The sequence below is a fragment of the Bufo gargarizans genome, chromosome 3 (assembly GCF_014858855.1).
Source record: "Bufo gargarizans isolate SCDJY-AF-19 chromosome 3, ASM1485885v1, whole genome shotgun sequence".
Lineage (NCBI taxonomy): Eukaryota > Metazoa > Chordata > Amphibia > Anura > Bufonidae > Bufo > Bufo gargarizans.
The window spans coordinates 16,269,693-16,339,750 of NC_058082.1; the positions used below are offsets into that span (position 1 = coordinate 16,269,693).

Here is a 70,058-nt window from a genome sequence, read left to right on the forward strand (position 1 = left end):
GAGCCGCTGCGGTCCAGGCTGTATTGTTACAGTACCCCCCCCTTTAAGGGACCCCTCCGGGGTACCCCGCTAGGAGAGGGTCGGTTGGGAAATCTTCTATGGAACAATCTTTGGAGTCTGGGAGCATGAACGTTTTGCACATCTTCACAAGAGTCATCCTGGGGACCATACCCCTTCCATCTAACGAGATACTGGATCTTCCCTTGTCTTCTTCTCCTTGGACCTCTATCGGAGGCAAGGGTCGAGGGTCATTTGATGGGAACGGTCTAGGTCTAAACGGCTTTAGTAGTGACACGTGGAATGTGGGATGTACCTGTAATCGAGGAGGAAGGGTGAGTCTCACCGTGTTGGGGTTAATAATCCTTTCTATCGGAAAAGGACCCAGGAATTGTCTCCCCAATTTCTTGGAAGGTACCCCCAACCGAAGGTTTTTTGTTGATAACCAAACCGAATCCCCGACCTGGTAGGGAGGACTTTCTCTCCTACGACGGTCGTAGTAACGCTTCTGTCTTTCTTTTGCCCGTTGAAGGTTGTCTTTTAGCGTCTTAAGGGTAGTTTGCAAAGTGGTCAGATAATCGTCTGTGGCTGGAACGTTTGTGGGAAGGCTGGTTTGAGGAAGAGACCTAGGGTGAAATCCGTAATTAGCAAAGAATGGAGTATGTAATGTGGAGGAATTCGTAGAATTATTATAGGCGAATTCAGCGAGAGGAAGTAGGCCCTCCCAGTCATCCTGGAGAAATGAGCAGTGACATCTGAGAAACTGTTCCAGACACTGATTCACCCTTTCAGTCTGCCCATTAGTTTGGGGGTGATAGGCGGTAGACATTCTGTCGTCGATTTGAAGTCTGGAACAAAGTGCTCTCCAGAATTTGGATACGAATTGCGAACCCCTGTCTGATATGACCTGGCTAGGAATTCCATGTAACTTAATAATATTAGACAGGAATACCACGGCCGTGTCCTTGGAGGAGGGTAACTTCTTGAGGGGCACGAAGTGTGCCATTTTAGTCAGCAAATCCACTACCACCATGATGGTGTTGTTTCCTCTGGAAAGGGGAAGTTCAACTATGAAATCCATCGAGACGCATTCCCAGGGTCTGTTGGCGATGGGAAGACTCATTAGGAGACCATAAGGTCGGTTCCTGTCAGTTTTACATGAGGCACAGGTCTCGCACGTGGAAACGTATTCCTCAATTTGTTTGGTCATCTTTGGCCACCAGAAGTTCCTGCGTATCAGGGTTGTGGTTTTAGCAATGCCGGGATGTCCCGCGAGGGGTAAATCATGGCAAAGTTTGATCACCTGATTGGTGAGGGAGGGTGGTATATACAGTTGGCTGTCCTTGTAAAGGAGACCCTGTTGATTCTGCGAAAGACCAGGGGGGGTATTAGCATGGTCATTAATTACAGCATCCTTGAGCTGGGTTTCCAACGTTATGGTGGCAAGGACGAGTTTCTTCGGTGGAATGATCCATGTGGGGGCCGTGTCTGAGGTGCGAATTTCAGCCAGTCGTGACAAGGCGTCGGCCTTCCCATTTTTTGAGCCTGGTCGGTATGTAATTTGGAAGTTAAAACTGTCAAAAAAAAACCTCCACCGTACTTGACGGCCTGATAATGTTTTATTGGTTTTCAGGTATTGTAGATTACGGTGATCCGTATAAATTGTGATGGGGTGTATTGATCCTTCTAGTAAATGCCTCCAATTTTCCAGGGAGCATTTTATGGCGAGGAGTTCCTTTTCGCCTATGGGGTAATTGAATTCGGTGGTATTTAGCGTCCGGGAGTAGAAGCCGATAGGATGTAACGGAGTTGAAAAAGAGCTTCGCTGGGACAGAACAGCTCCTATGGCTGCCTGGGATGCGTCTACTTCCAGCACGTAGTGATGGTTCGGATTTGGGAGAGTCAGTATCGGTGCCGTAGTGAACCTGTTCTTCAATAACTCAAACGCTGATTGGGCGTCCTTGGACCAAATGAACTTCGTGTTGACACTAGTTAAACAGGTTAGTGGCTTAGTGGTAGCGGAGAAATCCTTAATAAATTTCCTATAGAAGTTTGAGAACCCCAGGAACCGTTGAAGAGCTTTCCTGGAATCCGGAATCGGCCAATTTTGGATGCAAGTGATTTTTGAGGGATCTATCTGGATACCTTTGGGTGAAATTATGTATCCGAGAAAGGGAAGAGAGGTAGTCTCGAATACACATTTTTCCTGTTTGATGTATAAACGATGAACACTTAACCGTGCGAGAACCCAACGGACATGTTTCCTGTGATCGTGTAAGTTATCAGAATACACTAGTATATCATCAAGATAGATGATTACACATACGTCCAGTAGATCCCTAAAGATGTCGTTAATAAAATTTTGGAATGTGGCAGGGGCATTGCACAACCCGAAGGGCATCACTGTATACTCGAAGAGTCCATACCGAGTGCGGAAAGCTGTCTTCCATTCATCCCCTTTTCTGATCCTAATTAAGTTGTATGCGCCTCTCAAATCCAGCTTGGTGTAGATTGTTGCTGTTTGTAATCTTTCTATGAGTTCGGATATTAGCGGCAAGGGTAGCGATTTTTGATTGTTACTTTGTTCAAGGCTCTGTAATCTATAATGGGCCTTAAGCTTGAATCTTTGTTTCTCACGAAGAACATCCCTGCTGCTGCCTGGGCAGGTTGAAGCTGAATAAATCCTTTTCGTAAGTTCTCTTCTAGGTACTGTTTGAGGTGAACAAGTTCTGGTTGTGCCAATGGATAAATTCTACCCGTGGGTATCTCACTACCCGGCAGCAAGTCTATGGGGCAATCGTAAGATCTATGGGGCGGAAGAGATTCCGCCTTCTTTGCGCTGAACACCTCAGCAAAGTCTGCGTATTGGCTGGGGACCTGGTTCACTCCCACGTGCATGAGAGATTTAAGGGGAAAACAGGTCTCCATACAATAAGGTGACGTGAACTGAACTCTCCCCTGTTTCCATAGGAGGGTTGGCTGGTGTATTTGCAACCGTGGCAACCCAAGAATCACGGGAAACAATGGAGAGTGTATGATGTCAAGGGATAAGAATTCTGTGTGGTTATTTTCACATGTCACCATGAGGGGTTGAGTCTGACTGTGGATAGAACTAGAAGTGGTACCGTCAATAAAACTCACGGATATCGGAACGTTTTTTCTCATGTGGGGAATTTTATTTCGCTCGACCAGATGCATGTCGATAAAATTCCCAGAAGCTCCCGTGTCCACCATGGCTTCAACGGTAATCCGGTTTTGGTCCCACTGTAAGGTGAGAGACGTGTAAATGTAACCACCAGTACTATTTTTTGTACTGCCTATGGTACAAGACGTGCCGCTCTTACCTTCGCACTTCTTACGTATAGCGGGACATCCGTCAACGGTATGGTCAGCAGACGCACAGTATAGACAGAGCTTGAGGTTACGTCTCCGGGCTTTCTCTCTCTCGGTCAGAGGTCCTCGGATCACCCCAATCTCCATCATCTCTACAGCAGGACCCTGGCAGAACGGTCTTGGGTTGGGTGTGAAGCCTGAGACTCTCTCGGCTCTGCGTTCCCTCAGCCGTCTGTCAATCGTGGTGGCCTTCTGCATCAAGGCATTAAGTGTAAGTGGTAATTCTCCTCGGGCTAATTCGTCCTTCAGGGCCTCAGAAAGACCTAGGCGGAACTGATTCCTGAGAGTGATATCATTCCATTCAGTCTCCCGGGCCCAGCGAGTGTATTCCGCAATAAAGTCCTCTACAGGTCATTTCCCTTGTTTAAGGCTGCGTATAGCGGTCTCAGCGGTCAGCTGTTTACTATGGTCCTCGTAGAGAAGGGCCATTTTTTCAAGGAACAGAGGAAAGGATTCCAGGACTGGGTCTTCTTTTTCTAAATAAGTATTGGCCCATGCTCTGGGCTCCCCCCTGAGGTATGAGATCATGGTAAGTACTTTTGATCTGTCAGTTGGGTATGTCCGGGGCTGCATCTCAAACATTAATCTGATGTGTCCCTTAGCCAAACTCTCGGAGATATAATCCTTCATGGCTTGTCTCTCTGGACCTGAAAGATTATATAACCTGGTCTTGGGTAATTTTGCGCCGGGAATAAGGTTTACCGGGCAATCATAAGGATGATGAGGTGGTAACTTCTGACAACCCTTTTCAGAAAAAACTTCCTCAAAGTCCGAAACAAATGTAGGTAGGGTAGTTATGGAGGCGACTAAGCAATTGCTATTTAAGCAATTTTCTCTGCACGGCTCACTCCACTCCAATATCTCCCTGGCCTGCCAATCCACCACTGGATTGTGCGCTACCAACCAGGGAAGACCCAGCACTACCGGAGCGGGAAGCCCCTCCAGAACAAAACATGAGAGCATCTCGTTATGGTGATCCCCTACCCGAAGGTGTAAATTATGAACAATGTGGGTGAGGTTTCTCTGAGACAGAGGAGCAGAATCAATAGCAAATATGGGAATAGGTCTCTGTAGTGTACAGAGAGACAAACCCATAGTGCGGGCAAAATGGGCATCTATCAAATTTACCCCTGCTCCACTGTCTAGAAAGAAAGAAATAGTCTCTGTCTTATCACCAAAAACAACAACCGCTGGCAACACAAATTGCGATGTACATATGGAGGAAACGTATACCCCCCGGCTGACATCCTCCGCACAGCCTGGGGTTAGTAGTTTTCCGACGGTTTTTTGTTTCTGAGGAAAGAAGGACAGACATTAATGAAATGACCCTTCTCCCCACAAAAAAAACAAACTCCACGACTACGGCGAACCTCAGGAGGACGGACCTGACGAGTAGTTCCTCCTAGCTGCATAGGCTCGTCTAAGTCCGTACAGACTAACTGCTGCTTGGGAGGGGTTACCAATGGCTCCGGTTTTTTCAACCTGTCCCTAAGGCGTCTATCTATACGGATAGAAAGGGACATAACTGCATCAAGGGAAAAGGGGGTCTCATACAATGCAAGCGCATCCTTAACCCTTTCGGATAACCCAGAGCAGAACTGACTCCTGAGAGCCGGGTCGTTCCATTGGGTATCCGTAGCCCACCTACGGAAGTCAGAGCAATACTCCTCTACCGGCCGCTCTCCTTGTAGGAGTCTCCGTAATTTTGATTCAGCCAGTGCGACTCGGTCAGGGTCGTCATATATGAGACCCAAGGCCCCGAAAAACTCATCCACTGACCGAAGCGCCTGAGAATCAGTAGGTAAAGAGAACGCCCAGGACTGCGGGTCCCCCTGCAGCAGGGAAATAACAACCCCCACCCGCTGTTCTTCATTACCTGAGGAGTAAGGACGCAGTTTAAAGTATAATTTACAGGCCTCACGGAAAGTCAAAAACTTGTCCCTTCCCCCAGAAAATCTGTCAGGGAGAGGGACCTTGGGTTCCGCAACAACCTGGTTACCAGTAGCAACCGCTGGGCTTGGGGTCAGTTGTAATTGCTGCTGTTGCTGGAGGACCGACGCCTTCAATCCTGCCACCTCCAAAGACAGGCCATGAAATTGTTCGGACAGAGCAGCAATTGGATCCATACTGGATTCTAAGTAGGTAAAAAAAAAAAAAAATTTTTTTACCTACACAAAAATAAGGGCCAGATATAATGTAATGATCGGCGTCACGCACAGGGAGAGAAAAGGGAAAGTCCTGCCCAAGGGAGAGGGAAAGGTGGTGACCCCTAACTCTCCTTGCGGCTGGCACCTGACTGCCCTGACGTCCCTAGACGGGTTCCTCACCCGTGCGGCGATCACGTGCCTAAACCCTGGTTTTCCCTGAAATGAACCCTAGATAATGAACGGGCCGGTGGGATCGCTAGTCCGCACCACTGACACTAAGAGGGAAACACCAGGGAGAGGACAGACAAACACAGACAAACACAAACACCCAGGTGGATGACAACAACTGTCCACAAAGGTCCAACAGGGATCCGGAGGGAACCGTTCTAAGGCAACAATCAGAGAACGCAGCAACACAGCTCCAGTGGGTCAGTATAGAAGTCCAGGCAGGAAGCTCTATATCTGGCAACCAGAGAAGTGTGAGAGGGGAATATAAGGAGGATTGGGAGTGCTGGAGAAGGAACAGCTGAGAGAAGGAGCTACGGATCCCTGAGTGAGACAAAAAGGGTTGCAAAGCAAACCCAGAAAGCTACAATAAGGAAACATCCCTATCTTACATAGAGCGTGCAGCCAACCGCTGAGACCTCCTGACCCCGGGTACAACGGAGTCAGGCGTGGCTCTTGACAACCTCGTGACATCGGGTTTGACGGATTCGGCTGAACTTCGGAAAAAAGTTCGAGTTTGGGACCCGAACCTGACCCAAACTTAACTCTGAACCCTAACCCCATTGAAGTCAATGGGGACCCAAACTTTTGAGCACTAAAATGGCTGTAAAAATGTCATGGAAAGGGCTAGAGGGCTGCAAATGGCGTTAAAATGTGGTAAGAGCATGGCAAGTGCTCTGCAAACAAATGTGGATAGGGAAATGACTTTAAATAACATAAAATACGTAGAAATAAAAAATAATAATCTTGATCTAGGAGGACCAGGTCCATATGGAGTAGGAGGTTGAGGAGGCGGTGGATGTGGCGGTGGCGGTGGAAGCGGCGGTGGAGGAGGAGGAGGTAGCCTACACTGGTTTTTGGTTTTAAATTTTATTTTTAAAATTAGGGTACACCCCAAAACATTTGGAAATATAACCTGGATAACCCCCTCCAGTCGTGCGAAACACACGTTCAGACAATACACTGGCTGCAGGGCAGGCCAGCACCTCCAAGGGGTAAAGGGCAAACTCAGGCCATGTGCCCAATTTGGAGACCCAGAAGTTGCAGGGGCTGACCCCTGTCAGTCAGTCTGTGTAGACGTGTGCACACTTACTGCTCCACCATGTCGCATGTCCCCGTGATGTTCACGATCCAATTTGATATCTGCTCTATCAACTTTCGATGTTTTTTTCTGCGCCTACCATGGCGATCTCGGGTGGCGGGGAATCAGGGTTCCAGGCCGGAGAGGGAGCTGAGAAAGGGAGACTAAATTTAAGGGAGGATCCATTTTTTCAAATATAAAATTAGAGTTGAAATAAGAGAGAAATTATTAAAGCATAAAAGTGTGACAACTTTTCAAAGTTTAAGCATTGAATGTAAGGATGTGGCGCATTAATTACTGAATAATATATTACATTTTATTCCCGGTCACCTGTGCAGAGCAGGGGTTTATTCATGTCTAAAATTGTATAATGTCATCCCAAGAATGTAACAGAAAAATTATTGAAATTTATTAAGCTGTCAACTAGGTAGAGGAGGGTATATTACACCCAAAAATTAAAGAATTTCACAAAAAAATGTAACTGACAATTTTTTTTTTTTTTTTTCCGGTCTACTAGGTATAGCAGTGGCACTATACACCCAAAAACTGGTGAATTTCACCAGAATATATAACTGACAATTTATTTATTTTTTAACCTGTCTACTAGGTATTGTAGTGGTACTATAACACCAAAATTGGTAAATTTCACCCTAAAATGTAAATGACAATTTATTTATTTTTTAAACCGGCCTACTAGGTATAGCAGTGGTACTATACACCCAATAATTTATTAATTTCACCCAAAAAAGTAAATGTTTTTTTTTTTAGTTTTTTTTTGTTTAACTGGTCTTCTAGGTATAGCAGTGGTACTATACACCCAAAAATTTGTTAATTTCACCATAAAATGTAACTGACATTTTTATTTTATTTAATTTTTTTACCAGTCCACTAGGTATAGCAGTGGTACTAAACACACCAAAATTGGTGAATTTCACCCTAAAATGTAAATGACAATTTGTTTATTTTTTAACCGGCCTACTAGGTATAGCAGTGGTACTATATACCCAAAAATTGGTTAATTTCACCCGAAAAAGTAAATGACAATTATTATATTTTTTTGTTTAACCTGTCTACTAGGTATATCAGTGGTACTATACACCCAAACATTTGTTAATTTCACCCTAAAATGTAAATTACTAAGTAGTGAAATGATATAAAATAAAACGCGTACAAAAAAAATGGATTTATGAGGTGGAGTTCCATATGGAGTAGGAGTTTGAGAAGGCGGTGGACGTAGCGAAGTAGGTGGAAGCGGCAGTGGAGGAGGACGAGATAGCCAACACAGGTTTTTGGTTTTAATTTAATTTTGTAAAATTAAGGTACACTCCAAAAGAGAGTGAAATATCCAAAATACAAACATGAGCAATTGCGCTGCAGTATAACAATGGCTGCTTAGTGCCGGTATACATGTCTATTCTGTCAAGTCCTGTGGGATCCATGCCTGGTTCATTTTATGAACATGAGCTTGTCCACATTGGCTGTGGACAGGCGGCTGCGCTTGTCTGTGATGACCCCCCTGCCGTGCTAAACACACGTTCAGATAATACACTGGCTGCAGGGCACGTCCAAGGCGTAAAGGGCAAGCTCAGGCCATGTGGCCAATTTGGAGACCCAGAAGTTGAAGGGTGCAGACCTGTCATTCAGTACGTGTAGGCGTGTGCACACATACTGCTCCACCATGTTGGTGAAATGCTGCCTCCTGCTAAGACGTTCCATATCAGCTGGTGGTGCTGGTTGTTGTGCTGACAAAGCTTTTCCACATGTCGGCCATGCTAACCCTGCCTTCTGAGGTGCTGGCGGTGCCACAGCTGCATTGGCGACCTCTTCCTCGTCCTCTGCCTTCGCCTTGTGCTTCCACTGTGCCCCCGCTGTCAGGTGGGAATTCCACCAGCAGCTCGTCTACCAGCGTGTGTTTGTACTCACGTATCTTACGATCACGCTCCAGTGAGGGAATTAAGGACGGTACGTTGTCCTTGTAACGGGGATCCAGCAGCGTGGCCACCCAGTAATCAGCACAAGTTAGAATGTGGGCAACTTGGCGGTCGTTGTGGAGACACTGCAGCATGTAATCGCTCATGTGTGCCAGGCTGCCCAGAGGCAACGAAAAGCTGTCCTCTGTGGGAGGTGTATCGTCTGTGTCCTCTGTATCCCCCCATCCACACACCAGTGATGGCCATGAGCTGGTCTGGGTGCCACCATGCTGTGAACATGGTTCCTCCTCCTCCATCTCCTCCTCCTCATCCTCCACCTCGTCATCCTCCAGAACTGTGCCCTGGCTGGACAATTGTGTACCTTGGGTTTGGGGGTGTGCAGGAACCCACCCTCAGAGCCACTTGGGAATGACTGGCCGGAAACCCTATGAAATGATCCCTCTTCCTCCTCCTCCTCCTTCTGTGCCACATCCTCTTCCATCATCGCCAGGGGCGTTTTTTTGAAGGAGGCATAGAAATGGGATAGTAAAGCTGAGAACGGCGTTATCGGCACTGGCCATGTTGGTGGAGTACTCAAAACAGCGCAACAAGGAACACAGGTCTAGCAAGGAGGCCCAGTCATTGGTGGTGAAGTGGTGCTGTTCCGCCGAGCGACTCTCACCCGTGCGTGCTGCAGCTGAAACTCCACTATTGCCTGCTGCTGCTCGCACAGTCTGTCCAGCATGTGGGCATGTCGCATATGAGGTGGTGAGCGGGAAGGCCGAAGTTACGCTGCAGCGTGACAGGCGAGCAGCAGTAGGGTGAGAACGCCGAAAGCGCGCACAGACGGCCCGCACTTTATTCAGCAGCTTTGACATGTCGGGGTAATTTTTAAGGAGTCTCTGCACCACCAAAATCAGCACATGTGCCAGGCAAGGGATGTGCGTCAAACCGGCTAGTCCCAGAGCTGCTACGAGATTTTGCCCATTATTGCTCACCACCAGGCCAGGCTTGAGGCTCACTGGCACCAACCACTCAGCAGTCTGTTGTTCGAGGCCCGTCCACAGATCCTGCGCGGTGTGGGGTTTGTCCCCAAAACAGATACGTTTTAAAACTGTCAGCTGTCGTTTACCCCGGGCTGTGCTGAAGTTGGGTGTGAAGGTGTTACGCTGACCGGATGAGGAGCTGGTAGAGGATGAGGAAGCAGAGTAGGAGGAGGAAGCAACAGGAGGCAAACTGAAGCGCCCTGCAATCCTCGGTGGTGGAAGGACATGCGCCAAAAAGCTATCCGCCTGTGGCCCAGTCACCACTGCATTTACCCAGTGTGCTGTTATGGAGATATAACGGCCCTGACCGTGCTTACTGGTCCACGTATCCGTAGTCATGTGGACCTTGCCACAGATGGCGTTGCGCAGTGCACACCTGATTTTGTCCCCTACTTGGTTGTGAAGGGAAGGGATGGCTCGCCTTGAAAAGTAGTGGCGGCTGGGCACGACGTACTGTGGGACAGCCACCGCCATAAGGCCTTCAAAACTATCTGTCTCCACCAGACGGAATGACAGCATTTCAAAGGCAAGTAATTTAGAAATGCTGGCATTCAGGGCTAGGGATCGCAGGAGGGTAGAGGGGTACCTCCTCTTCCTCTCCAGCGTGTGGGATATGGAGAGCTGAACGCTTCCGTAGGACATTGTGGAGATGCTTAGTGACCCAGGTGTTGGTGGCAGATCCTGGCAGTTACTGGCAGATCCTCTGTTTGCGGGATGCCCGGTGGCACTGTCACTCCAGAGGTGGATGAAGAGGCCGCAACTGCAGCAGAAGAGGAAGCAGGAGGTGCCAGAGACCTTTCTTGGTTTTTGAGGTGTCTACTCCACTGCAGCTCGTGCTTTGAACTTAGATGCCTGGTCATGCAGGTTGTGCTCAGGTTTAGAACGTTTATGCCTCGCTTCAGGCTCTGATGGCACAGCGTGCAAACCACTCGGGTCTTGTCGTCAGCACATTGTCTGAAGAACTGCCACGCCATGTAACTCCTTGGAGCTGGCTTTGGTGTGCTCGGTCCCTTGGTGCGGTGGGCAGTAGGAGGTGTACTGTCTACTGGACGGCCGCTCTGCTTTTGCACCCTGCTCCCCCCCTTCTGCTGTGCTGGTGGCTCTGTGCGACCACCGCCTCTTCCTCCGAACTACATAGGTCACTTGCATGACCTTGATTCCATGTGGGGTCGAGGACCTCATCGTCCTCCACATCATCTTCCACCCAGTCATCACCCCTGACTTCCTTGTCGGTCTGCACACTTTGGAAAGCCCAGCAGTTGGCACCTGTGTTTCGTCATCATCGAGACGTCCACCTATGTACTCATCTTGAAAAATAAGTGGTTGGGCATCGCTGCACTCAATCTCCTCCACTTCTAGGGCAGTGCTAGGTGGATGGTCCTGGGAAACACTGCTAACAGTCATCAAATAGCAGACTGCTGCATGACTTGGGGATCAGACTGCTTGGCTGATTTGCAAGGGGGTGAGGTGAAAGACTGATGGACATCGGCTGCAGGTGCCAACTGTGGTTATTCAGCAGGAGACTGGGTGGGAGACAATGTGAAGGAACTGGATTTACTGTCAGCAACCCAATCTACTATCGCCTGTACTTGTTTAGGCCTCACCATTCATAGAGCAGCATTAGGCCCGACCAAATATCGCTGCAGGTTTTGTTGCCTACTTGCACCTGAGGAAGGGGATTCACTTGTGCGTGTAGCTGGCACAGATCGACCACGTCCTCTCCCTGCAACAGGAGCTCCACCAGCAGCACCACGACCAGAGCCACGTCCCTTATTTGACGCTCTCCTCATATTTTTCAAATTTAGGATCTTTCCCTAAATGGGTGTTAAATTAATAGTAGAATAGAACGACAGTATGTAAAGGGTGTATCTCACACGGCCTGAACCAGTATAGGCCTCAATTAAATATCTCTTTGCACAAAATGGCTGTATTTCAAATACCTGAATCCAACCCCTGTATGTAGAGGGGGATCTCACAGGGCCTGAACCAGTGTAGGCCTGAATTCAATTTTGGTGCACCAAATGGCGGTTTTTCAAATCTCTGAATGTAACCCAAATGTATTAAGGGTGTATCTCACAATGACATCTGCATCAAAGGCTGCCAACAAAAAATGTTGTGCCCAAACGAGTGTTTGTTTAACAACTGAATTTGACAGCAGTATACACTCACCTAAAGAATTATTAGGAACACCATACTAATATGGTGTTGGACCCCCTTTTGCCTTCAGAACTGCCTTAATTCTATGTGGCATTGATTTAACAAGGTGCTGATAGCATCTTTAGAAATGTTGGCCCATATTGATAGGATGGCATCTTGCAGTTGATGGAGATTTGAGGGATGCACGTCCAGGGCACGAAGCTCCCGTTCCACCACATCCCAAAGATGCTCTATTAGGTTGAGATCTGGTGACTGTGGGGCCATTTTAGTACAGTGAACTCATTGTCATGTTCAAGAAACCAATTTGAAATGATTGGAGCTTTGTGACATGGTGCATTATCCTGCTGGAAGTAGCCATCAGAGGATGGGTACATGGTGGTCATGAAGGGATGGACATGGTCAGAAACAATGCTCAGGTAGCCCGTGGCATTTAAACGATGGCCAATTGGCACTAAGGGGCCTAAAGTGTGCCCAGAAAACATCCCCCACACCATTACACCACCACCACCAGCCTGCACAGTGGTAACAAGGCATGATGGATACATGTTCTCATTCTGTTTACGCCAAATTCGGACTCTACCATTTGAATGTCTCAACAGAAATCTGGACTCATCAGACCAGGCAACATTTTTCAAGTCTTCAACAGTCCAATTTTGGTGAGCTTGTGCAAATTGTAGCCTCTTTTTCTTATTTGTAGTGGAGATGAGTGGTACCCGGTGGGGTCTTCTGCTGTTGTAGCCCATCCGCCTCAAGGTTGTGCGTGTTGTGGCTTCACAAATGCTTTGCTGCAGACCTCGGTTGTAACGAGTGGTTATTTCAGTCAACGTTGCTCTTCTATCAGCTTGAATCAGTCGGCCCATTCTCCTCTGACCTCCAGCATCCACAAGGCATTTTCGCCCACAGGACGGCCGCATACTGGAGGTTTTTCCCTTTTCACACCATTCTTTGTAAACCCTAGAAATGGTTGTGCGTGAAAATCCCAGTAACTGAGCAGATTGTGAAACACTCCGACCGGCCCGTCTGGCACCAACAACCATGCCACGCTCAAAACGGCTTAAATCCCCTTTCTTTCCCATCCTGACCTTCAGTTTGGAGTTCAGGAGATTGTCTTGACCAGGACCACAACCCTACATGCATTGGATAATCGCATTAATGAGAAATAGAACAGGTGTTCCTAATAATTCTTTAGGTGAGTGTATAAGCCTGTAATTTCACACGTCCTGAAAATAGTGTTTTATGTCAAAAAAGTGTTTTTCAAACCCCAGAAAATGATGGGTGTATTTCTAGCTTAAATTGCACACTGACTAATACAGATGTTGTAGATTGCCCAAAAAGTATTTTTTTTGCTAACAGAATATGAAAGCTGTATATATTTAACTTGAATTTAACACTTTGCGATCTGGAAAATACTGTTTTTTGAAAAAAAAAGTGTGTGTTTTTCAAACCCCAGAAAATGATGGGTGTATTTCTACCTTAAAATGCACACTGACTAATCCAGATGTTGTAGTTTGCCCCCAAAAAATGGTGATTTGCAATGTCCCAAAAGCTCAGATGCAGTGCTTACAGAATTATAAAAGTTTTTTTTTTTTTTGGTCAATGGGCTCAGGTCAGGGTAAAACGATTGTGCCCTGCACCCACACAACTTTTTGTCTGTAGATCACTGACTTAGATTCTCTCCTATTCTCTCCCTCACAGCAGCAGCATCCTCTCTCTACACTAGTAACAGCAGAGTGACGGGCAGCACTAGCTGACTCCAGCTTATATAGGGCCTGGGTCACATGCTGCACTGGCCAATCACAGTGATGACATTAGTAGGCGTGGCTGTGACGGCCTCTTGGGGCAAATAGTATGACGATTGTTGACTGGCTGCTGTGCAGCCTTTCAAAAAGCGCCAAGAAAGCGCCGAACACCGAACCCGAACTTTTACGGAAATGTTCGGGTTCGGGTCCGGGGTCCAAAAATCCTAAAGTTCGGTACGTACCCGAACTTTACAGTCGGGTTCGCTCAACCCTATCCATGCCTCATTCACTTTGACAAAAGTGATGTTTTGGACACTGGCAGAAGACAACTTGGTCCGTTTGGGTCAACATAGCCCCTATGGTGCTAAAAATCCTCTCTGAGATGACAAAGGATAAAAACGGGCAAGAGAGAAACACGCTGTGCTTTTTCCAGCCACTGCTCCAGTCTGTCTGCCCAGAAGTCCCTGAGGTCAGGGCACATGGGATTCGCCAGGGAAAGGCCACAGTCATTTAGAGAACAAGACAATTTGAAACAATTTTTTTATAAAATGGGCAGCTGATCAGAACTACGGATATCATGCAGCAGACGTACATTCAGGTGAAGGCACGGTAGTGCGCCACATTTCCACATTGATGAGACAAATTTGGCAAGTAGTGCGCCAGTGGAAAAACTTCCATTGTGCAACAACTAGCAAACTGGACCGGCTGCTGTGGCATCTGCTACTTGTTGTAGGAGAGACAGTTAAAAAGAAGTGACTAAACTTTGGGTGAAGGCGCGGAAGTAGGCCATATCTGCTGAACCAGCTAGGGTCAGTTTTTCTTTGTGCAACCGTACTCTTGCTTGCCTGGTCACGAGTCCATCTTCACCTACCAGGTCAGGTCCAAATTACATTTGGGCAAAGGCGTGGAAGTGCACCACATTTACCACAAATACTGTAAGTAGTGCGGCAGAAACTCCACTGGAAAACACAGTTACATAGATAATACAGTTAAGGAAATACATCATAAGTCCATCATGTTTGACCAAGGGATAGATGGTGACTAGAGATGAGCGAACCCGAACTGTATAGTTCGGATTCGTACCGAATTTTGGGGTGTCCGTGACACGGACCCGAACATTTTCGTAAAAGTCCGGGTTCGGTGTTCGTCGCTTTCTTGGCGCTTTTTGAAAGGCTGCAAAGCAGCCAATCAATAAGCGTCATACTACTTGCCCCAAGAGGCAGTCACAGCCATGCCTACTATTGGCATGGCTGTGATTGGCCAGAGCACCATGTGACCCAGCCTCTATTTAAGCTGGAGTCACATAGCGCCGCCCGTCACTCTGCTCTGATCAGTTTAGGGAGAGGTTGCGGCTGCGACTGTTAGGGCGAGATTAGGCAGTGATTAACTCCTCCAAAAGACTTGATTCAGTGATCGATCTGCAGCTGTGGATGATTGAACTGCTGATATTCAATTGCTCACTGTTTTCAGGCTGCCCAGAGCGTTTTTCATTCACTTTTTTCTGGGGTGATCGGCGGCCATTTTGTGCCTTGTGGTGCGCCAGCACAACCTGCCACCAAGTACATTTAACCCTCAATAGTGTGGTTATTTTTTGGCTATATCCTACATCAGGGTGAAGCTGTCACCAAGTGCATTTAACCATCAATAGTGTGGTTATTTTTTGGCCATATACTACATCAGGGGCAAGCTGTCACCAAGTGCATTTAACCATCAATAGTGTGGTTATTTTTTGGCCATATCCCAGTCTAATTCTGTCCGTAAACGTATACCTGTCACCCAGCGCCTAAATAATAGGCCTCAAGTTTATATCCAGCTAAATCTGTGGTTATTGCTGTAGCTGGTCAAGTTATTTAGTGTCCGTCAAAGCACAGTTTTTGTTCTGGGTTGAAATACAATTCCCAATTTAACAATTCTCTAATTCAGTGGTTTCTGCTGTATCAGGCCTACTTTAAATTTATCCCTAAAAGGGTATATTAGATTCAAGGTGCTGATAGTGTCATTCTCAATAACTTCACACACACGCTACCGTGCATTTCCAAGTCTAATTCTGTCAGTAAACCTATACCTGTCACCCAGCGCCTAAATAATAGGCCTCAAATTTGTATCCAGCTAAATCTGTGGTTACTGCTGTGCCTGTATTAGTGTAATACGGGACCTAAATAGATGCCAGATAGTGTTAGGTGTCTGTAAAAAAAAGGCCTGAATTTGAATTCAATACATTGGGCCAAATAATATTTTTGTTGTTGTGGTGAACGATAACAATGAGGAAAACATCTAGTAAAGGACGCAGACATGTTCGTGGTGGTGTTAGTGGACCCTCTGGTGCTGGGAGAGGACGTGGCCGTTCTGCCACATCCACACGTCCGAGTGTACCAACTACCTCAGGTCCCAGTAGCCGCCATAATTTACAGCGATATTTCGTGGGGCCCAATGCCGTTCTAAGGATGGTAAGGCCTGAGCAGGTACAGGCATTAGTCAATTGGGTGGCCGACAGTGGATCCAGCACGTTCACATTATCTCCCACCCAGTCTTCTGCAGAAAGCACACAGATGGCGCCTGAAAACCAAGCCCATCAGTCTGTCACATCACCCCCATGCATACCAGGGAAACTGTCTGAGCCTCAAGTTATGCAGCAGTCTCTTATGCTGTTTGAAGACTCCGCTGGCAGGGTTTCCCAAGGGCATCCACCTAGCCCTTCCCCAGCGGTGGAAAACATAGACTGCACTGACGCACAACCACTTATGTTTCCTGATGATGAGGACATGGGAATACCACCTCAGCACGTCTCTGATGATGACGAAACACAGGTGCCAACTGCTGCGTCTTTCTGCAGTGTGCAGACTGAACAGAAGGTCAGGGATCAAGACTGGGTGGAAGACGATGCAGGGGACGATGAGGTCCTAGACCCCACATGGAATGAAGGTCGTGCCACTGACTTTCACAGTTCCGAGGAAGAGGCAGTGGTGAGACCGAGCCAACAGCGTAGCAAAAGAGGGAGCAGTGGGCAAAAGCAGAACACCCGCCGCCAAGAGACTCCGCCTGCTACTGACCGCCGCTATCTGGGACCGTGCACCCCAAAGGCAGCTTCAAGGAGTTCCCTGGGATGGCACTTCTTCAAACAATGTGCTGACGACAAGACCCGAGTGGTTTGCACGCTGTGCCATCAGAGCCTGAAGCGAGGCATTAAAGTTCTGAACCTGAGCACAACCTGCATGACCAGGCACCTGCATGCAAAGCATGAATTGCAGTGGAGTAAACACCTTAAAAACAAGGAAGTCACTCAGGCTCAGTGGTGGCTGATGTGATGCCTGATTCTCCGCTATGACATGCAGACTGATTCTCTGCTGACATGAAGCCAGATTCTCTGTTACAGGACCTCTCTCCTCTGGCTGGGTACCTGGGCCTAAATATATGACAATGGACTGTTACAGTGGTGGCTGACGTGAAGCCTGATTCTCTGCTATGACATGCAGACTGATTCTCTGCTGACATGAAGCCAGATTCTCTGTTAAGGGACCTCTCTCCTCTGGCTGGGTACCTGGGCCTAAATATATGACAATGGACTCTTACAGTGGTGGCTGACGTGAAGCCTGATTCTCTGCTATGACATGCAGACTGATTCCCTGCTGACATGAAGACAGATTCTCTGTTACGGGACCTCTCTCCTCTGGCTGGGTACCTGGGCCTAAATTAATGCCAATGGACTGTTGCAGTGGTGGGTGACGTGAAGCCTGATTCTCTGCTATAACATGCAGACTGATTCTCTGCTGACATAAAGCCAGATTCTCTGTTACGGGACCTCTCTCCTCTGCCTGGGTGCTGGGCCTAAATATATGGCAATGGACTGTTGCAGTGGTGGCTGACGTGAAGCCTGATTCTCTTCTATGACATGCAGACTGATTCTCTGCTGACATGAAGCCAGATTCTCTGTTACGGGACCTCTCTCCTCTGGCTGGGTACCTGGGCCTAAATATATGACAATGGACTGTTACAGTGGTGGCTGACGTGAAGCCTGATTCTCTGCTATGACATGCAGACTGATTCTCTGCTGACATGAAGCCAGATTCTCTGTTACGGGACCTCTCTCCTCTGCCTGGGTGCTGGGCCTAAATATATGACAATGGACTGTTGCAGTGGTGGCTGACGTGAAGCCTCATTCTCTGCTATGACATGCAGACTGATTCTCTGCTGACATGAAGCCAGATTGTCTGTTACGGGACCTCTCTCCTCTGCCTGAGTGCTGTGCCTAAATATATGACAATGGACTGTTGCAGTGGTGGCTGACGTGAAGCCTGATTCTCTGCTATAACATGCAGACTGATTCTCTGCTGACATAAAGCCAGATTCTCTGTTACGGGACCTCTCTCCTCTGCCTGGGTGCTGGGCCTAAATATATGGCAATGGACTGTTGCAGTTGTGGCTGACGTGAAGCCTGATTCTCTGCTATGACATGCAGACTGATTCTCTGCTGACATGAAGCCAGATTCTCTGTTAAGGGACCTCTCTCCTCTGGCTGGGTACCTGGGCCTAAATATATGACAATGGACTGTTACAGTGGTGGCTGACGTGAAGCCTGATTCTCTGCTATGACATGCAGACTGATTCTCTGCTGACATGAAGACAGATTCTCTGTTAAGGGACCTCTCTCCTCTGCCTGTGTGCTGGGCCTAAATATATTCCAATGGACTGTTCCAATGTTGGGTGACGTGAAGCCTGATTCTCTGCTATGACATGCAGACTGATTCTCTGCTGACATGAAGCCAGATTCTCTGTTACGGGACCTCTCTCCTCTGTCTGGGTGCTGGGCCTAAATTTATGACAATGGACTGTTCCAATGTTGGGTGACGTGAAGCCTGATTCTCTGCTATGACATGCAGACTGATTCTCTGCTGACATGAAGCCAGATTCTCTGTTACGGGACCTCTCTCCTCTGTCTGGGTGCTGGGCCTAAATATATGACAATGGACTGTTGCAGTGGTGGCTGACGTGAAGCCTGATTCTCTGCTATGACATGCAGACTGATTCTCTGCTGACATGAAGACAGATTCTCTGTCATGGGACCTCTCTCCTCTGCCTGGGTGCTGGGCCTAAATATATGACAATGGACTGTTGCAGTGGTGGCTGACGTGAAGCCTGATTCTCTGCTATGACATGCAGACTGATTCTCTGCTGACATAAAGACAGATTCTCTGTTACGGGACCTCTCTCCTCTGCCTGGGTGCCGGGGCCTAAATATCTGAGAATGGACTGTTGCAGTGGTGGGTGACGTGAAGCCAGATTCTCTGCTATGGGACCTCTCTCCAATTGATATTGGTTAATTTTTATTTATTTTATTTTTATTCATTTCCCTATCCACATTTGTTTGCAGGGATTTACCTACATGTTGCTGCCTTTTGCAGCCCTCTAGCCCTTTCCTGGGCTGTTTTACAGCCTTTTTAGTGCCGAAAATTTCGGGTCCCCATTGACTTCAATGGGGTTCGGGTTCGGGACAAAGTTCGGTTCGGGTTCGGATCCCGAACCCGAACATTTCCGGGAAGTTCGGCCGAACTTCTCGAACCCGAACATCCAGGTGTCCGCTCAACTCTACTTATGACACATATTAATATCGTCTCTCCTGATTGGCTGAGGCTGACTGCATTATGGGAAAGCCCGCAGATAGGGCACCACCCAGAAACATGAGATAATCTTTCTTCTCTGCCTTCTGCTCTAGTATACATCGTGTGGTAAAGTGCACAGTAGAGGTATGGTGGAGGTGTGTATCTCACCTCGTTGTTCATTTAGCTGGGTGAGAAGTGAAATCCAGAAATGGTATGTCGTCAGCAAGGCATAGTTGCTGGAGCTGTTTTTTATTTAAAGTTTATGGGCTGGATTTCTTTGGACTGGGAGACAGGTTGGTAGTGGGAATCTTCCAGTCCACACCCCAGTCCATTAGAGGTTGCCTGGCCCCAGGTGAGGCCAGCTGGGTTAATCAAGCTGGGATAAATCAACCCTCAGTGTATGAGTCTGGGGGAGAGGAAGTGACCCTACAGAGAGGGAAGCCTGAGAGGCCTGTGTGGTCACAGCCAGGTGGGCTACTAGACCGTACGGCTTAGTGAAGCCGGATCTCTCCCCTGGACTTGTGTTTGGTGAGCTGACCGGTTGAGTGTCGGAACCTGATACCCTGTTTGTGAACTGCGCTCTATAGGTGAGGTAGAGACTCTATGTGTAATAGGAAGTGCCTAGACGGTCAGGTGTTTATTTTGATGTTTATGTTTGTGCAGGTGCTGAAGAGCCAAAATACAGCACCATTTGGACTTGAACCCCATTGTCAGAAGAGAAGTCTGTGATTGCGACCTCTTACAATCAATATGACATTACCACGGTATCAGGGCATCCAGGTTTTTCTTACAAATGACTGATTTGGAACCTGTTTTGATTGAATTTATTTAGTAACTTTTGGATCTTATTTTGAGACATAACTTTCTTGTTTTTAAGGAATGTCTTTTCCTGCATCCCCAGGGGGCGGCAATGGGGGCAACTTGTGTATCCTCATACTGTATGATAATCTCTTCCTGGGCTGTGGGAGAGGAAGGAGATCCAAAACACTAGCGGATATGGCTCTGTGGATTCGTGGTCAAGGTATATTAACAACATTTTGTTTATTTGGTAGGGCTTCACATCGGATTTGGATTTTTTTTTGCGGCTGTTGAACTCTAATGAGTTAAAGTAAACATTAAGTTATCTTGGAAGTACAGTCGATCCTGGGTGGAAGTCCAAGATGTCTTGATTATTAAGGAGAAAGATGGTAGGGTGTCTACTGACTTGTATAGGAAACCTACTCCAACCAATTCCCTATTACATGCTGGGTCTCATTGCTTACAGATAATCAAAGGCATTCCTGTGGGTACGTTTTTAAGATTATGTTGTATCTGCTCCAGTGATGAAAGGTTCAAAGGGGTACTTGAGAGCCAAGGATGCGTCCTAAGAGTTCATGTCGGTGAGTAGAGTGAAGGAGGCCTCTGATCTGAAACCAAGACTGATTACCTCATTTAACTCCCAGTGGGGGAAAATGCGTGAGATTCTACAGAAGGCCTATACTTCTGTTTGACCAAGATCTAAGGGCATGTTTGTCGAAAGATTCCTTAATTACTTTGAGGAGGTTACTTTGAGGAGGTTATGGAATTTTGGGGATATTTCCACCACCAGTCACTATGTTTCCACCCTTGGAGCATATTATATTTGGCAGTCGTGACCTGGGATGGGGCTCTTTTGTCTGTGGTAACTGCTCAGCTTGTAGATATATGGTGAGATACATTGAGTTCTGTGATACATCTGGGGCACATGAGTACAAGACAGTACATCATATTACATGTAGGACCTCGTCAGTAAGCTTAGGGTCGGTGTACCTGAACATGCTGGCAGCATTGACAATTGGAGAAGAGGAGTTTGGCAAGTTACAACCTATGACCAAACGCTTTAAGGAAATACATATGAGCAATCAAACATTCTTCCTAGTTTGGGGAATAGATAGGGTGATGTTGGGCTAAAGAGGGGGGATATAAAAAATTACTCCTACAAAAGGAGATCACCATTTTGAAAACAATGTTATCAGCAGGGTTGAATGATGCCGTTAGCTTTGAGTCATTTTTGTAATGTCATCTTGCACTATTTTAATATTGGCGCTATTATGTTTCTTAATACTCAGTGGTGGTTCTATGTCTTTAGCAGTAATATTGGGCTTTTTCTGTATTGCCCTGCTTTTTTCGCAGTGGTATCTTTTAAATTTTTATATGATGTGTATTCCAATAAACATTTATACATTATTATTTATTGGTTTGATGTTTTTTTTTTTTGGGGGGTTATTGGCGTATTGGTGTAGGTTATGTAACTCTTTGAGCTAGGCCTAATTATGTTTATATGATGTTGTAAGGTTCCTATCGATAACGTTAAAGTGCTGGATGCCATTTTGAGTAATTCATCCTAATCAAATCACGTAAGATTCTGATTCCCTGGGTATCTGAATCGATTTGCACATCCCTAATATTGACTCATCTAACTTTATCTCATCCTCAGGATCACCCATGGTTTCTACAGCTGAGACCAGAGCAGAAAGTGATGCTTGAAGTCCACACCCTGCAGGAGATGATGAATTTAACCTTCTATCCAACCTACTTCCTACTGGTTGGTATTCCAGGACTAGAACATGAACATATGTAGATCTCAATTCCTTTATGTAGCATCTATATACTTGCTTTGCTGGGAAACATCATGGCGATGGTTGTCATCCTCACATCTCCAAGACTCCACCAGCCTATGTTTATATTTCTCTCCATGTTGGCATTTAATGATGGTCTTCTTTGTACAAGCTTTGCTCCAAAGATTTTGTCTATCTTCTGGTTCAATGGCAGAGCCATTAGCTTTAACGGGTGTCTTCTCCAGATGCTTTTCATTCACAGCTTCACCTGTATTGAATCTGGTTTCTTGCTTTCCAAGGCGTATGACCGCTATTTTGCTATATGTAAGCCTCCCCGGTATAACTCCATAATAACCATTAGGTGAGGTTTCCTGCTTTCAAGATCAACATCATTGCACATTCCTACTGCGAGCACATGGCGGTGGTGAAGCTCGTGGCTGCTGATATCCGGGTAAACAGTATATATGGATTATTTGTGGCTTTCACTGTTGTTGGTGTTGATTTGCTCTTCATCTTTTTTTCATATATCATGATTTTCAATGCCGTCCCCCGTCTTCCATCTAAAGACACTCGTCTGAAAGCATTTAACACATGTACCCCTCATATCTGTGTGTTCCTGAGCTTTTACAGCATGGGCTTATTATCTTCCTTATCCCATCGATGTGGATTGGTACAGCCATTAGTTTAGATGAAACAAAATAAAATATTGTGCCGAGAATCTGATGTTTGGTTTCAGGCCTCATCTAAGGAGACCAGGCTCTCGTGATATCATAACCACAAGGTCCATTATAGGGGTCACTTTATCCACCCAGGTATTGTTTCTTTTCAGACCATAGAACATTTCTCCTACACTTGGCTGAACATAGCAATCTTTGTAATTTATTGAAGGTGGCATTTTGTCATTGTTTAGTATAAAATCCAATGATCTTGTGATCTCCAGAATCATCTTAAAATAAACTGCCCCCAATATAAAGACATAGGACACTGCAATGCAGGAAATGTCAAACACAACAAGACTAGAGATGAGCAAATTTATTGAAAATTAGATTCGGCTGCTTCGCCGAATAAAAAAAAAAAAGTTTGCCACGAAGCGCATTTTTTTTGTAAGTAGTGGGTGCAATAACAGGTAGCTGCGATAGCACCGCCCCCGTCATTGCACCCCTCAGATGCCGTGTTCATACATGATCGCGGCATCTGAGTGTAAAATTAATAATAAAATAAATTCCGCCGCCATCTTGCTTGAAGATCTCGGACGAAATCCCGTGCGGTGCAATATTACGTCATCACGTCGGCTGGCATAGTGACATATGACGTCATCACACAGGCCGGCGTGATGATGTAATCTCGCGCCGTACAGGATTTCGGCCGAGATCTTCAAGCAAGATGGAGGCTGGTGGCCTGTCGCAAGCAAATGATGGAGGAAGTCAGAATTTTTTTGTTTTTTATACTATTTCAGATTAAATCGATTCGCGGACACGAAGCACGAGGAAATTCGGCTTCTAGGCGAATCAAATTTTTCCTGTAATTCAGAACGAATTCCACTTCGTCAGCTTCGATTCGCTCATCTCTAGTCAAGCCAAGTGGTGTCCACAAAGGCTGTTATCTTCTATGGAACTTCGGTTACCTCCTCACTCCGTTCCTCTACGTCGGGTCAACTCCTAGTTACCTACGTGCGCCCTTACGCCCCAGTCTCCGTCACCATGCTGGTCACCATGCTGGTCACCATGCTGACCTCTACAGTGTAAGCACTGTAGAGGTCACTGTTAAGGGAGTAGGGGACTGTGAAGGCCACTTTTAAAGTGGCAGTGGGGTACTGTGAGGTCACTGTTAAGGGAGTGTGGTACAGTGGGGGTCACTGTTAAGGGAGCGGGGTACTGTGGCAGTCACTGTTAAAGGGGCAGTCGTTGTGGAGGTCTCTGTTAAGGGGGCAGGGAACGGTGGAGGTCAGTTAAGGAGACTGTAACCTATGGTCAGTGTTATGGGGCGGGTGCTATAGAGGTCACTGTTAAGGGGGCGGGCCCCTGTGGAGGTCACTGTTAAGGGAGTAGGGTGCTGTGAAACTCACTGTTAAAGGGGCAGGCAGCTGTGAAGGTCAAACCTAAGAGGGTGGGCTGCTGTGGAGGTCCCTTTTAAGGAGGGGGGCACTGTGGGGGGGTCAGTGTTAAGGGACAGCAGGCTGTGGAGGTCACTGTTAAGGGGGCGGGGTACTGTAGATGTCACTGTTATAGGCAGGGCCGGTTCCAGGTTCATGTGGGCCCTTGGGCGATAAATCCCTGTGGGCCCCCTTGTGGCATTTTTTTACATTTACATGTCCCCCTATGTTTCCCACACGGTATAATGACCCCCAGTTGCCCCTATTCAGTTTAATGACCACTAGTGGCCCTTCACACAGTATAATGACCCCCAATGCCCCCCCACACTGTATAATGACCCCTAGTGGCCCCACACACAGTATAATGACCCCCCAATGCCCCCCCACACTGTATAATGACCCCTAGTGGCCCCACACACAGTATAATGACCCCCCAATGCCCCCCCACACTGTATAATGACCCCTAGTGGCCCCACATACAGTATAATAACCCCACAGCGGCCCTCCATTCAGAATAATGACTCCCATAGCCCCCACACTGGGGGAATACTGTATGGAGGGGGCACTGGGGGTCATTATACTGTATTGTCATTATATTGAATAGGGGCTCTGGGGTCATTAAATTGAATTGAGGGTCATTGGGGATCATTATACTAAATGGGGGACACTGGGGTCATTATACTATGTAAAGGGCCCTTACAGTTTAATGACCCCACAGTGGCCCTCCATCCAGAATAATGACCCCCAGTTGTCCCCACACTAGGGGGTTATACTGTATGGAGGGGGCACTGGGGGTCATTATATTTAATGGGGGCTTTGGTGGTCATTATACTAAATGGAGGGTCAATGGGGATCATTATACTAAATGGGGGGCACTGGGGGTCATTATATTGTGTAAGGGGCCCTCACAGTGTAATGACCCCCCCAGTGGCCCCCTCAGATACCTATCATTGCTTGAGTTCAGGGGAGCTGGCGGTCCTGTCATTCACTAACCGCAGCTCCCTGCGCTCCTTCTCTCCTCCGCTGCAGATGTGAGACACACGGACATCATGACGTCACCCCTGGGCCGGGCCTGGAGGAAAGAAGCAGATGTGCAGTGATGTAGCTAGAACTGACTGGGCCCCACAGAAAATTTTAGTACCCCACCACCCCCATTGGGTTCGCATCACATTTTTCCTATTGGTTTGATGTATACAAATGTGCAGCGCTCCACGTTTTTGTATCCTGCAGAGTCCAGTAAAAAAAATGCATACGTTAACATATGTTTTTTTACAATGGAACAGTACCCCGCTCCCTTAACAGTGACCCCCACTGTACCCCACTCCCTTAACAGTGACCTCACAGTACCCCACTGCCACTTTAAAAGTGGCCTTCACAGTCCCCTACTCCCTTAACAGTGACCTCTACAGTGCTTCCCCCTTAACAGTAACATCCACAGCAACCTTCCCCCTTAACAGTAACATCCACAGCGCCCTCCCCTTTAACTGTTACCTACACAGCAGCTTCCCCTTTATCAGTGACCTCCACAGTCCCGCGCCCCCTTAACAGTAACCTCCACAGCGCCCGTCCTTTTAACAGTGACCTCCACAGTACCCCGACTCGATAATAATGATTTCCACAATAACCCGCCCCTTTAACAGTGACCTCCACAGAGCTCCATTCCCTTAAAATGTGACCTCCACAACACCCTGCCCCCTTAACAGTGACCTCTACAGCACCCTGCCCCTTAACACTGACCTCCATAGCGGATCGTTCCCTTAACTGTGACCTCCACAGTTCCCAGCCCCCTTAACATATACTTCCACAGCGCTCGCCCCTTTAACAGTGACCTCCACAGCATCCCACCCACTTAACAGTGACCTCCATAGTGGCTGCTCCTTTATTAGTGACAGTACTCCATCTCCTTAGCAGTGATTTCCACATTACCCACCCCCTAATGGTGACCTCAGCACTCTGACCCCTAACACTGACCTTCATAGAGGACCATCCCCTTAACTGTGACCTCCACAGCACTCCGCTCCCTTAACAGTGTCATCCACAGCGCCCTGCCCCTTTAAAGCTGACCTACAGCAGTGAAGAAAAATGGCTGGGTTGTTATGGAAACCTGGTGTAAATCTGTGTGTATGTCGAAACTGAAGGACCTGCGAGCTTCTATTGGCTAATAAGGGTCATGTGACCGTGTGTTGGGCTATGAGGAGAAAAACCTGCGAGCTTCTATTGGTTAATGCAGGTCATGTGATGGTTCCAAATTAGCATTACCCACCCCCTAAAGAATGGTCAGAACTCTGGCAACTGAAATTTAATGTGGATAAGTGCAAGATAATGCACCTGGGGCGTAAAAACCCAAGGGCAGAATATACAATCAGTGATACAGTCCTAACCTCAGTATCTGAGGAAAGGGATTTAGGAGTAATTATTTCAGAAGACTTAAAGGTGGGAAGACAATGTAATAGAGCAGCAGGAGATGCTAGCAGAATGCTGGGTGTATAGGGAGAGGTATAAGCAGTAGAAAGAGTGAAGTGCTTATGCCGCTGTACAGAGCACTAGTGAGACCTCACTTGGAGTATTGTGCGCAGTACTGGAGGCCATATCTCCAGAAGGATATAGATACTCTAGAGAGAGTTCAGAGAAGAGCTACTAAACTGGTCCATGGATTGCAGGATAAAACTTACCAGGAAAGGTTAAAAGACCTTAATATGTATAGCTTGGAAGAAAGACGAGACAGAGGGGAGATGATAGAGACGGCTAAATACATAAAGGGAATCAACAAGGGAAAAGAGGAGAGAAGATTTACAAGAAGAAAAACTGCTACAAGAGGACATAGTGTTACATTAGAGGGGCAAAGGGTTAACAGTAATATCAGGAAGTATTACTGTACTGAGAGAGTAGTGGATGCATGGAATAGCCTTCCTGCAGAAGTGGTAGCTGCAAATACAGTGAAGGAGTTTAAGCATGCATGGGATAGGCATAAGGCCATCCTTCATATAAGATAGGGCCGGGGCTATCCATAGTATTCAGTATATTGGGCAGACTAGATGGGCCAAATGGTTCTTATCTGCCGACACATTCTAGGTTTCTATGTTTCTATGGATACATATATTTTTGGTATGCATTAAATGGATGGCAAAAATAGGATGTGAACCCAGCCCTAGTGTCAGAATACGCCCCAGTACACAGTGGAGCAGCGTGGCAGAGAGGGGAGGCCGCCATGTACTGACAGAGCGCTGCCTGGTGGTCAGGGATGAGGACGTTTCCCAAGGATAATTTTTTACTGGGAAATACAGGGCACAGTATAATACACTAGAATCTAGATAATATAACGATATCAGCCCTACCCCCGTATAATAATACAATTAGGGGTTCATTTATTATATAGAAATACGTCTATGTTAGGCGCATTTCTGAAACAGATTGTAGCACAAAGGTCCTTAGCACCGCAATCTGTATATTTCCCCGCTCATGCCAGGTCTAAAAAAGGATGGCGTGGGCAGGGAAAGGAATACAGTTATGGCCATACAGTGACCGGATAACACCTCTATACAGTGACCGGATAACACCGCCGTACAATAATAAAACCACCATACAGTGACCACATAAAAGGGTATAAGAGGGCACAGTACAAGGAATGACTAGGGGCACTTCACAGGGTGTGGTAAGAGGGCATATTGCAGGGTATAAAGGGGCACAGTACAGAGTGAGGGGCACAGTACTTGTGGGGGGCACAGTCACATGACCCTGTGACGTTAGAAGGTCCTTATGGTGAATGGGGTTTAGACGCCACAATAATGAGAGACAGGGGCCGGAGGTCTGTGCAGGACAGCAACAGGAGATCGGAGGGTGGAACAGGAGCTCCGGATACATGAGGGAAGAAAGGAGACGGCAGGAGCACCATGAGGATGAGATAGGACAGGATATGGGGGGGGGGGGACAGGTGTCATGGAGGCAAACTGCTTAATGAGGCAGTAAAACAACTAAATAGAATGAACCAGCATCCAGCAGCAGATCGAAGAGCCCCCCCCCCTGTCCCACAGAGAAGAGACAGTCACAGTGGAGTCTCACTGACAACCTGTGTTCACACTTCTGCTCCAGCCCTTCACAGTGCAAACTCACTGACAACCTGTGTTCACACTTCTGCTCTGCTTCTGCTGTAGAAGGGGCGTGTCTGAGTCTCTGCAGCAGCCGGCCTCATGTGACTCAGAGGGCCCACCAGAGGGGTACTGCGTAAGTGAAATGACAGCAGTGAGAGCTTCCATCTGTATTGATGGAAGTGCTCATAGCAGCTCAGTGGGCCCCCCCAGGAGCATTGGGCCACGGCACTTGCCCGGGTTTGCCGGGTTATGACGCCGGCCCTGGTTGTAGGGGATACTGTCGATATCTTTTAACGATACACACAAACATTAAATGAAATATACCCGTGCGAAGATGGGTCCTTCTGCTAGTAGTTTATAAGGCTGAAAAAAAAACTCCGTCCATCCAGTTCAGTCTGTTATCCTGGAAGTTGATCAAGAGGAAAACAACTGTGAGGTAGAAGTCAATTTTCTTCACTTTAGGGGGGAAAAAAATCCTTCCCAACTCCAATCAGAATAACTCCCTGGATCAGCGACCCCTCTCTAGTAACTATAGCCTGTAATATTATTACACTGCAAAAATACATCCAGGCCCCTCCTGGACTCTTATAGTGAACTCACCATCAACACTAGTGATGAGCAGAATAGGCAATATTCGTTTTCGCAATATTTCGCGAAGTTTTAGCCTAATATTTTCAAAAAATTCACAAATTTGAGAATTTGTGATCTCCAGTCATTATTTTATTGATTGCAAAAATCGGCAATGTAATATGCGTGTATTGTGCTTGCAATACAGTCGTGGGTCACTTTTGCTACATTTTTCAAGCTGCTAGAAGTTTCCTGAGACTGGAGATAATGGTGGACAGCAACTGTCGTGACTGTGAGGAAGAGCTGATCACTGTAAGTAATATTACATTACAGCGCTGGTCTTTGTTTTTTATTAGATTTTGCATGCACGGCAGAACAATAGCTTTATATGCAGCTAGAGTTCTCCAATATATTTGCAATTGCGCAAATCGGCACTAATGATGCGCATATCTTTTGCACAATACTTGCAACTTCCCATTTTATCAGTTCTGAGTAGATACAGTTGCAAGAAAAAGTATGTGAACCCTTTGGAATGATATGGATTTCTGCACAAATTGGTCATAAAATGTGATCTGATCTTCATCTAAGTCACAACAATAGACAATCACAGTCGGCTTAACCTAATAACACACAAAGAGTTAATTGTTACCATGTTTTTATTGAACACACCATGTAACCATTCACAGTGCAGGTGGAGAAAGTATGTGAACCCTTGGATTTAATAACTGGTTGAACCTCCTTTGGCAGCAATAACTTCAGCCAAACGTTCCCTGTAGTTGCAGATCAGACGGGCACAACGGTCAGGAGTAATTCTTGGCCATTCCTCTTTACAGAACTGTTTCAGTTCAGCAATATTCTTGGGATGTCTGGTGTGAATCGCTTTCTTGAGGTCCTGCCACAGCATCTCCATCTGGTTGAGGTCAGGACACTGACTGGGCCACTCCAGAAGGCGGATTTTCTTCTGTTTAAGCCATTCTGTTGTTGATTTACTTCTATGCTTTGGGTCGTTGTCCTGTTGCAGCACCCATCTTCTGTGGAGCTTCAGCTGGTGGACAGATGGCCTTAAGTTCTCCTGCAAAATGTCTTGATAAACTTGGGAATTCATTTTTCCTTCGATGACAGCAATCCGTCCAGGCCCTGGCGCAGCAAAGCAGCCCCAAACCATGATGCCCCCACCACCATACTTCACAGTTGGGATGAGGTTTTGAGGTTGGTGTGCTGTGCCTCTTTTTCTCCACACATAGTGTTGTGTGTTTCTTCCAAACAACTCAACTTTGGTTTCATCTGTCCACAGAATATTTTGCCAGTACTGCTGTGGAACATCCAGGTGCCAGCAGAGAAACAGTAATCCCTATCACACTACCTAACACCCTGCAGCTACACTATATCAGGATATAACCTACACTGACTATCTCCCACTAACTATCTGTATTATACAAAGTATATATATATATATATATATATATATATATATATATATTAACTATCTAATGTAATTGGATAAGGAATAGGATCTAGATGAAAGCACAGAGCTCAGCAATGTCACTGCTCTCTCTCAGAACTGCAAAATACTGGATAAAAGGGCTGCTGGGTGGTGGTAATCACTAATATTTGAATCGCTATTATTAATCACGAATATCGGCACTTTGAGAATTAGTGAATATTTAGAATATAGTGATATATATTCGTAATTTCGAATATTCTCGATTTTTTTTCCCATCAGTAACCTCCCTTCTTGCTTGTGGGCCAATGAGAAGGCTGCAATGTCTTGGTCTGAGCTTAGCAACATCCCTAGCAACCAATAGGAGAGCTGCCTCCGCCCCTTACTATATAAGAACCTCCCCAGCAGCCATTTTCTGCTGTTTTATGGAGTTCTGAGAGAGAGAGAGAGAGCACTGACATTGACTTATTACATTAGATAGATAGATAGTTAGATAGCTGATATATAATAAAGATAGTCAGTGTAGGTTATATCCTGATGTAGTGGAGCTGATATATAATACAGATAGTCAGTGCAGGTTATATCCTGATACAGATAGTTATGAAAGTTTTGTGTATTGCGCCAAAATATTTGCAAAGTTATTGCCGATTTGCACAATAGGGAATATATTGGAGCACTCGATCTGCATATAAAGCCAGGTTTAATGTTCTGTCGTGCCAACTATTTTCTCCAGTCTCAGAAAACTTCTAGCAGCTTGGAAAATGTAGCAAAAGTGACCCGCGCCTGTATTGCGTGCTCATCACGTGAATATTACATTGCCGATATTTTGGGGTCAAGAAAATTATCTTGAATTTGAGAATATCTGACGAATATTCGCCCAAATATTTGCGAAATATCGCAAATTCGAATATTGCCCCTGCCGCTTATCACTGCTGCTGGGGAGTTTCCTATATAGTTAAGGGGTAGGCAACGTTCCTGGTTGCTATTTTGCCGCCTATACAGAAATTGAACAACTTTACTGCAAATCCCAAAATATGTCAGCAAATTAAGTAGTGGTGCTGTGAGATTCAAATTTAATATCTTGTATGACTTCCATGAGCTTGAAGGACGGCATCCATGCGGTTTGGCAAGGATTCATACAATTTATTGATGAAGTCATCAGGAATAGCAAAGAAAACAGTCTAGCATGCCTCCCAGAGTTCATCAATATTCTTTGGTTTTGTCTTCCATGCTTCCGCCTTTATCCTACACCACATATGCTCAATGATGTTCATGTCTGGTGACTGGGCCGGCCAATCCTGGAGCATCCCAATACTAGGCATGACTGTGAAGGCTTCCAAGTGCCCACAGCTTAATCGCTTGTTGATTGGGTTTCAACAAGCTTTATTTAAAGTGCACACAACGGACACAGATTTTGGCGCCAAAAATCAGGTTCTGGTTTTGTACACGGACACCCAAATGTCCGGTCCGGTCCCGAACGTGGCGGTCCAGGTTCACTCATCACTAGTTTTGAGGTCAGGCTGTGGCAGCTCATCAGAGATACCTGTCCTGTACTCAGGCCCTATGAAGAGGCCACCAGAGTCTTCAGTAAGAACAGCTGTGGCATGAACTATGTCATCCCCCTTAGCTGATATTTATGCTGACGAAGATGCAACAAGGGGCAAGGTGGAAGAAGAATCTTGCTGGTCACCGTGTAGCTGTTGGGGTCCCACCTGGAGAAATTACCATGGAGAATAAGGAGCTGCCACTAAAGGAGGAGAAGGAGTTTGTGGTGTAAGAGCTGGAGGATGAGGATGATGACCACCGGATAGTTTTTAGACCTTCGCTATCAAAGCAAAATGGGGAAATGTTTTCCTCCCTCCTAAAGAGAGGTCAAAAAGGCAAAATTTTTAGAGACTTTTTCAAAACAAGCCACTTGTTTCTTATTACATTAAAGTGTTTGGATATAAACAGTGGCCGGGATCTGCCCAGTTGAGGTAACATTTTTGTATCCCTAGTCCGAACAAGCCACAGTTTTTTTCCTATGACACCATGTGTTTAAACACAATCTGCCCCACAATATGGGACAATTTTTGTAAAGTTTCTAGTATGAAAAGGCAGAACATATATAAAGGCGTGGTGTGTTTTTAAACACTCTGTTATGTTAACACCGTCAAACCTACGTTTCCCCGTAGCTAGTTATGTCAGTGTCACTCCAAAATTATTTGCCATTGTGGTCAAGGGAGGAGAAAGAGCAAAAGTTAACTGAAAAAAGACAAAATAAAAAAAAGTCCTATAAGTGACATATACCAATTTTCAGGGCAATTGGAACACCTTTCATTTGGGTAGAATCGATTCAGACACAAATCAAATTTTGTTACCTACTGTATTTGCTAGAAACTGACCTGAAATGATTTTCAAGACATTTGCTCATTAATACTTTAAGCTGCGCCTTTAACATTTCACGAAGTCAAGTTGCTCTTCAGGTGGTGGTTTGGAGTTGATAATTTGAGATGGCCCAAAATCAGAAACACTCATCTAGTATCATTCTTGGTGGAGATTTTTAGAGTTAATCTTTCTCCAACTCTGAAGGACTCTCTACAGGGGCCGCTCCACACTGTCCCCAGATTTCTTGAACGTTAGATCTGTGTCATCAGCTCCACAGAGTCCGGGAAGATCATTATTTTGTCTGTTGAGCTTTACAGAGAATCCTGTTGGGACGTCTCTCAGATATAAAGTCTCGCAGTCGGAGAGGATGTCAGATCTACACAAAGCACAGGTGAGTCTATGAATGCTACAGCCAGAAGATGATGGGAGTGGAGTCATCAGGTCAGTGTAGGAACTGGGTCACCCTGGTCATTGTGTCCTCCTTGTTATGTATGATAGACATGTGCTCCCAGTACAGGTCTGTCTCCTCAGCTCTCCATCCATGGTCACCTCTCAGTAGATCAGGAAGGTTAACATGTTGCTGGGTTTGCAGTGTTTGTCCTCAGAGCTGACAATCATCTCCTGTATGTGTGTGCTGCTCCCAGGGGTTAATATTTACACATCTAGTTTTGTATACTGTCAGCAACTCTCAATGTTTCTTTTTCTCATTTTCTGGACTTCTCTTGTAACCCAAATTTTTTTTGACTTTAGAAAAGGCTCCATCTTTAACACAATTTACAATGTTCTAGAACAGGGTTCACGTGTGTATGAGCCCTGCCATGAGTGCTCAGCAACCAATGGGTCCTTGAATCCCTGAGATTATCTTTAATAGATCATTATTGTATGTGGCTTACAGACCCGTGTCCTATTTGGAAGTACAGTGTTTTTTACATTTTTATGTAACAAATATCAATCTCACAATGTAACGTGGGCCAGGAAAGCTACAGTTGATGGTGAGTTCTGTCTCGAACACACTGACATTTAGGTAAAACTGTCCAACCCCATAGGCTCGAACAGAGAAGAATATGTGAGACCAGAGAAGGCATTCAGCTTGCCAAAAATTTAGAGCATCCTCCAGCGGAGCAGGGGATAACAAGACCGGCGTAAAAAATGTAGATCTTGAGAAATCTCTCCGTGGTTCTCTAGAATCTTTCCGTATGTGTCCTAAGCTCCAGGGAATGTCTGGTCTGTTGTGAAAAGCTCATGCTTTCTGGAAAACAAGCCTGGGGTTGTATTTGGGACTAGTCAGATAGGTTCCTCTCTCTCTGGACGATCCCGGCTATTAGAAGTAGGCTGCTAGTTAACCCCTTCCTAATCATGGACACTCTATGAAGTCATACCAGCAAAGTCGTTCTCGCTCCGTGTTGCAATAGTACGTCATGTCAGTGACACAGGCTCAGAACTGCCCTCCAGCCATTGATTCTGGGTTATAACTGTCGGGATCAGAGGTAACTCCAGTCTTGTCATGTTAACCAATTATATCACATTATATGACCCACATGGTGAACTCCATAACAAAAACCCCAGTGCCAGAATTTATGCATTTTTAGTCACTTCACCTCACCAAAAATTTGATTTAAAAATTTTCAAAAGGTGACATGTTTCCCAAAAAGTCCTCACAGAAAAATAAAAAAGAGTTCTGGGTGTCAGAATAGGGTGATACAAAGCAATCTCCATTTACTTCTATGGCAGTCCCATGGAGGGGGAGAGGTGGCTGTACATGTGCACTCTCGCTCACTTTGGGGCTCCTGTTGTAGAAATAGGTGCAAGACCCAGAGGTGGGAACAACCCTTTTCTGACATTGGTGGCCAATCCTAGCGATACGACACCAATATTTGAGATGAGACGACAACTTAAACTAATAAACTAATGGGTTAATTAACTGCACCCACAGTTTCTTTGAAATGTACATTACAGCGTCTGTATGTCTGGGGCAGATCTGTGCTGAGGTAGGTTGTTATTGTTGGGTCTCAGCACCATTGTGGTCCTAGTGCAGTTGGGTCCAGCATTTGTATAGTTACAGCTCGGCCGAGCAGGATTTATTTTCTGTTTTTTAATGTTTCTTTCTTGGATTCTGCTGTAACCACAGAAAAGACACGATTTTTTATTTAACCCTTTTGTCACTGTCTCTCCTTGCTCGGTGCAGGCCTCACTTGGTGCTGATCTTCAGTTCCACTATTTCACCAGGGTCGGGCTGGGATTACAGAGCAGCAGAACCACACAAACCCCTTTATGAAGTCTCTGCACAACAGAAATGCCTGATTACATGATCAAGGTCGTTCATTACCTCCCCAACAGCATGACAAGCCAAGAGAAACTCAAAATACCTCCGCAGCAGCATCCAATACTGTGCAGCACAGAATACCTCCTCATCAGCACCATATAAATACCACAGTGCAGCACAGAATACCTCCTCATCAGCACCATATAAATACCACTGTGCAGCATAGAATACCTCCTCATCAGCACCATATAAATACCACTGTGCAGCACAGAATAGCTCCTCATCAGCATCATATAAATACCACTGTGCAGCACAGAATACCTCCTCATCAGCACCATATAAATACCACTGTACAGCACAGAATACCTCCTCATCAGCACCATATAAATACCACTGTGCAGTATAGATTACCTCCTCATCAGCACCATATAAATACCACTGTGCAGCACAGAATACCTCCTCATCAGCACCATATAAATACCACTGTGCAGAACAGAATACCTCCTCATCAGCACCATATAAATACCACTGTGCAGCACAGAATACCTCCTCATCAGCACCATATAAATACCACTGTGCAGCACAGAATAGCTCCTCATCAGCATCATATAAATACCACTGTGCAGTACAGAATACCTCCTCATCAGCACCATATAAATACCACTGTACAGCACAGAATACTTCCTCATCAGCACCATATAAATACCACTGTGCAGTACAGAACACCTCCTCATCAGCACCATATAAATACCACTGTGCAGCACAGAATACCTCCTCATCAGCACCATATAAATACCACTGTGCAGCACAGAATACCTCCTCATCAGCACCATATAAATACCACTGTGCAGCACAGAATACCTCCTCATCAGCACCATATAAATACCACTGTGCAGCACAGAATACCTCCTCATCAGCACCATATAAATACTACTGTGATGCACAGAATTCCTCTTAACAGCCTTGTCTGCTGGCCATCCCTCATTTACTAGCAATAGTATATTCCCCCAAACCACCCATTACAGATATGCATATGACCAATGGTTGTGGAATTAGGCCAAAACCTAAAAGCGTTATTTAAACACATACCGGGTACTCACCCCTGTACACGGTTGTGGACTTCGCTGCAGGTGAACGACCAGAGTAATATCTCCTGAGATGGTCCCGGGGGAACTTGGCAGCTGACCAACTAAGGTCATAAACACAGGTGAAAAAAGCAGGCACACAGAAATGGCGTGTCAGGCGCAGCACTATGAAGTGTCTTTTGCGCTGCGGCATTAGAAGAATTCTGATATCTCTGACTTTTAGTCTCACCAGACTGTCTGTTACTCTGTAATTCCTCTAGCGCCGTTCTATGGAAACAGTAGGTTTAAAGAGCAGCCCAAATGCTTGAAATAACTTCTTTATTAACTTCAACTTTTCTTCATATATAACACTTGTCATGCCCTGCTCTGACTATGTGCGGAGGTCGGCCAGAATAGCAGCACGTCTTTAGTGTTTGTTTTGGAGTCGTGCTGGATCCGCCTCCCATCAGGTGCACTGGGTGGGGTCATTAGTTTAAATGGCTCTCAATTCCAGTGCTCTGAGCGGATTATAGGAATCAGTCTGGCCTAGGAAGCGAGCAAGGAAGGTTTTCTGTCCCAGCTCTGTTAAGATAAGTGTGGTTTCTGTTCTTGTTGTTGCTGTTTTAGTTGTGTTGGTATCTTCTCTCCCATCCAGGTTCTGTGCGAGCAGGCTGCTCTTTTTTCCCCTTTTCACCATCTCAGGGAGGTTAGGGTGTATTAGCCTAGGCACGAGGACACAGCATTCCTACCACCAAGGTCTGCCTGTGGGCTGAGCAGTGCAGGGAGAGAGGTCAGGGATTAGCTAGGAGGCGACCCTTCCCCTTCTTCTCGCTCAGAGCCTGGTTGTTGGTTTTTCTGTGTGTCTGAGTGCTTGTCCGCCGTGACAACACTGCCGCCTCCGCAGCAGATAGTTCATGTACATAACACATATTGGAAAGATATCACAAAATGGCGGTATGCATAAGATGGTGGTTCAACTGTTCAATCTTGTCATTCAACATAAAATGGTGGAAATATTTCTCTCTTCAGTATCTGTACTGTCACTTTAAGTTATTTAAGCACTTTATGATCTCTCTGAGAGGTATATCTGAGATTTTACAGTTCTACTGGCTAAACTTGGTTTGCAGTTTGCAGTATGCAGCTAGCAGTAACTATTTGCAGATTGGTTGAGTATGATCTGGTATGGTTGCAAATTGTATGGCTTGTTAAGTAGTTCATAGTTTGCAACTGTAGCTTGCAATTTGTAGTTTGCAATTGGTGAAACCTCAGTGATCTGCTCTGGGATCCATATTGTTTAATATCTTTATCAGCAAAATTTCAGAAGGCCTCGATGGTAAGGTGTGTCTTTTTGCTGATGACACAAAGATTTGTAACAGGGTTGATGTTCCTCGAGGGATACACCAAATGGAAAAGGATTTAGGAAAACTAGAGGAATGGTCAAAAATCTGGCAACTAAAATTTAATGTTGATAAGTGCAAGATAATGCACCTGGGATGTAAAAACCCAATAGCAGAATATACAATCAGTGATACAGTCCTAACCTCAGTGTCTGAGGAAAGGGATTTAGGGATCATTATTTCAGAAGACTTGAAGGTAGGCAGACCATGTCATAGAGCAGCAGGAGATGCTAGCAGAATGCTGGGGTGTATAGGGAGAGGCATTACCAGTAGAAAGAGTGAAGTGCTCATGCCGCTCTACAGAACACTGGTGAGACCTCATTTGGAGTATTGTGCTCAGTACTGGAGACCATATCTCCAGAAGGATATTGATACTTTGGAGAGAGTTCAGAGAAGAGCTACTAAACTAGTCCATGGATTGCAGGATAAAACTTACCAGGAAAGATTAAAGGACCTTAACATGTAGAGCTTGGAAGAAAGACGAGACAGAGGGCATATGAGAGAAACTGCTAAATACATAAAGGGAATCAACAAGGTAAAAGAGGAGAGAAGATTTAAAAGAAGAAAAACTGCTACAGTAATATCAGGAAGTATTACTTTACTGAGAGAGTAGTGGATGCATGGAATAGCCTTCCTGCAGAAGTGGTAGCTGCAAATACAGTGGAGGAGTTTAAGCATGCATGGGATAGGCATAAGGCTATCCTTCATATAAGATAGGGCCAGGGGCTATCCATAGTATTCAGTATATTGGGCAGACTAGATGGGCCAAATGGTTCTTATCTGCCGACACATTCTAAGTTTCTATGTTTCTATGAACTGTAAGTAAACACACATATAACTGGTTCAGTATACAGTTCTAATCACTATATTAAAAGTATGAACATTATATAACTGTTCTAAATACCTATTTTGGCCTCTTGTTCCCATAAAAACACACCTCTCAGTGGAGTGAATGTCTTTTCAGCTCTTCTATCTGGTGAATAATGATTCTAGCAGCTCCTGCCAGGTGAATTCCCAGACAGGCTGTGTGTGAGGTTGTCTGTGATTGTTGAAAACTCTTGCTGTGTGAGAAGCTGGCTGTGATTGGTCTAGACTTCTGCCCAGCAACAACAGATTAACACTATGCTTTCTGCTGTTTCTGCTGTGTTACTGAGCTTACCTTACATTACAAAATGAATCTTAAGGGAATATTATCTTTTTATGCTTCTGTGAACACAAAATAACAGTAATATGACATCCAAACATGATGTCACCGTAAGTAACTCTGCTTTTGTCTTTAACACATAAACATATGAACTGCATTAACGCTATTGGCAGGTTTAGCTGTATACACATATAAGCTATACTATCAACCTAGGACAGGTCTTAGCTGGCCAGCTACAAATGGCACAATACAGAACCAGGCAGAATACATGTGAATCCAAGGTAAACATGACCGCAGGCAAAGGAAAAGACACAGCGCAGTGGCAGACAAATGTATCTGGAACCAAGAAATATGGATTTCATTCACTTGGACTCAAAGACTTCAGGAATGGACTTCAGGAACACATTTTAGAGCCTTGGACATACAGACTTCAGGAACTGACTGCAGGAATTTGGACATTGTTCAGACATAGCAATATATGACCAAAACTAAGACACCGTGGTACAGCAATACAGTCAGACGCCAGCATACACAGACAGGCGAAAAGCTCCATGCAGACTCCAACAGAGCACAAACAGTAAAAAATGTAAATAAATGTTTGCACAGCTCACCCAAAGTCCACTGTGTCCAAAACCTTCTGAATAGCAAAAAAAAGGCTGCAGGGATGAGTCCCGCGGATCTGGGATGATGAACAGCTTCAATTCAAAATTTTGCTTGTCGAAGCGCGATATGTGCAAAATGCGTCCCCTCCAAGAACATCGTGGAGTTGTTAACTTGACCTGAATAAAAGTTATGTTTTAACTCAAGGAGCTGGAATTAAAGAGCACAGACAATGTCTAGGACACCAGGTCAGAATTCAGACACGGACAGAACCAGAACGAACATAACCTACAAACTAGGACTATGACAATTCAGACAGACCAAAGCAAGACATGACATCATTTCACAACCAGGGCAGGTCACAGAACTCACAAATCCAAACTGACACAGAACTCAGGAAAGTAGATCACAGACTGACACACTGCCTGCCTAGTCCCGCGATAGTGTGACGTCATCAGTACGAGACGGTTGACGCGAGACGCCGAAGCGGCCGGCGCAGCTCGCCTCTCGTGGAGGACTTTGAAACGCGACAGCGGGAGTTGGTACTAGGAACCAGGTAGGAACTTATACTACCGATTCGAATACGTAGTAGCTTCACCACTCTGAGCGGCCCTATTGTTTGCTACAAATAACTACGGAGGGACTTCTAAGTTCACCAATATATTATACCAGCATATATAACGTGGAAATGACCTGGCGCGGGTATTTTTGGACACTACTATCTGAATAGTGGTTTGCGGTAACTCAAGTATTAAAGGTGGTCTTTTACTTCTTGGACACTTTGATTTGGTTTGCGGTACTACTAGTACCAGAAATGGACTCCGCAGATTTAATAAGGGTTACACACAAGTCTATCTGCTATACTAATGTCCAGAGGATTGTGGCATTAATATCGAGTTCTTCAACCCCTATCAGTATCTATACATTGGTACCAATTATTTTTTAGTGGATTTGAATGTTATCATTTGATGTGAATATTATTGGTGCTCACTCCCCTTTTTTCCTTCTATTTGCATTTTTTGGGTCGGGCACCCAAGTTGAGTTAGTAGCACTCATCATAGCCACTAGGTGTGAGCCAACCACTTATCTATATTTCCCTGTATAAAAGTTATGTTTTAACTCAAGGAGCTGGAATTAAAGAGCACAGACAATGTCTAGGACACTAGGTCAGAATTCAGACACGGACAGAACCAGAACGAACATTAACTACAAACTAGGACTATGACAATTCAGACCAAAGCAAGACATGACATCATTTCACAACCAGGGCAGGTCACAGAACTCACAAATCCAAACTGACACAGAACTCAGGAAAGTATATCACAGACTGACACACAGCCGGAGACTACTAACCTCAGGAGTACAAGCGCATTGGCACAATTCATACCTCAAATGACCGGGAATTGGAGACACATAGCAGTGGAAGGTGCAGAGGTCTCCGTCGGCGAATGGTCCATGTGCTAAGCACTGGGCTGTGGGCCGGGGGAGACTGATGTGTTCAGCAGAGCAGTGTTTTGTTGGCTCATGTATGGACGCCGGCTAGGGCCCCCACGCAAGACGCGGGTTTATTGGCTTGGCGTGGATGCATTTGTTAAGAGAACAATATAAACGAAAGGGACGTGCGTTTGTTGTCTCTAGTGCGCCTGATCAGCCGCTGGAGATAATGACGCATGAAATGCCATAATATCTCCCACTCTCAGTAACATTGTCCCACTAATGCCAGACAAACCCAAGCAGGTTCAATGTGAGGAACTCGCAGAGTGTGTCAGTGTGAGGGCCCGTTCAGATCTACGCTCCTCTGACAGGATCACACAGCATTGCTATTATTTATAATGCTGTGTGACCATGAGAGTCCTGGAATCTATTCTATAACACTGACAAGTTTATGTCAGTGTATTTCAGTAGATGTGGTCACACCAGTGCCGGGATAAAGGAATACTTTTTAGGTTGTAACACCTTTTATCTTAGCTTTAAATGAAGCAGACTGACATTGAGTGCTAGAATACTTGTGTTGTCCATGTAGCCTAGGACAATGAGAGCTGAATTTCTTCAACTGTATCTCATCTTCAGGATCACCTATGGTTTCTACAGAAAGTTATTTTTGTCCACACTCTGCCAGAGAAGATGGCAAAATCCCTGCCGGAGAACATGGCAAATTCCACTTTTAATCCCACCTACTTCCTACTGGTTGGTATTCCGGGACTAGAACATGAACATATCTGGATCTCAATCCCATTCTGTATCATCTATGTATTGGCTTTGCTGGGAAACATCATGGTAATAGTTGTCATCCTCATGTCTCCAAGACTCCACCAGCCTATGTTTATATTCCTCTCCATGTTGGCATTCAATGACTGTCTTCTTTCTACAAGCATTTCCCCCAAAATCTTGTCCATCTTCTGGTTCAATATCAGAGCCATTAGCTTTAATGGGTGTCTTCTCCAGATGTTCTTCATTCACAGCTTAACCAGTATTGAATCTGGGTTCTTGCTTTCCATGGCGTATGACCGCTACATTGCCATATATAAGCCTCTCCGATATAGCTCCATAATAACCACTAGACTGATAACCAGACTGGTCATTGTGTTTCTGGTCCGGGCAGTTGTTCTGGACGGCCCCTGTATTGTTTTGATCAGGAGGTTTCCTGCTTTCAAGACCAACGTCATTGCACATTCCTACTGCGAGCACATGGCGGTGGTGAAGCTCGCAGCTGCTGACATCCGGGTGAACAGTATACTTGGCCTATTTGTGGCTTTCACCATCCTTGGTGTTGATTTGCTTTTCATCCTCCTATCGTATACCATGATTTTTAATGCCGTCTTCCGTCTTCCATCTAAAGACGCTCGTCTGAAAGCATTTAACACGTGTACCCCTCATATGTGCGTGTTCCTCAGCTTTTACAGCATGGCCATATTCTCTTTCTTATCCCACCGATATGGCAAGAAGATTCCTCCTTATGTCCATATTATCTTCTCCAACATCTATCTCTTGGTTCCACCTATGCTTAACCCACTTATTTATGGGATTAAGACTACCCTGATCCGTGAAGAGACCAGGAAAATCTTAAAAGAAAAATTTGAAAAAAATTTAAGAATTATGAATGGTGCTAAGAAGAGAACCTGCCATAAGATCTCAGGAATTAGGAAATTGAACAGTACAGTGTCCTATTGAAACCACAGGCAGCAGTGATGTATGTGTAATCGGCTTATGTAACATCTGCTACTACCTTATACTGTATAGTGCTCCCCCGGTATCCTGCAATACAGTCTCTGGACTGTGGATCCTTTCTGTCCTGTTTTATATGGTGGTAAACTGAAAGCTTGTTATTCTCCCACCAGATGCAGAGATCTCTGTAGCCTTAGTTTAAAGGGGTTGTCCGCTTTTTTTTTTCTATAATGATGACCTATCCTCAGGATATGTCACCGATATCAGATCAGCAGACTTTTAATCCCCAGGGTAAGAAGATTCCTCGTGTTTCTGCTCCAGGCTGCTCTCTAGCCGTGCACATTCTGCAATTCACTAGACACTGACTTCTATTTCCTCCTACAGGGGAAGTGGTGGTGCCAGCCTTGCTAGAGATAAAATGTAAGAGGATTCAGCCTCCGAGAAGCTAGAGAACTTCCCACACCGTACTCAGCCTATAGGACATAATACAGTGCATGAAATAAAGTGACATTAACACTTTCACCAGTTTGCAGTGAGGAGACTGCATACCCCCATGCTTCATAAAGCCATCCCCGGGGTTCTTGTGCCATAAGAATAAGGCACTAGGAAGACAGTAGGAGCAAGCTTGCCTTTATATATAGTACCATATTTTCACTTTATATACAGTACAGACCAAAAGTTTGGACACACCTTCTCATTCAAAGAGTTTTCTTTATTTTCACGACTATGAAAATTGTAGATTCACACTGAAGGCATCAAAACTATAAATTAACACATGTGGAATTGTATACATAACAAAAAAGTGTGAAACAACTGAAAATATGTCATATTCTAGGTTCTTCAAAGTAGCCACCTTTTGCTTTGATTACTGCTTTGCACACTCTTGGCATTCTCTTGATGAGCTTCAAGAGGTAGTCACTAGAGTTGAGCGGACACCTGGATGTTCGGGTTCGAGAAGTTCGGCCGAACTTCCCGAAAATGTTCGGGTTCGGGATCCGAACCCGATCCGAACTTCATCCCGAACCCGAACCCCATTGAAGTCAATGGGGACCCAAACTTTTCGGCACTAAAAAGGCTGTAAAACAGCCCAGGAAAGGGCTAGAGGTCTGCAAAAGGCAGCAACATGTAGGTAAATCCCCTGCAAACAAATGTGGATAGGGAAATGAATTAAAATAAAAATTAAATAAATAAAAATTAACCAAAATCAATTGGAGAGAGGTCCCATAGCAGAGAATCAGGCTTCACGTCACCCACCACTGCAACAGTCCATTGTCATAAATTTAGGCCCAGCACCCAGGCAGAGGAGAGAGGTCCCGTAACACAGAATCTGGCTTCATGTCAGCAGAGAATCAGTCTTCATGTCATAGCAGAGAATCAGGCTTCACGTCAGCCACCACTGCAACAGTCCATTGGCATATATTTAGGCCCAGCACCCAGGCAGAGGAGAGAGGTCCCGTAACAGAGGATCTGGCTTCATGTCATCAGAGAATCAGTCTTCATGTCATAGCAGAGAATCAGGCTTCACGTCACCCACCACTGTAAGAGTCCATTTTCATAAATTTAGGCCCAGCACCCAGGCAGAGGAGAGAGGTCCCGTAACAGAGGATCTGGCTTCATGTCATCAGAGAATCAGTCTTCATGTCATAGCAGAGAATCAGGCTTCACGTCACCCACCACTGTAAGAGTCCATTTTCATAAATTTAGGCCCAGCACCCAGGCAGAGGAGAGAGGTCCCGTAACAGAGGATCTGGCTTCATGTCAGCAGAGAATCAGTCTGCATGTCATAGCAGAGAATCAGGCTTCACGTCACCCACCACTGTAACAGTCCATTGTCAGATATTTAGGCCCAGCACCCAGGCAGAGGAGAGAGGTCCCGTAACAGACAATCTGGCTTCATGTCAGCAGAGAATCAGTCTGCATGTCATAGCAGAGAATCAGGCTTCACGTCACCCAACATTGGAACAGTCCATTGGCATATATTTAGGCCCCGGCACCCAGACAGAGGAGAGGTTCATTCAACTTTGGGTAGCCTCGCAATATAATGGCAAAATGAAAATAAAAATAGGATTGAATGAGGAAGTGCCCTGGAGTCCAATAATATATGGTTAAGGGGAGGTAGTTAATGTCTAATCTGCACAAGGGACGGACAGGTCCTGTGGGATCCATGCCTGGTTCATTTTTATGAACGTCAGCTTGTCCACATTGGCTGTAGACAGGCGGCTGCGTTTGTCTGTAGTGACGCCCCCTGCCGCGCTGAATACACGTTCAGACAAAACGCTGGCCGCCGGGCAGGCCAGCACCTCCAAGGCATAAAAGGCTAGCTCTGGCCACGTGGACAATTTAGAGACCCAGAAGTTGAATGGGGCCGAACCATCAGTCAGTACGTGGAGGGGTGTGCACACGTACTGTTCCACCATGTTAGTAAAATGTTGCCTCCTGCTAACACGTTGCGTATCAGGTGGTGGTGCAGTTAGCTGTGGCGTGTTGACAAAAGTTTTCCACATCTCTGCCATGCTAACCCTGCCCTCAGAGGAGCTGGCCGTGACACAGCTGCCTTGGCGACCTCTTGCTCCTCCTCTGCCTTGGCCTTGGGCTTCCACTTGTTCCCCTGTGACATTTGGGAATGCTCTCAGTAGCGCGTCTACCAACGTGCGCTTGTACTCGCGCATCTTCTTATCACGCTCCAGTGCAGGAAGTAAGGTGGGCATATTGTCTTTGTACCGTGGATCCAGCAGGGTGGCAACCCAGTAGTCCGCACACGTTAAAATGTGGGCAACTCTGCTGTCGTTGCGCAGGCACTGCAGCATGTAGTCGCTCATGTGTGCCAGGCTGCCCAGGGGCTGCTGTGGGAGGCGTATCGTCATCGTCCTGCCTTTCCCCCCAGCCACGCACCAATGATGGGCCAGAGCTGCGTTGGGTGCCACCCCGCTGTGACCATGCTTCATCCTCATCCTCCTCCATCTCCTCCTCATCCTCGTCCTCCAGTAGTGGGCCCTGGCTGGCCACATTTGTACCTGGCCTCTGCTGTTGAAATAAACCTCCCTCTGAGTCACTTCGAAGAGACTGGCCTGAAAGTGCTAAAAATGACCCCTATTCCTCCTCCTCCTCCTCCTCCTCCTCCTCCTCCTGGGCCACCTCCTCTTCCATCATCGCCCTAAGTGTTTTCTCAAGGAGACATAGAAGTGGTATTGTAACGCTGATAACGGCGTCATCGCCACTGGCCATGTTGGTGGAGTACTCGAAACAGCGCAACAGGGCACACAGGTCTCGCATGGAGGCCCAGTCATTGGTGGTGAAGTGGTGCTGTTCCGTAGTGCGACTGACCCGTGCGTGCTGCAGCTGAAACTCCACTATGGCCTGCTGCTGCTCGCACAGTCTGTCCAGCATGTGCAAGGTGGAGTTCCACCTGGTGGGCACGTCGCATATGAGGCGGTGAGCGGGAAGGCCGAAGTTACGCTGTAGCGCAGACAGGCGAGCAGCAGCAGGATGTGAACGCCGGAAGCGCGCACAGACGGCCCGCGCTTTATGCAGCAGCTCTGACATGTCGGGGTAGTTGTGAATGAACTTCTGCACCACCAAATTCAGCACATGCGCCAAGCAAGGGATGTGCGTCAAACCGGCTAGTCCCAGAGCTGCAACGAGATTTCGCCCATTATCGCACACCACCAGGCCGGGCTTGAGGCTCACCGGCAGCAACCACTCGTCGGTCTGTTGTTCTATACCCCGCCACAACTCCTGTGCGGTGTGGGGCCTGTCCCCCAAACATATGAGTTTCAGAATGGCCTGCTGACGTTTACCCCGGGCTGTGCTGAAGTTGGTGGTGAAGGTGTGTGGCTGACTGGATGAGCAGGTGGAAGAAGAGGAGGAGAAAGCCGAGAAGGTGGAGGTGGCAACAGGAGGCAAAGAATGTTGCCCTGCGATCCTTGGCAGCGGAAGGACGTGCGCCAAACAGCTCTCCGCCTGGGGCCCAGCTGCCACTACATTTACCCAGTGTGCAGTTAGGGAGATATAGCGTCCCTGGCCGTGCTTACTGGTCCACGAATCTGTGGTTAGGTGGACCTTGCCACAGATGGCGTTGGGCAGTGCACACTTGATTTTATCGGATACTTAGTTGTGCAGGGAAGGCACGGCTCTCTTGGAGAAGTAGTGCCGGCTAGGAACAACATACTGTGGGACAGCAAGCGACATGAGCTGTTTGAAGCTGTCTGTGTCCACCAGCCTAAATGACAGCATTTCATAGGCCAGTAGTTTAGAAATGCTGGCATTCAGGGCCAGGGATCGAGGGTGGCTAGGTGGGAATTTACGCTTTCTCTCAAATGTTTGTGAGATGGAGAGCTGAACGCTGCCGTGTGACATGGTTGAGATGCTTGGTGACAGAGGTGGTGGTGGTGTTGGTGGTACATCCCCTGTTTGCTGGGCGGCAGGTGCCAACGTTCCTCCAGAGGCGGAGGAAGAGGCCGAGGCGGCAGCAGCAGAAGAGGCCGAGGCGGCAGCAGCAGAAGAGGCCGAGGCGGCAGCAGCAGAAGAGGTAGCAGGGGGAGCCTGAGTGACTTCCTTGGTTTTAAGGTGTTTACTCCACTGCAGTTCATGCTTTGCATGAAGGTGCCTGGTCATGCAGGTTGTGCTAAGGTTCAGAACGTTAATGCCTCGCTTCAGGCTCTGATGGCACAGCGTGCAAACCACTCGGGTCTTGTCGTCAGCACATTGTTTGAAGAAGTGCCATGCCAGGGAACTCCTTGAAGCTGCCTTTGGGGTGCTCGGTCCCAGATGGTGGCGGTCAGTAGCAGGCGGAGTCTCTTGGCGGCGGGTGTTCTGCTTTTGCCCACTGCTCCCTCTTTTGCTACGCTGTTGGCTCGATGTCACTACTGCCTCTTCCTCCGAACTGTGAAAGTCAGTGGCACGACCTTCATTCCATGTGGGGTCTAGGACCTCATCGTCCCCTGCATCGTCTTCCACCCAGTCTTGATCCCTGACCTCCTGTTCAGTCTGCACACTGCAGAAAGACGCAGCAGTTGGCACCTGTGTTTCGTCATCATCAGAGACATGCTGAGGTGGTATTCCCATGTCCTCATCATCAGGAAACATAAGTGGTTGTGCGTCAGTGCATTCTATGTCTTCCACCGCTGGGGAAGGGCTAGGTGGATGCCCTTGGGAAACCCTGCCAGCGGAGTCTTCAAACAGCATAAGAGACTGCTGCATAACTTGAGGCTGAGACAGTTTCCCTGGTATGCATGGGGGTGATGTGACAGACTGATGGGGTTGGTTTTCAGGCGCCATCTGTGCGCTTTCTGCAGAAGACTGGGTGGGAGATAATGTGAACGTGCTGGATCCACTGTCGGCCACCCAATTGACTAATGCCTGTACCTGCTCAGGCCTTACCATCCTTAGAACGGCATTGGGCCCCACCATATATCGCTGTAAATTCTGGCGGCTACTGGGACCTGAGGTAGTTGTTACACTAGGACGTGTGGATGTGGCAGAACGGCCACGTCCTCTCCCAGCACCAGAGGGTCCACTAACACCACCACGACCATGTCCACGTCCGCGTCCCTTACTAGATGTTTTCCTCATTGTTATCGTTCACCACAACAACAAAAATATTATTTGGCCCAATGTATTGTATTCAAATTCAGCTGGATATAAATTTGAGGCCTAGTATTTAGGCGCTGGGTGACAGGTATGGGTTTAGTGACAGAATTAGACTTGGAAATGCACAGTAGCGTGTGTGTGAAGTTATTCTGAATGTCCCTATGTGCACCTTCAATATGATCTACCCTTTTAGGGATAGATTTCAAATAGCTCTGATACAGCAGAAACCACTAAATTTTTAAATTGCTAAATTGGGAATTGTATTTCAACCCAGAACAAGAAATGTGCTTGAACGGACACTAAATAACTCGCCCAGCTACAGCACTAAGGACAGATTTAGCGGGATATAAATTTGAGGCCTAGTATTTAGGCGCTGGGTGACAGGTATAGATTTACTGACGAAATTAGACTTGAAAATGCACAGTAGCGGGTGTGTGTGAAGTTATTCTGAATGACCCAATGTGCACCTTGAATATTATATACCCTTTTAGGGATAGATTTCAAATAGCTCTGATACAGCAGAAACCAATAAATTAGGAAATGCTAAATTGGGAATTGTATTTCAACCCAGAACAAAAAATGTGCTTGCCCAGCCACAACAGTAACGACAGATTTAGCGGGATATAAATTTGAGGCCTAGTATTTAGGCGCTGGGTGACAGGTATAGATTTACTGACAGAATTAGACTGGGATATGGCCAAAAAATAACCACACTATTGCTGGTTAAATGCACTTGGTGTGACAGCTTCACCCTGATGTAGCTTTAGCCAAAAAACAACCACACCATTGAGGGTTAAATGCACTTGGTGACAGGCGCAGCTTGCCCCTGATGTAGTATATGGCCAAAAAATAAACAGGCTATTGCTGGTTAAATGCACTTGGTGTGACAGCTTGACCAACCACACTACTGAGGGTTAAATGCACTTGGTGACGGGCGCAGCTTGCCCCTGATGTAGTATATGGCCAAAAAATAAACAGACTATTGCTGGTTAAATGCACTTGGTGTGACAGCTTCACCCTGATGTAGGCTTTAGCCAAAAAACAACCACACCATTGAGGGTTAAATGCACTTGGTCGCAGCTTGTGCTGGCGCACCACAAGACACAAAATGGCCGCCGATCACCCCAGAAAAATGTGACTGACAAACGGTCTGGGCAGCCTAAAAACAGTGAGCAATTGAGTATCAGCAGCTCAATGACCCACAGCTGCAGATCGATCAATAATCAAGTCCTTTGGAGGAGTTAATCTGCCTAATCTCGCCCTACTGTCGCAGCCGCAACCTCTCCCTACGCTAATCAGAGCAGAGTGACGGGCGGCGCTATGTGACTCCAGCTTAAATAGAGGCTGGGTCACATGGTGCTCTGGCCAATCACAGCCATGCCAATAGTAGGCATGGCTGTGATGGCCTCTTGGGGCAAGTAGTATGACGCTTGTTGATTGGCTGCTTTGCAGCCTTTCAAAAAGCACCAAGAAAGCGTCACAAAAGCGCCAAGAAAGCGACGAACACCGAACCCGAACCCGGACTTTTACGAAAATGTTCGGGTCCGTGTCACGGACACCCCAAAATTCGGTACGAACCCGAACTATACAGTCCGGGTTCGCTCATCCCTAGTAGTCACCTGAAATGTTTTTCACTTCACAGGTGTGCCCTGTCAGGTTTAATAAGTGGGATTTCTTGACTTATAAATGGGGTTGGGACCATCAGTTGCGTTGTGGAGAAGTCAGGTGGATACACAGCTGATAGTCCTACTGAATAGACTGTTAGAATTTGTATTATGGCAAGAAAAAAGCAGCTAAGTAAAGAAAATGAGTGGCCATCATTACTTTAAGAAATGAAGGTCAGTCGGTCCGAAAAATTGGGAAAACTTTAAAATTGTCCCTAAGTGCAGTCACAAAAACCATCAAGCGCTACAAAGAAACTGGCTCACATGCGGACCGCCCCAGGAAAGGAAAACTCTTTGAATGAGAAGGTGTGTCCAAACTTTTGGTCTGTACTGTAGGTCCGCAGCCTTTGCTGACGACCTGTTAATAGTAATCTCTAACCCTGAAGAGGCATTACCTTCCATCATGTCCATATTCGACAAGTATAGTGTAGTGTCTAATTTTAAGATCAATTTCTCCAAATCAGAAGCCCTCCCAATTAATATCCCCAACAAAGTCCTAACCATACTCAAAAGATCATCTGCGTTTAAATGGCCCGCAACTTCCATTAAGTTTTTAGGGGTTAATGTCCCTGCTAACCTAAACCTCTTGTTCAGACTTAATTATGTTCCTCTTTTCTCCAAAATTAGATCCTTTATCTCCTCTTTAAAAATTCCCTACATGTCCTGGTTTGGGAGGAAAAATCTTCTCTCAACATTTGTACTACCCCAATTGCTGTATTTATTCCAGGCCCTACCAATACATATTCCCACCTCCTTTTATACCAAAATTAGAAGAGTATTTACATCCTTCTTATGGAATTCTAAAAGACCTAGACTAGCTTACTCGCTTCTTTCTCAGAAAAAACATAAAGGTGGTGTATCCTTACCAGATATGGCACTATATAATAGGGCTATTCAGCTAGCTAAATGGGCGCTCCTAACGAATGATAAAATTAACGCTCCTTATTTGGATATAGAAAGGTCTTTGCTGGGAATACATAGAAATGCTATTTTGTGGTCTCAGGAAGTCCCTCTTTCTCTTTGTCCGGAGATGAGTCCGCTGACCAAAAGCATGCTTGTCAGTTATCGTGATTCCCCAGTAGCACCCCCCAAGGGTTTTAAAATATCTAAATTGACTCCACTTGATGTTCTGCCTTACCTCTTTAATAGGTTGAGCAGGGGGGACGAGAGTTGGTGGCATTCTTTAAGAGGTGTTAGAATAGGTGAGGTGATGGAATCTAACCGCTTTTTATCTTTGGAAGAAATCCATGCCAAATTAGGTATAAAACCTCCCACCCCAATTCAAACGTGGGACTTCAGTAACACATGTAGGAAGTTTGAGAAAGAACCAGAGTGTCAATTTTCTGAGCCTACGTGGCTTGAAAATCTTTCTATACTACCAACCCCCTTGAAAAAGTCACTCTCTATTTCTTACAATAACCTTCTGACTGTGACTAGTAACCCCAAACCTTATTTCCTATGTCAATGGGAAAAGGAGTTGCGGAGGAGCTTCTCGGAGGCTGAATCCTCTTACATTTTATCTCATGCGGCTGGGTTCTCCACATGTGTTTGCTTCCAGGAAAACTCCTATAAGACCATAACAAGGTGGTATAGGACTCCAGAGTACTTGTTTTCCATAGGTCTAGCCCCCAACAACAATTGTTGGAGATGCCAAGCAGAAGGTGGATCTATGATACATATTTGGTGGTCTTGTCCTCTATTAGCACAATTTTGGAAAGATGTTGAAAGATCTATTAATTCAATTTGTGATACCTCCATAACACTTTCCCCTGAGTTGGTATTGCTTTGGATCCCATCCTCCAACTTTCGTCCTTCAAGAAATAACCTTCCCACACATATGATCGCCACAGCGAAACTATTAATCCCCACTAGATGGAGAGATTCTTCTCCCCCTGACCTTAATATGTGGTTCAATAAAATGCATCAACTTCATAGATTGGAGGAGTTCCTGGGTTGGGTCCATGGCAATAGACTTAAATACATGGAGGTATGGTCTCCCTGGAAAAAATCGCAAGAGGTAAGAGATGAGGAGACACTAGATCAATTAGTGGGTTAATAGTTGGATCAACTTGGATATTTGGTTCGATACACAATATTTAGGTTGGTACGTGTCTTCCCCTCTCTTACTATCTCCAGACATAATTGAAGGTGAAATATATCCCCATTACATTACATTGTTCGGGACATTCTACATTCAACTTCCAAAATAGACGTAAGTTAGCTACGCAACATCTTATACACATATGTAGACTATTATCATTACTCCACTCTTATAGGAGTATTTTTTCTCATTCACCAAGTGCCTTATTTGTTTTTTCCCCACTGTACCCCCCCTCTTATATGTTTCTTTTCCCTTGTTCTCAATTGTTTACTGAATGTGAATCTGATACATATTATGAATATGTTCATATGCGACTAATTGTGTAATCTACATTATTGTATTTTCACTGTAAGTCTTTTGATATGAGTCGTTTTATGGACTTCTTGTTGTTATACTTAAAACAATAAAAAGAGATTTACAAAAAAAAAAAAAGATGTGTGGCATCAGGCGGGTGGCAGCATCAGAATAGTAGCTGAGGCAGGTAGCCATAAGAAACCTGTCTCTTTTGTCAAAGTGTTGGTGTGACACCATGGATGATCTAGTTTGATGCATCAGGCATTGGTGGGTGGAAATCCTTGCTGATCCACATCTGATTCATCTTGACAAAGGTCAGTCTCTCCACATTTTGGGTGGACAGGCGAGTTTTCCTGGAGTCATTATGGCCCCCGCCGCACTAAACACCCGCTCTGATGCCACACTACTCGCCGGGCAGGACAGCTTTTCCAGGGCAAACTCGGCCAGTTGCGGCCACAAATCCTTTTTGGCTGCCCAGTAGCCCAGCGATCTTTAATGTGGGGTGGCAGGGTGCTGTCCAAGTATGCCACCACCTGTTGGTTCAGGTTCTGCTCTATGTCTAGCTGCTGGTGAGTAGTTTCTTCACTATGCGAGTGGAGTGAAGAAAGCTGCTCATCAGTGACTCTAGAATCAGGCGGCTACTTATGGAGCTGGTGCTACTCCTGCCACCCCACCCCTCCCTAGCAGCCATGGCAGTGGAACGTGAGCGCAGAGAGCCCCCCCCCCGGTCTGACCTGCGAGAGGATGGAAGATGGGAAGATAGGCAGCCGCCAACTGACTTCATAAGATGTCTCTATAGTAGTTCAGTTTTTCCTCCCTCTCAGCGGGTGTAAAAAAGGCCCCCATTTTGTACCGCTTCCGAGGGTCCAACAAGGTGGAGAGCCAGAAGTCATCCCTCTGCTGAATGGTGACAATTCGTCTGTCACTGCGCAAACAATTGAGTATGCATCGGGCCATTAGTGCAAGTGACTCAGAGGGACTCCCTGCCTCCATCTCCACTGCATACTGCCACCGTGTGCCTGGGTCCTCTGTCTCGTCTTCCTCATCTCCCTCTTGCTCCTCTGGCTGCTCCTGCTCCTCCTCTCCTGTCACCTGTGTAGAAAAACCACCCATTTCGCTACACATTGCTTGTGCTCCAATGTCCTCTACTCCTTCTCCTTTAGTTTAGCCCCCACAGGGCTCATGTGGCCATGAGATGTAGGCGACACGTCTCCAGTTCCCTGACCAGCCAGATTCACCAGCATCTGTTGCAGGACATGAAGCAGTGGAATGACATTGTTCATCCTGTAGTCCTGGCGACTGACAAATAACGTGGCCTCCTCAAAGGGCCTGAGCAAACGGCAGGTGTCACGCATGAGCTGCCCCTGGCTGACATTGAAGTTACATAGGGGAGTACTCCTGTTTGCTTGGATCATCAAGAAATCGTTTACGGCCTTTCTCTGTTCGTACTGTCGATCCAACATATGGAGGGTGGAATTCTATCTTGTGGAAACGTCAAATATCAGCCTATGTTGGGGGTGCCGTTCTGCCGCTGCAGCTCAACTGTAGCTGTACAAGTGGCTGAAGTGCACGGAAATTTTCCTGGCCATTTTTAGGATGTCTTGCAGATGGGTGGAAGACTTTAGGAACCGCTTGACAACCAGATTGAACACGTGTGCCATGCAGGGTGCATGGCCAAGCCCTCCTTGACGCAGCACCGACACTATGTTCTTCCCGTTGTCGGTCACCATGGTTCCGATTCTGAGTTGTCGCAGAGAAAGCCAGTATTCGATTTCTTGCTGAAGGACGCAGAGCAGTTCCTCCCCTGTGTGACTACGTTAACCAAGGCAAACGAGGTGCAGAACAGCATGACACCGCCGTGACCTGCACATTTGGCATGCTGGAGGGGCACTGTGAATTGTCCCTACAGTGGAGGCTGAGGACACGGTGGAGGATGAGTAGGCAGAGGCGGACATTGTCGCAGGACAAGTGGCATGAGAACATGGAGGCGGAAGCGGCGTCACCTGGCCAAGTTGCTTGTGTGGCTGTGCAGGAACCACATTCACCCAGTGGGAAGTAAAGGACATGTATTGTCCCTGACCGTAGTTACAGGTCCACACGTCGGCGCTGCCGTACACTTTAGCAGACACGGACAGGCTCAAGGACTTGCCCACCTTCTGTTCTACATGTGTGTGCAGGGCTGGTACTGCCTTTTAGGCAAATAAATGACGACTTGGAAAGGGAGGGACTGTAGCACCAGCAACTTGGACAGGAGCACATTGAGGTTCTGCACCGTTGGATGAGTGCACGCATACTGTTGTCTATTGCCAATCGCTTTGGTGATCTATTGCTAAATGACTGACGAGGAATAGGAGGAGGAGGAGCAGGAGCATCAGGACCAGCAGATGATGGGAAGGACAGACAGCTCTCTTCAGCTGAGGTGATGGAGCCTTGACTGCCTGAAACCGGGTGTGTGCCACTGGGTGATGCAACGGTTGCTGTGGCAGGCTGGACCAGCACATCAGAGCCACGGTTCTCCCAGGCCACTTTATGGTGATGCTGCATATGTTGACCATCACCACAGATTCGCCTTCTGCCCACAGATTCTACATATGTCCATATTCACCTCCTCTGGCAACTTAACAAAACACTGCCACACCGCCGAGTAGGTGATTTTACCCCCAAAACTATGCACTGACCTACTGCTACCGCCGCTGCCTCCGTGAACCCGTGCACAGCTACTTCCCGGGCAGGTAAACTCCTGCTAAGCGGGTGTTGTACCCTGGGCACGTTTGGCTACCAACCTCCCACTGCTGCCACCCTGCTGACTCCCAACCACGATAAGCGATTTGCTGGCTCCTCTGCTGCTTCACAGGCAAGCTGCCATCCTCTTCTCCCGATGATGAAGCCCTTTCATTACCAAGCTCCCAAGTGCGATCAGCTACATCATCATCATCGAGTACTGTCTGCACGTCACTGATGTCCTCCTCAACGGTCTCTTGGTCAGGAGCCTGACCACTCACAACACCAGCTCCCACGCCACTTTCCTCATCACTACTTGCCCGCCTAGTGGAGGAAGCGGCGGCCAGTAGCTGCTGACTGTCATCTAGTAGCTTGTCCTCGCTGTATAGTGGAGATTAGTGATGAGCGGCAGGTGCCATATTCGATTTCGACTAAATTAGCGAATATTCGATAGAATATTCGTTTTATATTCGTCGAAGTCGAATATTCGTCATTATTCTTGTTATTGCGATTAATATGCGATTTAAATAATCGCGTATTGCGATTTGAACTTAATGGCTACTCTCCTATTGAAATAGCAATGCGATTAATTCAAGTTATAATAATCAAATTTCGATTTTAACTTAGCACTGCTATATTCCATATTCGTTAATTCTAGCCTAATATGGAATATAGCAGTGCTAAGTTAAAATCGAAATTTGATTATTATAACTTGAATTAATCGAATTGTGATTTCAACTTGGACCTGGTTTACTATGGTTGGCTTGGTAGAATTTGCGAATATGACGAATGTATTCGTTATATTCCAGAAAACGGAGATAACAAAGTATTCTGCATCTTCGTTTTAGCTCCCTATTCATCAACTTTGCTAATTCTAGCAATCATATAGGAAAGTTTAATATAGAGACAGCTAAGTTTAATTCGCTATGCGATTATATGACTGCTTTTTTTTATGAATAGAATAATTATAATAATTATCAGGTATTGTAATTATTCTATTATTATTTTTTTTTTAAAAGCAGTCTTAAACTTAGCTGTCTCTATAGTAAACTTTCCTATATGATTGCTAGAATTAGCGAAGTTGATGAATATGGAGCTAAAACGAAGATGCAGAATACTTCGTTATCTTCGTTTCGCTAATTCTACCAAGCCAACCATAGTAAACCAGGTCCAAGTTTAAATCGGAATTCGATTAATTCAAGTTATAATAATCGAATTTCGATTTTAACTTAGCACTGCTATATGCCATATTAGGCTAGAATTAACTAATATGGCATATAGCAGTGCTAAGTTAAAATCGAAATTCGATTATTATAACTTGAAATAATCGAATAGCGATTTCAACGTAATTCTCAAATCCGACAGTACATTCTAGTATATGGAGACGTTCCCATGGTGATGGGAACTTACTGGAGCAGCCAGGAAGCCAGGAATCCAAAGGACAGGTAAGAACAACTTTAGGGAAGTGGAAAAGGGGAAAATATAACAATAAAAAATAAATAAAAAAATAAGAATATTCTAAATATCGAATTTATATCACTATATTCGAAATATTAAGCGAATTAGCGAATTGAATGCAAGATATGGTCATCCTTTCTTAGTACAAAGAGTCTTTAGAGAGAAACTGAATAACTGGCCTAAAATAGGTCCTAACGAACACTTCAAACTCCAAAAGTATGGTGACTTTCTGCAAGCATTCAGCAATGCCATCCCACATGTACAAGGACTAGAAGTACTGAACGACTATCTAGAAAACCACAGGATGCTAGCCAAGCTACCTGAAGAAGTGGCTTCTAGATAGAATCGCTATGTGACTGAACAGTTAGATCTAGGCAAGAAAGTTTTAAAGAGTTCTCGGAGTTCATCAATAAGGAAGCACGGATAGCATGTAATCCAGTAACAGCATCTTATGTCTTAAAATCCTTAGACAAAAGGACTGCACAGCAAGAAAGATAAGATGCGCAAGAGCAACTAGCTTTGCAACCAACACAGCAGCTAAAGGTCCAGATACCTACGAGACCATGTTCAAAGTCACTACTGGGATCAGTAGAGAGACAGAACCAACAAATCTTCAGACTACCTTCAAGTGTATGTTCTATGGAGAGAACCACTCCATACACAAGTGCCAACAATTGAAGAAGTCCCCAGGTCCCCAGAGGAAAAGAAAAGGTTTGTACTTGATAACCAACTGTGTTTCGGTTGTCTAAGAAAAGGCTATGTTACTAAGGAGTGTAAGAAAAAGGCTACATGCAGCGTTGGCAAAGGACACCATCCTACACCACTACATGAAGAAAGTCCAAAGAAGGATACATCCTCAATACCTAAAGATACTGAGTAAGGAAAGAAAGTATCAGTATTCTCTTGCAGAGTTAGGGAAGGAGAAGGTAATAGCACATAAATGGTTGTACCAGTGTGCATTTCAAATCCTAGAAGAAGGAACAAGAAGGTATATGCCTATGTGCTACTGGATGCCCAGAGTGATGTCACCTTCATTGATCAAGAAATCTGCAAGAAATTACAAGTGGCTACAGAACCAGTGAAGCTCAAACTCACCACAATGATGGGGAGAGACATATTAGTGAACAGTCAAAGGACTGAGAGTTAGATGACTTCATTCAAACCTTACATTATATCTACCTCCAGCTTATACAAAAGATGATATACCTCTAGATCGAGATTGCATTCTTACCTGTTAAACAGCCAATGAATGGGAGCACCTATCTGTCAATTGAGTGCCGATATTCGCGAAAAAAAATTGATATTCAAATATTCGCGCTCAACACTAGTGGAGATGAGCCCACAGCATGCAATACTTCTGTGGCTGAGGGAACAGAAAAGGACAGAGGCAGGTTGAAGACAGATGAGGGCACAGGGCCTGCTCCTGGGCCATGCCAACTAAGGGTTGTGCTTGATAAACCCACCAACTCTTGGCTGGGGTTATCTGATGTCAATTGTGACAAAGTCGAAGATATAGTCAATTATTCAAAAACTGCTGGGTTGCTGGTCAAGATGCAGTGTCCTTAATGCTGTGATTGTGTTTAATGTAAATTGTGCTTGTATAGGAGTTCCAAAAAATTTGCATAGGGAGGAGGAGTCCTAACAAGCCTCCCAGGGCTGACTCTGCCCTGCACACAGTACAGAGGAGAAGAAGAAGAAGGTCAGTGTGTGTGTGTGATGTCTGAGGACAAAGCTGCACCTCAGCAGCCATCTTGGAGAGTTATAAAAACTCCAAAGTTAGTTCCATGTACCAGCCCATAGAAGGGATAGATTACAGAGGAACCAGGCAACTCAGAGAGGGAGTGAGAATATTGGCAAAGGAAGGTAAATGTCATTTATCAGGCTCTAGGCTCCTTTGCATTAGGTGGAGAGATTCTCGGCTACATGCTGCCCACCATTACCAAGGACAGAAAGGCCATCTGGCAGAACATTGTAATCCTAGAAAGGATACAGATGTATATGATTATACAGTACAGCAGACATAGTACATCCCTCCAGTCTGGAGAAATAAGGGAGAAAGATTGATTGTCATAGAAATCTGCCCCTTCTGGGAACTAATCTGAATCACTGTAAAAGCTGCCTTGCTGCAATTGACTTTTGCATACATTGATGACCTTTGGATCAGCTTCAGTAAAGTACTGGGATTTTATTAAGAAACTTGGTCTCCTTATTCAACTTCCTCTCCTAATTGCACCTAACTGTGCTGGCATCACGAACAACACAGGGGCCCAGCCGCCAAAGCATATAAAATACCCGTTACCATCAAAGGCACCTCAACCACCATCTGGCTGGTGTTCCCTGCAATACAGAGTACCCCGGAGGATTTTGCGCTGTCTTCCTCATCATTGCACGCAGACCCAGGGAGGCTCTGCTAACTGTGAGTACAGACATCTACTACCCCCATCAGCCCACCGTAGCCTCACGTGTTGCACCTGCGGTCCGGTCCGCTCCAAAGACACGACCGCTAGCTGAGACTGGGAGCTCAGGCCTCTCGAAGTGACCACTGCTGCCACAGCCCCTACTCTGCTATGTCCTGTACCTGCGTCAGACACATTTAGGCCTCTTCCACTCCCCTGTGCATGGCCTGGCACTTCACTGTCTGGCATACTGTTAAATCAAATTGTTGATATGCATAAGATGGTGGTTACACTGTTCAATCTTGTTATTCAACATACGGTAAAATGGTGGATATATTTCTCTCTTCAGTATCTGTACTGTCACTTTAGGTTAAATAAGCACTTTATGATCTCTTAGTTCACTTGCTCTACTTGGTTTTCAGTTTGCTCTATACAATTGCTCATGATCTAGTATGAGCAGTTCGCATTTGTATGCAATTAGTTTGAATTGTATGGCTCAGTAGTTCATTTGTATGGTATTTGAAGATTGCAATTGGTGGAACTGTAAGTAAACATGCATATAACTAGTTCAGTATACAGTTCTAATCACTATAGTAACAGTAGGGACACTATATAACTCTTTTAAATACCTATTTTGGCCTCTTTGCTTCCATAAAACACAGCTCTTAGAAGAGTGTGTTTCTGTTCAGCCCCTCTCTCTGGTATAATGAATCTAGCAGCTCCTGCTAGGGGGATTTCACACACAAGCTGTGTGTGAGGCTGGCTGTAATTGGTCAAAACTCCTGGGCTGTGTGAGGCAAGCTAGGATTGATCAAGACTCCTGCTTAGTAACAACAGTTTCACTCTATGCTTTCTGTTGTGTCTGCTGTTTCATTGAGCTTACCTTACATTATATAATGAATATTAACCACCTCCCGTCTGCATGTTGACCATAAACGTCTGGGAGGTGGTTCTCTATTTCAGAAACTGCAGCTGCACGTGACAGCAGGGCAACCCAGAGAGAAGGCAGGGACAGTGCCCAGGTGTCCCTGCCTTCTGGATCGCTGCATACACAGCACTTACCGAGCCAGAGCTGTGTATGCAGAGCAGGAAGCGCTATGCCTGGCGGTCATGTGACCGCCGAGACCAGAGAGTGCAGGAGCTGTGTGAGGTCTTTCAGAGACCTCGATCAGCCCTGCACTTAGTCTGTACAGCACTGTATTGCGCTGTACAGCCTCTCTGGGGGTGTATTTCTCCTGTAACTGGGGCTACTATGTCAGGATAAATCAACAGTGAAAAAAAAAAAAGTAAGTGTTAAAAAAAATAGGTTTCACATGTAAAAAAAAAAAAAATCCCAAAGTAAGGAATAAAAAAAAATGTTAAAAATAGAAAAAATAAAATAAAATAGACCTATTTTGTATTGACGCGTCCGTGACGGTCAGATATATAAATATATCACAAAATCGACCCAGTACGATAAACACCATAAAAAATTAATTAATAAATAACTGTCAAAAATAGCCATTTTTGTCACCTTACATCACAAAAAGTGCAACACCAAGTGATCAAAAAGGCGTATGTCCCACAAAATGGTACCAAAATAAACTGTCACCTCATCCCACAAAAAATGAGCCTCTACATAGGAAATTCTCTCAAAAAATAAAAAAATTATAGCTCTCAGAACATGGACACATTAAAACATATTCTTTTGTTTCAAAAATGCTATTATTGTGTAAAACTTAAATAAATAAGAAAAAGTATACATATTAGGTATCGCCACGTCCGTAATAACCTGCTCTATGAAAATGTTACTTCACCGAACCCTTCAGGTGGACGCAGTAAAAATAAATAAATAAAAACTGTGCTAAAACAACCAACTTTTTGGTCACCTTGCCCCATAAAGTGTTATAATGAATGATCAAAAAATCATATGTACCCAAAAATAGTACCAATAAAACTGGCACCTTATCCCCTGGCTTCAAATGGGACATGGCATCTAAAAACCATGTGGAGTTCCTTTTCATCTGCGCCCTGCCGTGTGCCCATACAGCAGTTTATGACCACATGTGGGGTGTTTCTGTAAACTGCTGAATCTGGGTAATAAATATTGAGTTTTGTTTGGCTGTTAACCATCGATGTGTTAAAGAAAAAATTGGATTAAAATGGAAAATCTGCAAAAAAAGTGAAATTTTAAAGTTTGATCTCCATTTTCCTTTAATTCTTGTGGAACGCCTAAAGGGTTAACAAAGTTTGTAAAATCAGTTTTAAGTAACTTGAGGGGTGTAGTTTCTACAATGGGGTCATTTACCTTACATTATATAATCCAGTATGTAAGCCCCACAAAGTGACTACAGACCTGAACTGGTACATAAAAAGTGGGTTTTGGCAATTTTCTTAAAAATCTTAAGAATTGCTTCTAAACTTCTAAGCCTTCTAACGTTCTAAAAAAATAAAATGACATTTCCAAAATGATGCCAACATAAAGAAAATTGTAAATTTTTCAAAATTTTGGGTAAATTTGGGATTTTTTCATAAATAAAGGTGAAATATATCATATCAAGACTATTATGAAGTACAATATGTCACGAGAAAACTATCTCTCAATGGCTTGGATAAGTAAAGGCGTTCCAAAGTTATTACTACATAAAGTGAGATATGTCAGATTAGCAAAATTAGGCCTAGTCAGGAAGGGGGCAAATGGCCCAGATGGGAAGTTGTTAAAGGAACATTATCTTTTTCTGCTTCTGTGGACACAAAATATAACGATTACATGACATCCAAACATGAAGTCACTGTAAATAACTCTGCTTTTGTCTTTAACACACAAACATAGGAACTGTATGAAGGCTATTGGCAGGTTTAGCTGTATACACATATAAGCTATATTAGCAACCTAGGACAGGTCCTAGCTGGCCAGCTACAGGCCCTTATTTTTTTCCTCTTATACACGCCACAAAAGGCTTTAGAAGATATAACTGCACCGCTGAACGAAAAATACATTTTTCTTTTGCCACTAATACACAACAAAAAGGGCTTTAGAACGTATAACTGCACCGCTGAATGGCAAATATATTTATATTTTGTTTAAAATCTGTTTTTATTGAAAGAGCAGTAAACAGGTACATAATAATATAATTGTGTGCACAAGTACAGAAAGACTCGTACAAAGAGGTAAGTAACAGAGATTCTCCGTTGAGACATGCTAATCCCCTTATTACAATAAAGACAATTACTACATTATCAAGTTACAGCAAGTAGCACACAGATTAGTAAGTATGTTTAGGGAGAAATGGTTATAATATCATCGAGTCGTTACAACAATCTGTTAAACCAACAGAAACAAAGAATGGACCCAACAAGAAATGGGGGATATGGCACAAGATGGCTTGAACTAAGTACACCTCGGATAGTGCTCCAGAAAGTGTGATACCTTTGGCCCCCACTAGTTCCTAAGAGAGGGCTATATTATTTTATTGCTAAAGTCTAGCCATGGGGTCCACATCTGTAAATATCTTGGTCTGGTGTGGGTTTCCCAACTTGCAAACTCCTCTAATCTACAAATTTGGTGTACTTTATTGACCCACTGGTCTAGGGTAGGCGGGGAGGTAGCCCTCCAATGCAAGGGAACAAGCAACTTGGCTGCTGTGATAAGTGATGTATCAAGATCTTGTTTAGAGGGTCTGAAGGGCCCTTTTGAAAGCCAAAGGAGGATCAATTTTTTATCCAGTTTGATCTGCGTGCCTGGGCATATCTGATGTATTGCAACTTCCAGATCAGACCAAAACTTTTTAAGCATGTCGCATTCCCAGAATAAGTGTGAGATAGTCCCTGCTCCAACACCACATCTACAACATTTGTCATCTGGGCAACCCCAATTTTATATAGATAGTCTGGTGTTCTGTACCAGCGAGTAACACTTTTAAAGGTGTTCTCCTGTATTTTTTACACATCTAGAAAACCCATGGGATCATTCAAGAATAGTAGAAGTTTCTTCTTGTGTGAATGTGCAGCCAAGTTCCTTCTCCCACAGTGCAACAAAGGCCGGTTTAAAGGTGGCACGTTCTTTCAGGAGAGTTGTATAAATCCTGGAAAGAATTTTGATTGGTGGGGGGTCGAGGAGTGTGAAATTCTGTAGCCAGGTTGGGTCATTTTTGAGCCCTACATTTTTAGTTTGGAATCGGCCGAGTGATGAAAGGAGGTCAAACAATTGTAGACTAGATAGTGAAGGGGATCTGGGTGCTGTGAGATCAGAGATAGCAAAGCCTTCTCCGTGGTGGCTCTAACAGCCTCTGCAATCCTTATATAGGGAAGCGAGTCCCACCATGTGGGCATATTTTTATTTGCAATAGCTGAAGATAAGATGCTTAGAGGTGCTAGGGGGGAAATCAGATCTGTGGACATTGGCAGAGAGGGGGTTGTCTGCATATCCTCAGCATACCTCGTGTCATGTCACTCGGTTCGGTGGTGGGACTCAGAGGAGATTGTCTAAGCCACATCCAGACTCGATATCTAGATGATAAGACCACTATCTCCATCTCCAAATATGAATTTTTCAATTTAGGGTTGGCTAATTGGGTCGCTTGAAAGTAAAGTAGTAAATCAGACAAGGCAATACCACCATTAGCTGGTTTTTGAGTGAGGTGTAGGAAGGGCAATCTTGCCCTCTTGTTATTCCATAAGAATCTTCTAAACAATATGTGTACTTTCGAAAAGAAGGAGATTGGAACATCTATGGATTATATTTGCATCATGTATAGCAGCTGGTAGAGAATAAATGTGGAGAGAATGTTCTTTTTTCCAAACCAGGAAACATATGGGACTTTCGATTCTTGGAATGATTTGCTTATTTTCTGGAGCGGTGGAAGTTAATTTACCCAGAATAGGGAAGTGAGATCTGTTGGGAGGCGTACCCCCAGGTATTTAATGGCATCTGAAGGCCATCTAAACGGGGAGTTCTCCTTGACTAGGGCCAGCTGGGAGCTCAACAAGGTCACGTTCAGAGCTTCAGATTTATCGAAATTAGTTTTAAAGTTTGACACCATTCCAAAGTCGGCAAATATCTGAAGTATAGTTGGAAAAGCTTTGAGGGGATTTGTAATGATTAATAATAGATCATCTGCAAATGCAGCAATTTTATGCGTGAAGCAGCCCACAGTAAGGCCGTGGACCAGATCAGATTGACAGATTTTCAGAAGGAGCATCTCCAAACACAAGATAAATAATGAGGGGGACAGGGGGCAACCCTGCCGCATGCCATTTCTAATAGAGAAACAGCACCCTGTCGAGCCATTTATTTGTATTCTAGCTGTAGGAGAGGAGTATAAAGAAAAAACAGCCTCAATAAATGGGTCATTGAAAGGCTTGAAGTGTGCATCTCATGAACTCCCAGCTCACCCTGTCAAAAGCTTTCTCCGTGTCCGTACCCAACACTACCAATGGTATTTTATTTTGCTTAGCATAGTATGCTGCATGTAGTACTCTAGAGACATTGTGTTTCCCCTCTCTTCCCTGAACAAATCCCACCTGTTCCTCTCCGATGATCTTAGGGAGGAGGGAAGAGAGTCTGTGTGCGAGGATCTTTGGCCACGATTTAAGGTCTGTGTTGAGCAAAGAAATCGGGTGATAGCTACTACAAAGTTCAGGGTCTTTATCCTCTTTATGTATAATTGCTATGTGTGCCTCAAGTGATTGAGGAGGGAGTTTAGAGCCATTTAATACGGAATTGCACATTGTAACAAATTCAGGTAGTAGGGTTTCCTTAAATGCCTTATAATATATTATGGGAAGGCCATCTGGGCCTGGGCTCTTCCCACTGGGAATTGTTCCAAGAACTTTCTCAGCCTCCTCTATGGTGACAGGTAGAGCTAACTGGGTTCGGTCCTCTGTTGAGAGTGTAGGGATGTTTATGTTGCAGAGAAAGGATGAGATCAAGTCCCCAGTTGAATTGTGCCTGGAAGTTTCCGGGCATTCTTTAGTTAAAGAGCCCAGATTATAAAGTTCAGTATAAAAATTGTGAAATTGCTGTGCTATTTGGGGGGTGGAAGTGACTCTAGCGCCTTGTGCAGTTTTTATTGAAGATATGAATGTTTTAGTCCTCTGTTTTTTCAACAGCGAAGACATCACCCTTTTTCCCTTGTCCCTATCCGTATAGTATTTACAGCAAAGGGATTGTAATTTCCTTGTGGATTTTATATTCAATAAATCTTTCACCTGACGTCTAAGAGTCACACATTTTTTAAGATGGAGAGATGAGTCAAAGATTTTATGGGTGTTCTCTAATTAAGAAATTTGGTCAAGTAGTAATGTTAGTTCGTTCTCCCTCTGTTTCTTGAGTCTACTATGTAGCGCAATCGGTTCACCCCTAATGTATATGCAGTGACCAGGAACGGGTACACTGATGCCACTAATGCAGTGGGCCAGGATACATGTTGTTAATAGTCTGTATTTGTCGTGACACCAATTGCAGTATGCGCAGGGTACTACCCCAGGGCCCTTCCAAGGTTTTATAATGCACGTCCCAGGAATGCCAGAGTGGTGTAATGCCCTATAATGTCTCTGTAGAATTGTGGTAGTTGTGTCAACGGTGTCTCCTACCTGGGACAAGATCCATGCTGTCTTCCCTATGCAGGGGATCTCCTACACACACCCTACCCCTAGCAGGGGGTGGGCTATACACTGACTCTAACTTCCTTCTCCACCCATGCTGCAGGATGTGGGAACAGCCCACTCTCTCACAGAGGGGGAGCTAAGCTGGAATAATCCATTCCAGCTTAGATACACTAAACTAGGACTTGTACCTGGCCAATGCATTGCTGCCACCTGCTGGTGAACCTGGAAAATTACAGGAAACAATTACATTTAACATGGTTCTAGATGCACATACGCAAAATCACATCAGATGACAATACAAATGCTCTTAGGAGATAGTAGCGGGATGGAGGCGTGTAGTAACACAACTCTGGGGTGTTGCATATGCCTTATGAGCTTCCCATTAAATTGTATGAGAGACAGTTGGATCAGCATTTCTCTGGAAGTAAAACTCCAGTTTTTGGGTCAGAGATTGTGTATGGGATGTAGTGTCTAAAATTGTGGTATTAAGTTTTCATGTCCATGCCTTAGGAGGTATCCCCGGAAGCCAGAGATTCACAGAAACGTGGCCATGGTCGGAGATAGTTATCTGAGCTATTTTGGCCGATATAATGTTGGGGAGAGAGTGAGCCGAAACAAATATATAATCAAGTCGGTGGTAAGTGCCGTGCGTGTGGGAGTAAAATGTGTAATCCCTGTCGTCTATGTGTACTGTGCGTCAAGCATCTACTGAAGCCATGTCGGAGAGCAATGTTTTTAATTTAGTTAAGAGTGTCCTAGAAGTGGGTTGAGAACTGGAGGTCGAGTCCAGGCAAGAGTCTAGGGCTAAATTGAGGTCTCCACCCAAGAACAGATTGCTCATTGTATGAGTTCTAATAAGATTCAGGGTCTTGAGTAGCCTCAAAACTTGGCGAGTATTGGGAGCAGTGGCGCACCTACAGGGGGGTCCAGCGGGTCTGGACCCCCCCTAGAACAACCAGGCAAAATTTTTTTTTTTTTAATCCTTCAGGGCCGCACCGCCGATCACCATAGGCGGCGCGGCCCTGGATGTAAGTGTAGCAGTGGCAGCGGCAGCAGCAGCAGCAGCGGCGGCGGCGGGGGAGCGGTGGGGGCAGTAGGAGATGAGCGCTTCCATTGTGGAAGCTCTCATCTCCATAGCTGTGCTGCGGCAGGGGAGGGAGAGGTGTGTCCCTCCCCTGTTCTTCTGATAGGCCGCAGGCACTAATGCCTGCAGCCTATCAGAGGCCGGCTCTGGCGACACAATGACATCATCATCACGCTGCCTGAGCCGGGCAGCACACAGCAGGGACACGGGCCGGAAGAGGCTGCATCGCATCGCTGCTGGTAAGTATAGGTGTATTTATTTTTTTTTATTTTTTTTTGAGGGGGGGAGCTGGCACTATGGGGGCACTATAAAAGGAGAGAACTGCACTATGGGGGGGGCACAATAAAAGGGGAGAACTGCACTATGGGGGGCACTATAAAAGGAGAGAACTGCACTATGGGGGCACTATAAAAGGAGAGAACTGCACTATGGGGGGGCACAATAAAAGGGGAGAACTGCACTATGGGGGGCACTATAAAAGGAGAGAACTGCACTATGGGGGGCACTATAAAAGGGGAGAACTGCACTATGGGGGGCACTATAAAAGGGGAGAACTGCACTATGGGGGGCACAATAAAAGGGGAGAACTGCACTATGGGGGGCACTATAAAAGGAGAGAACTGCACTATGGGGGGCACTATAAAAGGGGAGAACTGCACTATGGGGGGCACTATAAAAGGGGAGAACTGCACTATGGGGGGCACAATAAAAGGGGAGAACTGCACTATGGGGGGCACTATAAAAGGAGAGAACTGCACTATGGGGGGCACTATAAAAGGAGAGAACTGCACTATGGGGGGCACTATAAAAGGGGAGAACTGCACTATGAGGGGCACTATAAAAGGGGAGAACTGCACTATGGGGGGGCACAATAAAAGGGGAGAACTGCACTATGGGGGGCACTATAAAAGGAGAGAACTGCACTATGGGGGGCACTATAAAAGGGGAGAACTGCACTATGGGGGGCACTATAAAAGGGGAGAACTGCACTATGGGGGGCACAATAAAAGGGGAGAACTGCACTATGGGGGGCACTATAAAAGGAGAGAACTGCACTATGCGGGGCACTATAAAAGGAGAGAACTGCACTATGGGGGGCACTATAAAAGGGGAGAACTGCACTATGTGGGCACAAAAAAAGGGGAGAACTGCACTATGGGGGCACAAAAAAAGGGGAGAACTGCACTATGGGGGCACAAAAAAAGGGGAGAACTGCACTATGGGGGCACAAAAAAAGGGGAGAACTGCACTATGGGGGCACAAAAAAAGGGGAGAACTGCACTATGGGGGCACTAAAGGGGAGAACTGCACTATGGGGGGCAGTAAAGGGGAGAACGCCACTATGGGGGGCAGTAAAGGGGAGAACGCCACTATGGGGGGCAGTAAAGGGGAGAACGCCACTATGGGGGCACTAAAGTGGAGAACCGCACTATGGGGGCATTATTTGGGGGGCACCATGGGGGAGAGGAGCACTATGGGGCATCTGGTGGCACTATAGGGGCATTATTTGGGGGCACTAAGGGGAAGTGGGGGCTCTAAAGGGTTCTTTATTCTTATTGGCACATTATGGGGGCATTATTGCATCTGGTGGCACTAAGGGGGCATTTTTTTTACTGGCACATTATGGTAGGCACTATGGGGGAAAGGAGAACTATTGGGGCATATGGTGGAAATTAGAAGGGGCATTTTTTACTGGCATATTATGGGCGACACTATGAGGAAGGGGAGAGGAGCACTATGAGGGCATTTACTGGGGCACTATATAGGGGTATTTTATACTGGCATACATTATGGGGACATTAGCTCAACAGCGGGTACTAAGCGGGGGTACAATCATTTTTGGGGGACATTATCTTTATACTATTAGTGTCTGGGCGCAGTTATTTTTTTAGAGCACTGTGTGCCAATAATTGTTGAAGGGGGCACTATCTGTGTGGTAGCAGTATTTCCAGGGGGGCTGTTTCTGCAGTATAGTATTGGGGGCACAGCGGGCACAGTATTGGGGCACTATCTGTGTGGTAGCAGTATTTCCAGGGGGACTGTTTCAGCAGTATAGTATTGGGGGCACAGCGGGCACAGTATTGGGGGCACTATCTGTGTGGTAGTAGTATTTCCAGGGGGACTGTTTCAGCAGTATAGTATTGGGGGCACAGCGGGCACAGTATTGGGGGTGGCAGGAAAGGGTGTTCAGAAGATGTGAAGATGATGGAAATGTGGGAATCTAATGTCTGTTTGTCAATCTCTGTAGAGACGGGAGATGCTGAAGAATCATCATGGCGGTCTGGTCTGAATGGAGAAGATGAGGAAAGAGAACGTCTACAACAAAGGTGACATCACTGGATGTAAGAGGTAGGGGGCGCTATGTAGGAGAGGAGATGCTCCGGCTCCTCCCCTGCCATTTGCAGAAGGAGGATTCAGAGCTGGGTGAGGACAGCCAAAGGGGGCAGCAGGCAGATGGTGGGGGGAACCACAGGCCTTGAGCAGGATCTGGGGAGGGAGGAGAGCGGAGGAGCTTCCTGGCTGTAGCCGGCTGTTTATTGTATGATGTGAAGCAGCCAGGACAGACCCCCCCCCCCTCTCTCCGTATGATGTGTAGAGACAGGCCGCAACTATAGAATGTCAGCTGTACAGTGTTTGTTGGGAGTGGCCTATTATATGTAGGAGGGGCGTTTAATAATGGGCTTCGCGCGCCGCATTGTTCTTTTCCTGCAGAGCTTTTAGAATCGCCAAGTAAAAGAATCAGCGCAACACGCTACACCCCCCCCCCCCCCTCCCCCGTCCCTGCAGTTTTAAAGATAAAGGGGGCTTTGAAAAATTTAATTAGCACAGCACACAGAACACAGGTGCTCCCCTGATTGGGAGTGTAGATATCAGCTACAGTTATTGCTTGCCAAGTAAAAGAATAGGGTATAGGGTATAGAGCAGTGGATCGCAACAGAAACACCTATCGAGGCAGAGGACTATGTACTATGAAACCACTGAGAGTAGGGTTTGGTGGGCAGCACGGGGATGTGATTGTGGCAGAAGTGGGTCTCCTGGAGTAACAGGATACCTGTATTTAATTCTTTAATGTTAAAGGACACAATGTTTAAGGTAGCAATAGCAGTGGAAATGGGGCACTGTGTTGTCGTAGCTTTCCTACTGGACATCTGGAGCACTTAACAACAGTATAACACAAAATAATCCATATCAATAGGACAGAACCAAATATGAGTGAGATGATCATATACAAGAATAGGTGCAAGAGTGTGAATAAGAGGGTCACAGCAGGGTCTCCCGGGGCACCAAGGTCAGCCCAAGAGAACCATAGGTAGCCTCAAGTGGATGGGGAGGTGGGTGCCTTAAAAAGCGACTTCCCTGCACCTACACTTTAGAATTATGTGTACTTATCAGAAAGAGTCCACATGATACATTTTTCAAACGTGCAGAGTGACAGCTATCAGTGTAGAGCAGGGTCTGCAGTGATCTTGGAGCTCTGACGTATCTGCAATCTGAACATGAAAAATGGAAAGGAAGAGAGCGAAAAAAGGTAAGACTGGAGAGAAAGCTGGCCTTCTGTCCCTCTGGCCATCAAGCTGGAACATTGGTAGCAGCAGCTGGTGTTCTTCTTTCCTTCTTGTTCTTCCCGACTGCTGACCAGTTCAGGCAATTTCGGAAGTTCAGTTGGGTGGGATAAAGGGAGCCAGGATGGAATGTCCATGTGAGGAATTTCCAACTTTTCCCAAGCTTATTCCAGGTCTTCTGGTGATCGTATAGTAATCTGACGACCTCCTTTCATGATGGCTAGGCCGGGTAGAGCCAACATATGGATATGCATTGTGCTCTCAGCGCTTCTGTAAGGGGCTTCAGGACCTGTCTTTTTGCCAAGTTGCTGTCCTGGAATATTAGTATTTGCGCCCCATCATATAGTATTTCTTTGGTATCACGGGCTGCTCGCAGTATTGCAGCCGTATCTAAATAACTGAGTAAACCGCATATAATGTCTCTGGGGGAGCCTCAGGTGACGGTTTGGGCCTAAGAGCCCTATGAGCTCGCTCTATGACCACTTGTTGGGCTCTCTCCCTCCCTAAGATCTGGGTAAAGATAGACGAGACTGCCTATGAGATA

The 70,058-nt window shown here is 45.7% G+C and overlaps 1 protein-coding gene and 1 pseudogene across 1 annotated transcript; both read left to right on the plus strand.

Moving 5' to 3' along the window:
- Positions 1–20,665: 20,665 nt before the first annotated feature.
- On the plus strand, positions 20,666–31,833 carry LOC122931313 (annotated as a pseudogene).
- A 9,200-nt stretch (positions 31,834–41,033) lies between these two features.
- On the plus strand, positions 41,034–42,062 carry LOC122931315 (olfactory receptor 52A1-like). The gene has a single exon (XM_044285378.1). It carries the CDS (start codon positions 41,040–41,042, stop codon positions 42,060–42,062), a length of 1,023 nt encoding a protein of 340 aa, XP_044141313.1. The 5' UTR covers positions 41,034–41,039.
- The last annotated feature ends 27,996 nt before the right edge of the window (positions 42,063–70,058 follow it).

Coding starts and splice junctions, on each gene's coding strand:
- LOC122931315 (XM_044285378.1), top strand. CDS start 41,040: ATGGCAAATTCCACTTTTAATCCCACCTACTTCCTACTGGTTGGTATT.